Here is a 72,089-nt window from a genome sequence, read left to right as displayed (position 1 = left end):
TTTTGAAATTTACAATAAATTAGAGAAAAAAAAATTAAAGGTTTTTTTTTATAAAATAGTAGTAAAGCTTATTAGGCTACTTTTTGTACAATCATATACTAGTCAAAAATTAAAACTTACTATTTACATCTCAACGATTATTGTTTTAAAACCAGCTATACTTTTTTTTATTTAGTTAATAAAGCATATAACTAACCACAAAAAAATAAATAAACTATTATTGATTTCTCTATCTTAATCATAAAGGTTGTTTTCACTTCGAAAATAATAATAATATCTAAATACAACGGTTTTCAAGGGTAATAGTGTAAAGGAAGGCTATATAGGATATAGAACCATGTATAGTAATATACAATTAGGAAGAAAAATAATACTTAATTTACATGAACTAAAAAAGCACAAAAATACAACGCTACGTCACTAATTTGTTTATAATATTTAGCAAAATTATTATATAAAATTCTTTGTATGATATAGTGATAATATTAAATTTTATTTAATAATATTACTTTCGCTGTGCGATAGTATTAACTGTATATTTATAATTATGATTTTTTTTTAAATAACACCCAACGAATCACTCACACCGAAATTTATTAACAAATTATGAATAAATTAATATATACATAAGTTAAAATATTGTATAAAATAGAGAGCTTTAAGCACAGTATTTAATATTACATTTTGCATAACTACAATAAACGTACGCCTTATGTCTTTTCAAAAATGACTACTGAAAATGATAATAAAATGTTTTAGGAGGTTATAACAGTAAGAACCTTTTTGATAACTATAAAATTCTCAAACTGTTATCTAGCTGTGTTTTTTAGTAATATAATATTATTTAATCTTTTTAGTTAGTTTAGTTAATTTTTTAGGTATTTAGGGCTGTATTTATTATTTTGACAAAAGCTGTTAACTTGTCCTAAAAAATAATTTATTGTTAAATTGTATAAATAAAGAAGTTTTTTTCAGTATTATTTTAGTTTTTATTTCAAATTTACCAATTAATTATTTGTTTATTAAAGTGAAAGTACATACCAACTCAATAAGGACATAAATGCTAAAAATTTTTTTTTGCTTTATTACTTACTTTTTACGAAGGTTTTATGAGATTATAATGTGTTAACATGATTAAGTAAGTATAAACACGGTAAATATGAGATTAATAGCATAGCTTTTAAAGTAATTTAAGTTTTATTTTAAAATACCTTTTAAATGACCTTTTATTGTTATGAAATTATAAAATACCGAAAACTTTACACAAAAATTGTAAAAAAAAAGAATTTTATATAAGATTTTTAGTTACAATTAAGACAAGATATAGTGAGTCTTTCCTTTATATCATTTTTATTAAGTTTCAATACTGATTAAATATAAACGTGCTTTAATTATTTCAAAATGCGTTTTTTTTTCTCATCAATAGTTTTTAAAAAATTTAAAATGTTATTAACAACAAGGTTTATTTTAAAGACCTATTTTGTTTAGTTAGAGTTTAAATTTACTTACCACTAAAAAAGAAAATTTATAGTTTAAACTTAAATGACTAAAAGTTTCTCTATGCATCTAAAAATCAGAGTTTTTTTTTCATAATATTTTATTAGTGACGTAATGACATGTATAGAACAATTTGTTTTAAACTTTTATTATATATTTAAAATTAAGTATTTTTAAGCTCAGGCTGACTAAGGATATATTTGTTTTTTTGATAACTCAGGGTAGATTTAGTGGTTTTAAAAGCTTTTTTTAAGAGCCTAGTTTCTATTAGTTTGAAAACAATTAAAAATATCTTTAAAATAATTTAAAATGCCTATGATGACACATGATATTTTTAAACTAACTCAGGACTGTTATTTTGACTCAAAGAGTGACAAGGTAATCTTGATATCTTCAAAGTTGGTTGTTTTTTGAAAATTTGTTTTATAATACTAAATAAAAAGTAAAAATCTGTTTTTATTAATTTTTAGATTATTATTTTAAAAAACTATGCAAAGTAGTATTGTATGGAATGTTGCAAATCTAAAAATATGTCAGATAGGAAAATTATCTGAAGTTCAAAAAATTGAATTGAAAAATAGCAGACCAACACCAGATATTGCTATTACTCAAGACTGCAGTTCAAGTGGTATGAAATTTTAATTTTTGTTTATATTTTAGATTTTCTTCATTTGTTAAGATATATTTTTACAGTTTTATATTGTAATATAGCCAAAAATGTAGAAGTTAAAACAAAAAAAAAACTAGCTCTTTAGATTTTTTCTACAAATAAATTAAAAATTTAAGACTTTTAATTTTAATACTGAAGATTTAACATTTTTATATAAAAGATAGAGATAGTATATTAAAAGCTGCAACAAAATAAACGTATGAGTTATTTTGAGTTTAATCTATTTGTTGATATAAAATAGATATAGAAAATTATCTAGAAAATGCACAGAAAAAATGTTTAGAGGCATTAATTGTTATACTTAGTTGACTATTTATTTGTATCTTAAGGCCATAGGGGGGGAAAGCCATGTTTTTTAGAAGTTGATCTTATCTTATAATTAGGTGCTTTTTATTTTTATAAAAAATTCGAATATTTTTTGAGATATGACTAGTCAAAGTTGGGCCGCATAATAGGTTCCCTATGGGAAGGGAAAACTAAAATAGCGAGAAAGACTATTTTGTTTAAAATCTATCTCTTCCTACATTTTTCAATCAATCTTCTTCAAACTTTAACAGTTTAATCTTTTTACAATAATAAAATAACATTACCTGTGAATTTAAAAAAATTGTAGTAACAATGTATTTTTTATGAAAAAAAAAAAAAATTTAAAGTTTTTTTATAAAATTTTTATTTATTTTAATTATCAAAATTCAAAAATTACGTTTTTTTTTTTGTAAAGTAAGGATAATTTTCTAAAATTTATAAAGATTGCTTGAAAAATGAAGAAGAAGATAGATTTTGAATAATCTTTTAAATTTCCCAGAAAATTGACATCGAAGTAAGTTTACATTTGTATAAGTATAAGTAGTTCTAATAAAGTTTATACTTTTTTTAATTATTTAATTTTGTAATAAATAATTATTTTTAAAACAGTTGCTTTGAACTTATTTTACTTAATGAATTTATTTCAATTATATTACTTATAAAAGATCTTTTTATAGCTATTACAAAAGTTGCAACTTAGCGGATTTTTTGAGAAAAAAAAATTGCGCACCCCCTGACCAAAACACCACGCTACGCCACTGTTATATACTAATCAAAATACAATCAATAAGTATATAAAGCTATTGATTATAAAGATACTTTATTATTACTTTACTACAATAACTAATATAAAAATAAAATATATGAGTGTGAATACTTTAATAAATATTTATCAAAGTGTAAGTAATAAGTGTATAAGGTTAGTAAACATTCATAATTAATGATAAACAAACTTCTGATTATTAGATACTAGACGCCTTTATTAAATTATTTAAAAAAATATTTTAAAAGTAAAGAAAAAAGTCAAAATTTGTTTTTGTTTTTACTTTAAGTATTACACTAGACATAATTTAAATTTTATAATGTTTCTAATTCAGTCCTTATCATAAAATAGCAGTTCAAGATGTCAAGTTTCTAACAAAATGTGTAAGGTTTTACAAAAAAAAAATAATTTTATTAAAACTGTGACACAAGATAACTGGATATTGTGAAAATAAAACAATTAAATAAAGATTTTGATTTAAAAAAAGTTATCCGAAAAGATAATTACGACTGATTATAAAGACTGATGTGTCTTAATGAGGACGATAAAATAGTTAAGAAAAACGATTACCTGTAAATAGTACCTGAATTATAACAAAAGATAGAAAGATATTGTTTTAAATATATTTAGTTTTACTTTAACCTTAAGCATTAAAATGAACATAAATAAATTCTAATTTCACAACAACACATTCAAAAAATTTTAAATTCAAAATCCATAATGATGTAACAACAAATGTCTTGCAATTTTTTTGTTAACTTTTCTATAAAAACATAATAATTATAAAAAATATTCTCAGGAAAATGTTAAGATATTTGTACTGCGCAAATCAGTTTTTATATGATTAAGTTCTTCGATTTTAGATGTTCGAATTGTTTTTATCACTTTTAATTATTAAAATATTTATTTTTTTACCTCAAATAACAACACGTTAACGAAATTCAGCAATGTAGAAATAGAACAATAGCAAAAGTTATTTTTTTGTTGTAAAATTTATACAAATACAAAACATTATTATATTAAAGTTTGTCATATAAGATTACTGTTAGCAATTGAATGATTTGCTAAAATAAAAATATATAAAATAGATTTTAGATATGGTTTAAAGGTAATGTTAAAAAATACATGAAAAAAATTTGAAATACAAAAATTCTAAAGTTAATCCAGATGCAAATAATTAATATTGTGTATGTTCTTATACAGCATTTTTTTTTGTGAGTAAAAGTGGTTGTCATCATAATATCCTGGTCATTATTTTATTCAAAAATTAAAACAACAAAAAAATTATATATATGAAAATACTTCCACATAAACCGTATAAATAATTTAAAACAAAATCTTTTTTTATACGTTATATAGAATGTATACTCATAGTTTTAGTATCTTCCATCTGAAGAATACTGACTATGCACTACAATAATTTTTATTTAACAAAATTTAAATATAAAAAAAAATAGATTCTTGAGCCTAAAAAAAAATTGTAATGAGTGCAGAGTTCCTGAAAAGTTTTTTAAACCTTAGATTATTAATTATGCTAGTTAAAACACTAACGAAAATTGTGACTCAGCAAATATTTGTACTGCGCAAAGCAGTTTTTACTAAATGTTAATGCACTTTTAGTATAAAATATTAAGCATAAGTTTATAAAGATTACACAATTCAAATTGCAAAAGAAGTTAGATAAATATTTTAAAAGAAAAAATTGTAGAGATAACTTACTATCTAATTTTTATCTATATTTAACTAATTTATTGCTTACTAACAATAAACTAACTTCAAGCACTCCTAAGTTTAAACTTGAGCACTTTTGAATAAAAGTAAGCTTTGTAGTTTAAAGCGGATTTACTAAAATTTGCCCTTTTATTTTTTTTTAATTGACTTTTCTTAATGAGTTATTATAACAATATATAGCAACTTAAAACTGCAAAAAGAGTAAAGCTACTAATTAAATTTATGTTGCAAATTTGAGATGCACTAAATAAATTAATCTAAATGTTTTACTAGACAACGATGAGGCGTTTGATTGAATTGATAAACATTAAAATACTCTTTCAGTTTTAAGTTAGTTGAAAACCTAATCAACTAATTATTTGCAAAAAGACAACATTTTGAGTTGTCAACTGCCTTTTCAAGTAAGAAAATTAAAAAAAAAAGTTATTGGTTGAAAGTATTTGAAAAAAATAACTTATATTGATTAAGTAAGAGCATAATTATTTGTTTGTTTAGTACAAGTTTTTTACGGGAAATTTGTGTAGTGACGTAGCATTAAAACTCCAAACATTTTTTTAGTGTTTTATTTATTTTCATACCCAGTGATGCAATATCGCTGTGCCTTGCAGACTAAACTTTTCACCACAAAAACAATGGTTTTAATTAAACTGGGCTAAAAAACGAAACTAAAAAAAAATGCCTTATGCTATACTTTGCACTTACACATCCATTGCTAAATATTCTGACAAAAAAATTCATCAATTTGCTTATGTTGGTAGTTGTATATTGAACATTATTCAATAAATCAATTTTAAAATATTATTGTATACTTTATCTGAAAAAAAAGGTTTAAGTTTATTTATATAAACAAAACTCAGTTCTCTAATTACTTGCAAATTACTCTGAAAATTATTTGCAAAACCTAATCAATAATTCACAGAGTAAAAAACATCTATTAAGATAATGATCACTTTAAATCAGTTATAATAAAAATATTCGCTTATAACTACTTAAATTTTACAAATCAAAAATTCTATAATAAAATTAAATTGTGTCTTTAAAAAGACATTTAACTGTATCCGTGGAATATGACTCAATAACCAATTTTGTTTTCTACAAAAGGTTCTAAGACTTTGAACGCATTTTTTGTCGTTCAATAAACAAAATAGTTTAATATAATATAAAACTGTTATTTAATAATTTAACTTAAGCACTTTACAACAAAATTCTATCTCTAGAACTATTTAAAAATAAATTTATTTTGTAGGTATGATATCTTCAAGCTTAAAAGCCGAGAAAGCTAAGTATCTATAGATATTGATAGTTAAAGAATATTTTTTACCGTTTATTTCCTTACACAACATAATTTAAACAGCTTCACTCTTCTTCAAATAATGTTGTATTTAGCTAGCTTTAAAATATGTTTTATACTATAAAATTTAAAAATTTAATTTGCTTAAAATAGTAAATTATTATTTTTTGTTTGCTAGCGAAGCAAATATGTAACTATTTTTATGCTTATTTTTTAAAAGTGGTCTAATCTACATTTAAACATATTATAAAAGCATTTAAGAAGTTAAGTGCATATAAAATGCGTCCTCGAACTAAATACTATTCTCTCTTTGATTAAGAAATATGATTAATACAATTTAGGCAAATATTTAGAAAATTTCTAAAACGGCAATGTAGACCAGTGAATTTTAACTTTTTTTTTATGTTTTACATCTTTTAGAAAGTTGTAACTATTTTTACCCCTTTTTAAATGAAAATCCCAAATTTACCATTAATATACACAATAGTATTTGATTTTAATGAAAAAAAATTTAGAACTTTTGAACTTTAATCTTATTTAATATTAAAAATCATAAGATTTATCGAGTTTATTGAACTTAAAATAATATAGTTAACTAATTGAAAACTTAAGTCTTGAAATAAACCTTTTTATTAAAACAGCCCTCAAGGTGAGCTCCGTGTATAATATTTGATTCATCAAGTTAAATAACTCAATTCTTTATATAAAAGTTTAGTCAATTTAAAAGTTATACTTTAAAGTCAATTTAAACAAACTTCAATTAAATAAACTTTGAAAAAACGTTAAACTACATAAAAATTTGTAAAAAAAATTCTGAAAATTATAAATTAGATTGAATTCAGCTTAAAATCGGTTATTAAACAAACAGTTTTCAAACATAATTTAATTAAAGTTTTACCTTTTATAATGTAAAGATAGTTAGAAAATTTTAGAGTCCAAGTAAAATAAACATTCATATACAATAATTTATAGAATTATTTGAACTAGTTTAGCTTTTAAGTTGCTAGTGTTTTCGTTAAACACAAATACATAGAAAACAACTATAATGTTATAAACATGATAAATTTATTAATTTATATAAAAGAGATTCAAAAACGTTTTTGCTATAACTTTGTAATTACGTCATCACAGTTTTAATTAAAAGAAATTATTGTGTCACTTGTTTTTTCCAATTAACTAATAGGTTTTGCTTGTGCTTTTTACCATAGCTAATTAAAATACAAAATTATTTAATATTTTTACCTTAATTGAGAATAGAGTATTACAGCTTATTTGTAGATAAAAAAAAAAAAAGATTTCATAATACTTTCGCTTTTGGTTTAAGGATTTTAGAAAAATAATGATTTTTTTGATAAATTCATTATCTTTTTGAAATGCAGTATTTTGTAGAAATATATAGATACTTTAAATAAATATTTTTTATTTATTTTACTCTATATTCAAAACACTACTTTTAAAATATGTTAAAAAAGTAAATGTAGACTCAATTTTGAGTTTTACTGCATGTTCAAGGTCAAAAATTTACTATATATATGTTTAATATAAAAAAAATTTTAGGGTTAAAAGTTTAAGTATCTAAGTAGCAACTATTATAAGTTTAATGAAAAACATTTTGGTCAAGTAATAATTTAAATTATGTCTATTACAGAAGTAATTTAAAGCTTAAACAGTTTAAAGTAAAATGTAAAAATCTGTTTATTGTAAGTAAAACATCAATAAATTTATCGACAGAATATATATGCTCAAACTTTATTGACCTGAGTAACAAAACAGAGTCAATAAGCAAATAGTTTTTTTAAGCCACTGTTTATGTTGTGAAAATATTTAATCAAAGCATCGAAACAAATTGCTTCAAAATAAGATTGTTTATAAACAACTTATTTTCATCCAAAATAAGCGGTATTAGTGTTTATACGTCACTAAATGTTTATATGCAAAAGTAATTATTACTTATATTTTCATAATTTGGTTACAAAGCAATAAGCTAGATTTTAAAAACAAAATTAAACAAGCTTTAATATTATTTTTATTTACCTACTAATACTTTTGCTCGTGTACTTAGTTCGATAAAATTAAAATATCAGTTTCAAAACAACTTCGGTCAAAATCATGTGTTGTATTTGAAAAAAAGCTTATTTGTAATAAAAATACTTAGATTACTAATGCATAAAACTGCTAAGTAAGAAAAAGACTATAACTATTCAAAAAACAAGCAATAAGTGTATAAAGCTATTGAATATATTGATAATTTATTATTACTTTACTACAATAAATAACATAATAATAAAATATATGAATGTGAATATTTTAATAAAAACTTATCAAAGTGTAAGGAATAAGCTAGTACAGATTCATAATTGATCATTAACAAACTTCTGATTGTTAGATACTAAACGCCTTAAATAAATTATTTAAAAAACAATTTAAAAGGGGAAAAAAAGCTATTATAAGTATTATTTATAAATATAAACATTACAAATGTTAAATTAAAAAAGAATGTTATATTGCTTTTATTATAAACTTAGTAGTAAAAAATTAAATTTCTCTTTACCTATTTAACAAAAATTTATTTTTTAAAAGCAGTTAGTAAAACTTTGTAAATTTTTTATTTCATTTTTTAAACATAATTAGAACCTAAAAATCTAGATAAAAAGTATGTGTTTTAGTAAAATTCAATGTATTAAAATTAATTTTTTTGCATTAAACGATTTAATGAGTATCAGATAAAAAAAGTAACATTGGCCGTTTTTTTAAGTCAGTAAAAACCACAATCCTTTTGTTACAATTTTTATTATTTATTTAACTAAATTACTATAAATTTTCAAGAAAAAATCATTTTAAAATTTAGAAAAATTTTATATTAATTACTATATAAATCACAGTTTTACTAATTCAAAAATATACTGCATTGAATAACTCTGTTTAATGCTTGATAAGTAAATGTGAAATTTTTAATCTACTTTGCATAAAATTAAAACAATTTCAAAGTGAAATTTTCACACGATAGTTTTAGTATAAATTTCAGTTTTAATAACTACAACTAAAATGCTAAAATTAAGATGCATTTACAAAAAGTTATGAAATTTAAAAAGTTTATTTAATGTTTAGATATTAACATTTTAAAAGTTTTATCTCTTTTTTTTTGAACTAAAAAAAGGTAACAAAATAGTTAGCAATATGAGTACTTTTTCTTGGATTGTTTTTGCTTCATCAAACAAATCATAAAAACTATTTTTAACTTACGATAGAAACGTAACTGTGCATAAAAATTTATCTGATTTCGATTATACTATTTTTTTAATTGAACGATATAATTAGAAAAAAATAAGTAACTGATGTCAATTAACTAGTTTAAAATATACTAAACTAATTATTTAACTCATAGTTATAATAACGTGACGACAACACTCAATAAAGTTTTTTGTAAAAGTTTACATCAATTCTATGAATTTTTTATAAAATTCATTTGATTTATCAAATGAATTTAAACTGCGCAAATCAGTTTTTATATTTTTACACTTTAAGCGAAAATTATCACTAAAATATTAATAGTGAAAAATTGTTTTTTGTCATAAAAATTTTAAGCTGTTGTTTAAAGGTAAGTACCGTAGTAATGTAGCATCAAAAGAAAATATTTTTTCTGTAACACAATACAAAACTAGTAAATTATTTAAAGAAAGTGCTAAAAATTTTACTTAATAAAAATATACCAATAAATACTCTATTCGTTTTTATCATACCTTATTTAGTATTGTGGTGATCAATTAGCATTTTAAGTGTTAACGTACAACTGTGAAAAGTTCCTTTAGTTTTGAATTGCTTTAGTTAATAATAACTAACTCTTGATAAAGGTATGGTTATAAAAAGGTTGTATACTTTTTGTAATCATTTACAAACAATAATCTAGTAATTACAACTTAACAATTTATTATTTAATATATCTTATCAATATATTATGTATTATCATTTTTTAAGTAAAAATTGTTTAATTTTCTGAAGATAAAGTAACTTATTTAATTTAAGCTACAAATATTTAACATCCATGTAATATTTATTTGTAATCTATTGATTAACCTAAAAGGGTTATTTTCGAACATTTGTTAACTTTTGGTTTAAAAATAACCTATTTGAAACCTAAAATTTATTTATTTAATTTTTTCTCTGTGTTTATTAATAAAATTTGTTTATTCAATATTTATTAACTTTACTTAAAAACTATACAGATTCATAATTTTAGAGGATCCATAAGCAGTTTAAATAAATTCAAAATAACAATTAGTGTTTTAACTTTTATTTTATTTTTACAGTAAATATAGAAGTTTCATAAAACGTTTTTATAAAGTAATAAGAATTTTAGAAAAATTTAATTCTAATTTATGCTTTCTTTAGCAGCTTTAATAATTAGTTTTTTTATTTACTGTTCATCTGAGTATTTAAATGTTTATATTAAGTAAAATAAATCAATCTAGTTAAACAAAGTTTAGTTTAGAATTGAAAAGGTTTAGTATTATAAAACTTGTAATAACCTAACAGCTATGTTTTCACAAAAAGAAATTGAATGGGTTTCTTTATATAACTTGACAGTTTTATAATTAAATTGCTGTTTTGTTCTGATAACATTTAGTTGTAGAAACTAAGTATAGTAGAAGAAATTAGTAAGCTTTAAAATCTAACTAAACTTAGGAAAAATAAACTTGCATGTCATGAAATAGAAATTAACTATAAAATAATTAAAAAGTATATAACATATAAACTTTTTAATAAACAATTATTTTACTCTACCCGTGAACAAAAATTTTGATGAAAGCTGTTAAATAATGTGCAAAACTCAAATTCAAGCTATTTCATAAATCGACTCTTATTAACTTTTTTAAAATCTGCACTTATTTAAACTTAAAGACTTAGTTAAAACTATTTAAAACTGTCTCTAAAAACGATTTAAACTGCTTATCACAGTACAAATGTCCCTCCTTAGGCAACTAGTAAGATTAATAATACTATAACTTTTTTAAATAAAAGTTATCATACAAAATTATGTGCAAACTGTTTTTACTTCATTTTTAAAATATGGTCCGATTTTTTTTGTTTTTTTATTAATCTAATTTGTATAATATCATTTTTTGTGCAAGTGAAACCAATATGCCTAATCTATTTTAACAAAATCTAAATTTATCATTTAGTTTAGTTTCATAAACTAAAAACTATTACATTGTAAAATCTTGTTTTCAAACTAAATCATTATTTACAAAGGTATAAATTAAATACTAGTTAGTATACTAACATATACTAACATGTCATATACTCTTAAGTAGTTTTTACTTAGTAGTTTCCTAAGAGATAATTTTTACTTATCAAAGTTGTAATACAAGTAAATGCAAAAATAAATCAAATTGTGAAATAAAATCTAATTAAAAATTAAAAATTAGTTTTAGTTGTAAAACCTGTATAGACGTTTTAACAACATTTTCACAAAAAACTTTATAAAGTTTTCTTTCATCTTTTCCTTCACAATTCTACAATTATATTTCTCTTGTATACTTATATTTTTTACTGCATTAAACAGTTTGAAACTTACATTGAACTGAAACTAACTAAGTTTAAACTGAGTGAGAAGGCTAAAATTAATTTTTAACACTAAAAACTTAAACACAAAAGAGTGTAATAGTGCATTTGCGTGTTATATTGATTATAACAAAGAACGTATAAAAAATTATAAACATCTCAAATAGAATCTGATACTACTTTATACAGTTTAGTTTCAATCTGTAAATTATTTTTTGTATGTAAAAGCTGTAATGACGTACAAACAACATTTTTGTCAATATTTTGGAAATTTTTTATATAAACACCATAATAATTTTCTCATTAGCCTGCCTTTTTATATTAGTTTTTTTTGTACTGCGCTAAACGGTTTCTAACTTACTTTTTTGAAAACTGTACTGAAAAATAAGAAATGTATTAAAAAGTACTATGTTTAAGTTAACTATTTTTGAATGCGTTGAAACATTGAAATCGCGGCAATTTGCTTACTGATTTTTTTTAAAGATTTTTAATGGGCTTCATGACGTTGAAAAGTGCTGCTTATTTTTTATAATAACTACCTCTACAAAAAAACATTGAACATATGTTTAACCTTCAAACTGATTTTCAACTTAAATCTTTTGAATCAACAATAAACTATAACAAGTATTCGATATTTTGTTGATTTTTTGATATCGATTGTGAAAATTTTTGATTTTATCTAGTTTTGTAATGTCACTTGCAATTTTAAATGCGTTAAAGAAAAACAATTAAATTGATCTAATTTTTTAATTGACGCAAACATTATGTGAATCAACATAAAACAGTCATTAATTATCAGAATTTTGTATTATTATGTAAAATGAATAAATATTATCCGATTCAATTAAAATAATTGTAAAAAGGCATTATATTTAATTCAAGCTAGTTTGTTTAAAATTAAGTTTTTACTCGAATCACTTGTGTTACGTAAAAATTAAAATTCTCGATACTTTTGTTGAAAACGTTTTGTATTTATTCTTATTTAGTTTAACATTTTTAGTTTGCACTTATAATCCCATTTTTTTTACCACAATAACCGTTGTGTTATTTAATTATTATAATATACTAAATAATTTGAAAACATTCAGTTGAAGACTTGAATCTTGTGATCATTTGAGCAGTTTTTCGCTGCGGTTTGTTAAGAGTTAGCCTTTGATCTTGCCGTCAGAGTAAGAAAAATTTCCGACTGACTTTCAGCGCAACGACCACTGAGATTTAACCCGTTCGTGCAACAGTAGTAACCGTGATCCGGAAAGCAAGCCCGACCCCGGTCGACCGCGATTTATTAATTTATATAAATCCTCTTTGTTTTAGCGCCAAGCACAGAGCAAGTGTTTATTGCTTGTGTTTCTTATCGATTATAAAAAAAGAAGATCAATAATTTACTTGATTTTTTGTACTCCTTCTTTTCACAATTTATTCTTTAAAAAATAATTTATATATAAGTTTTATATTAACATATACCTCAAATTAATATATAAAATACTAACAAAAACTTTCTTCACATGAACTCTCACTTCCTACAACTTAAAAATTCGATAAATATACAACAAAAACATACCTTATATTATTATTCTATTGCAGCTTGTAGTTTGAACTAGTTTGTGGCTTGACTCATTTTAACCAAACAACTTGCGGTACTAAATACGGGAGCGGGTCAAATATGCACGAAGCCACATTTGCCCGAAGGGTCAAATATACAAGAACAGACTTTTTGCATCCAGGATCACTTTTGTACAAAGGGTAATTTTTGCAAGAGAGTAAAATAAAACATTACAAAAAAGCAAACGAAGAGAAAGATAAAAAGTTGTAATGATTGAGGGTTAGAGAAAAAGATAACAGTATAGTAAAAATCCTGGTTAGATTATTATATAAAAGTAAACTTCAAGATTAAATTAAGATTTTCTATGAACATCTGTAATAGTTTAAAAGGTGAAGTTAATTCTTTTTTTTTTTTTAATTTCACTAAGCTTTTTATTAATTTAAGTTATTATATTACCATAAATTAGTATTAGGGGTGATAAATGTTACTTTTTATTTCATTTATTCATATCAAAACCTGAAAAACTTATCAAAAACGTTTTTGAATATTGAATAATTTTACAGTGCAAATGGGTATATGAAAACAGAACTATTTCAAAGTAAATACCTTTGAATTTTACTATAAAGTTTTAATCGAAATGGGGATGATTTAATAGACGTTTTATTTAACATTAAGTTAAGATATTTTTTTATTATGTGTATATACAGGAACTCTATAGTTTTAAATTTATTGCTCTAGTTTACTAAAATTAAGCTAACATTGTTTCCAAGAACAAAAATATTCAATTAATCTTACATGTCACAATGTTTTTCAATGTCAAGCTTGATTAAGTTGGTTAATTTAAGTTGTATCAATAATATTTTAGTATATTAGAGTAGTTTATTAAGTTTTTCTTAATCTTCTAGTTGCATTATACTAAACAATTAATAATTATATAATCGTAATTTTTGTAAGGTAATGAAAGAAAATGTTAATGAAAGTTAAACAACTTAAAGTAAAACTGTCCTCTTTTTTTTATCTTTATCTTTTTAAATTTTTTATTTAAAATAAAGTAATAATAACTTTTAAAAAGTTTAAACTTAAATTAAGTAGTATAAAGTTTAGTGTAAGTATAACAAATAACAAAATAATTAAAAAACTCTTTATTCAGTATAAAAAATCAAAACCATTACCAAAATAAATTACCAGTTTAAATAATAAAAAAATTGTTGGAAAATTAAAAATATTTAAGTATATTTTTATTATAAAATATTCTGTTTACTGTAATAAGTAAAGCTTAAAATTAAACAAAATAGCGTAAGATCTGATAAACATGAATATGTTATGCTTGCATAACTTTAACCTCAGTAAGTATAACAATTAAGAAAATAAAAGTATACTATTAAGTTTATAAAACAAATAACAACAAAAACTTTTAGTGACGTGTCTAGAGTATTTCAGTAAAAATATATGAAAAAAATTCTTAATGATGAATACAGTTTTAATTTTATAGTTTTTATCTGGATACAAACATTTTTACTGCGAAAAGCGGTTAAGAATAAATTTATAAAATTGGAATTTTTTGTTTAAACATATTTAATCTTTTTTAAATTGTAAAATATGAGTTGTCTGTCTGTTAAATGTTTGTATAAAATAAATTAGTAGCTATAATTAAACTCCTTACATAACTAAGACTTAGTTGTAGTTAAACCTAATATGTTATTAATACACTAGTCGCTTTTAAGATAAAAAGACACAGTATGTTTAAGTTTAAAATTTGTGCTTAATAAATCATTAAAATCAAATTAACATAGTTTACTAATTTCAATAGTTGTTCCAATAAATGCTTAGAAAAACCAAAATGTAAACCTTATAATACAATTAAATTAGAACTTACACAATTGGTTTGTTTATTTTAACTTTACTCGAATAAAATATTGTCTTTAATGTTAATTCTTACCTTGATCTACATTTTAAACGCATATCAATCTAAAAGTATTATTTTCACTAACAATAAGGTTTAAAAAAATTCTGTTTTCAAATTTAGGTAAACAAAAAAATTAAAACCTAAAACAATTTTGTTGCTTACTTAAATTTGATTTTACTTATTTTTAGTGGCTTAATAATATAACAGTTATTATTAAAAATAAACTTTTCTTAGGTGTATACAATTGATAGGTTAAACGTTTTAATAATTTTAACAAAATTATGTTTTTAGAATCAATCTCGTTATCAAAAGTAAATAAAAACTTTTACAGATAAAACTACTATTTATTTGTATTTAAGCCACCTAGAAAAAATATATAGAATTCTAAATAACAGTATTGATTTTATATCAAACTTTCAATGTGAGCGATATTTATTAGTTTTAATTCAATTTTATTAACTGCATTACGAAGAAATTTGATTAAACATTTTTAATTATATTGCCGTTTTTTACACTTTATAGCAAACATGACAAGTTAAATATATTCTGTTTCCATTTATATAACAATAGTCTAAACTTTGTTGTTATCACAGACTCTATTGCTTTTCGGTATTTTCCCCATTTCTGTCGGTATTTGACGACCAAAACAACTTTTTGATCTTTGATCCCCTAACCCTTACCATCAGTCGGTAGCTTTTTTATTGTTTTTAATGTTTCTTAATTATTTTTATTTATTATTGTTTTTTTTTTATGACAACTTACATAATTTTTAATGGTTACTATCACTGCTACTCTTAACCCTTACGGTCGGTAGCTTTTTTTTATAGTTATTATTATTTTTTTTTTTGTGCTTTTTCTTGTTATTTTATTCTGGTACAAAAATTTAACTCGTTTAAAAATGAACCTTGGTTAAAAATAGTCTGCAAATTTTTCTTTGTTCAAAAGTATCTTTGTGAAAACTTGTGCACTAGTGCATTTTTGTCTAGTGCAATTAGGACCCGTTTCCATTATAAATATTTGTAAATTTTCTTTAACCCCTTACAAATCAACCACGGACCACAATGAACAAATACTTGTAAATAATGATAAATCTTGGTGATTAAAAAAAATTATAACCAAATTTAAAAACAAAGATATAAGTAATAACTACACGGACGTGATAAAATCCTCAAAATGTTAATGCAGGTATTTGTTTTAAGCTTGATAGATTTATAATATTATTAAACTTGTGCAGAAACAATATTTATACTTTGTAAAGCGGTCAATAAAAATATAATACAAAGGTCTTTTATTATACTAGCTGCTTAACAAGAGTTACTACATTTGAAAAATTAAAATTAAAAAAAAAGTAAAGTTTTTGTTGATACTTCACGACTACATTCAAATTTTATTTTGTATATTTTCACAATTTGTTGGTCCGAATAATAGTTGCAACCAATGAAAGTGATTTTTTTAGTGCGATATAAGTAAGACGATAACAGACTTTTTTATCAAAATTGTTCGTTATTCCTATGGTTACGTTATTATGGTGAAAAAAACTTTTCTAGATTTAACGAATACACTGTAAAAATTATTTAGAAAATGCTGATTGTAAAATTTTTAAACGAAGTATTTTAAACATTAATTGTGATATATTTGAGATTTGCAAAGTACAATGTTTTTACTGAAACTTTAATTTATGCCTATAAGGATTAAATGATTTTTGTGGTTGAAACTACTTATTTTGTTTATCACATGTTCAATTTTTAAGCTTTGTAATTGTTCTATGTTGAAATAAATTGTAAATTTATACTTTATTTGTATTTTACAGAATTCCATAAAGTAAGAAATCAAAATTAAAGAATTACGTAAAAACTTTTTGAACACAACTCTAGATAGCAATTGATTACAATAATTATAATGAAACACTGCCTCTATAATAAACAAACCATAATCGTTTACACTATTATGAGAGTTATTATAAATTTATACAAAAATTTAGTAGCCATTAAAATACTAACAAAAATAAATATTGTTATTAAAATTTTTGATTTTTAGATAATGAATAATATATTTTAACTAAACAAAAAAAAAATTCTAAGCTATACAATACAAAGAGCGGATCAACATTTTTCTCAAAACATATTTTTTAAGTATTACAAAATTTATATAGAAATAATTGAAGTAAATAAAACTATTTGTGTACCAAATTCACAAGGATGAATGTAAAATATTCACCTATTAAATACTTTTCTTTCTTTTTTTCTCAAATAACACTTAAAAACTTTTTTTTTTTATTAAACAAATACAAACAAGGTATTTTTACAACAAATGTATTAACTATATGTATATATATGGTTAGGTTAAATTTCATTATTAATAGTTAAGATTTAAAAAATAATATAACCATACTATCTTGTTAATACTACTAAATATTATTTTGCAATTTTATTATAATGATTTTAAGCAACTTAGTGACGTGAGCTCAATAGTTTTGTAATTTTTAGTTTAAAACGATGTATAATAACTAAAGTAGTTTAACAGTAAACAATTACCTAAGTATTCTTCAAATATTTATACACCGAAAATTATGGTTTAAACAAATAATGTTACTTAAGCTTTTACTAAACGATTTTTACTTAATTCAATTTTTTTATAACCTATATACGAACAAACGTTTAATTTAGTAATAAAATTATAATCAATCTTATAGTTTTAATTACTTTTGCTTTCAACAGTTAGTGTTATGCATCAGAAGTGAAGGTTAAATAATAATTAAAGTATAATTTAAACTCACATACTGTACGGCACTAACTATAGTGTTACTAAGCAAATTTCAAATGAAAAAGTACTGTAATAAATAAAGCTAAGAATTCAAGTAAATATTATTACATAACAAGTTAATAAAAATATTTTTTGTTAATGAAAAATTTTAAATGTTTAATTTGTTTTTAGATTTCTTTTTTTTTATGACAATATATATAACATATCTACTTATAAAACAAATTGCTTAACTCAATTCTTCCAATGTAGTTTTTAGACTAATATAGTTTGTTTTAGTTATAAAAACAAACATATTTTACTATAAAAAAAGAAAGCAATTTAATAATGTATTAAAAACTATTTATATTTTTAACTAGTTTTGTGTACTTAGTTTTGGATTTAAAAACTCGCATATTTTTCAATTCAAAAATACTTTTATTAAATTTGTTTAAAGCTTTTTCAAAAATGATTGTTGTTAAATAAAACAAAGGAGCTTTGTCTTAGCATATGTATTTTTTTAAATACTTTTTGTGAAAATATATTACAAACTAAAGCTTTTATTTTTCTACATTGAGTCAGAAAATCAATTACAAACTGCCTTACTCAGTATAAATTACCCGACAAATGTTAATGTAAAAAACCTAAATCAATCATAATTTATATAGAAGAATATGCAAATAAATTACGAATGTTTATTACTTACGTAACTAAGTTTATTATATTTGATTACTTTTTGTCTTTTTGGAGTTTTAAATCAAAATCAAGCTTTGTTACTGTCTCATAAGTAAAAAGTTTAAGTTTGCAAGTTGTAATAAAGCTAAGAAAATTACAATGAATTTAAAAAATTCTTAAAAGTTGTTTTAAAAAAGTTCTTTTTTTAAGTAATTAAAATTTTTATTCTAGTTTGATAATTGTTTATCATAGTTACGATTAATTTGGTTAAAGAATGAACTATATAAAAATTAGTTTTTATCTTTTTATTTTCAAATGAGACTATAGTTTCGAAAAGTATAAAAATTATTGCACTTATTAAAAAAAACAGTATTTGATGCAAAATAACTTGAAAGATTATTATATCGGTAAATAGTTAAAATGCGTTTAAAGTTAAAAAATCAAAACTTAAACAAAACTGCTTTACATTACGATATCTCAAATTTTACTTTGTCTTACATCTTAAGCTTACATATCGATTGATTAAGCTTAAGCTCGTAAAGACGTATTCACTAAAAAATTTCAAAATTATTTGTGGTTCTTCGTTTTTATTGACTTACAATTTCAAAAACATCTGTCTTTTATTAGTAGAAAATTTGTACTGTTCAAAGCAGTTAAAAAAACTTTACTAACTGAAAATTAAAATAATTAGTTTAAAGACAAACATCAAGTATGGTATTGTTTTTACAAACAAAAATATAATTTTGTTGTAGTGACGTTGCAACAAAACTCTAAAATTTTTCTCTTTCAACTTTTAATATATTTTGTTAACGTCTTTGTTATTAAAAGACAATTTAAATAAAATTTTAGTCTATTAAAAACATAAATGAATATTCAAAACAATTTACATGAAAAACACTTAATGTTATCATAAACAAACAGTTTAAAATAGTTTTCTGTAAAATAAAAGAAAAAAACTGTATTTATCAGAATATGTAGATCGCTTTAAATAAGCAGACTAAGCTTACATTTGTTATCATAAAAATCGTAATTATGATGAAAAATAACTATTATTGTCCATATTTATAAAATTATAATTAAGTTTGGAAATTATTACCATTACCAAAAAAATAATTTTGAGTTTCTTTTTTTTAAACTTGTTAGTGACGTAAGAAAAACACTTTTGACTGTTTTGCTAAAGTTAAAAAAAAAATATTATCCATATTTTCAATTTACCCAACCGAGGCAATATTTTTACCAAAGTTAAATATGATTTTCTAAATATACTTTTCCCCATCTGAACCACATCTAAACCACATCTTACTTACTTATTTAAACGTTTGTTTTGTATTAATATAAAAACGATTGTTATTTATATTGTTTTTTTTTTCAAAGCAGCTTATAGTTTTTATTAAGATGACTAAACAGAAATTGTTGAATTAGCTCGATAGTATAAAAAATTAAAGTGGAATTTAGCAATACAATTTAGCAGTAAATATTGTCATTATTGATTTTCTATATATAATAAAAAATTAACCTGATAATAGACCTTATTAAAATAGTAGATTTAATTAAATAGGGATACTGGAATTTAGTACTTTACTATCTAATTCATTAAAAACGCAATGTACTTTTTCTTTATTAAATTAACATATATATAACACTAAATTAAAGCATAAGTTATTTATTTTATATTTTTAAATATAAAGAATTGTTTGAATTGCTAAAGTTGTTTTGTATAATACAAAGAACTCACTCATTAAATAAGTATAAAATATTTAAAGAAATGTAAATAAATTCTTAACTATTCTAACACTCTTTTTATTTAATTGAGTTGAGCGATTAATAAACTATAGAAATAAATTCTAAAACTTAAAATGCACATTTAATTTTTTTTTGTATTCAATAAAAGTAAAAAGTGAGTTTGAAGAATTTTTTATTATATAATACTACATAAAAAGTTAATAATTCTGAAAAAAGTTTAATTTCTTTTTAAAACGTATTTTTTTTGCCCTTTTAGATTATTTTTAAACAATTTCATTATGGTGTCCAGTATCTAATAATATCGAAAGTTTGTTTTTAATCAATTATTTTTGTGTATAATAAAGTCTTCAACATGTATATATTTATTATTTGTTATTTTATATAATAAAATAATAATAAAGTATCTTTATAATCAATATCTTTATATATATTATTGAATATTTTTTGAATTTTTTTTTATTCTTATTTAGCAGTTTTTTACATAAATAGTTCCAAAAAATTTTTCACGAAAAAGCTTTTTTTTTGAATACAACAAATGATTTTGAGAAAAGTTGTTTTGAAACTGATACTTTTTTTATCGAACTAAACTACACGAGCAAAAGTATTAGTAGGTAAATAAAAATAATATTCAAGTTTTGTTTAACTTTGTTTTCCTAATCTAGGTTATTGCTTTGTAGTCAAATTATGAAAATATAAATAACTATTACTTTTGCAAATAAACAGATAGTGACGTATAAACACTTATCCCGCTTATTTGGGATGAAAATAAATTGTTTATAATAAATCTTATATTGAAGTAATTCGTTTTGATGCTTAGATCAAATATTTTAACCACATAAACTGTGGCTTAAGAAGAAACCTATTTATTAATTACCTTTTTTGTTACTCAGGTTAACTAGGTTTGAGGAAATATATTCTGTCGGTTAATGTATTGATGCTTGAATTATAACAAACAATGATCTACAATTTACTTTAAGCTTTTAATTACTTTTGTAAGAAACTTAATTTAATTTTTTCTACTTGACCGAATATAAAACTTTTTTAAGAAACAATAACTGTTTCTACTTAGATACTTAGACTCTAAACTTAATAAATTGTATTGAACTAAACATAAATACAGTATATATTTGACCTTGAACATTTTTAAGTTTTAATTTTAATGTTTTTTAAATTTGTTTTAATTAGTTTATTGAATCTAAATATACATTCGAAACATCTTTTAAAAATACTTCTTTGAGTATAGAATAAAATAAATTTAAAAAATTTATCTAAATTACCTATTTATTTGTACTGAATACTGCATTTTATAAGCTTAACATGATTTTATCAAAAAACCCAGTACTTTTAAAAAATTCTTAAACTAAATTGAAAGTATTATGAAGTAATTTTTTTAAATTAGAAAAATAAACAAAACGAATTTAAGAAAATTCACATTTTTTCTTTTAATTATTAACTTAAGGTGTCACTATTACTTATACAATTAATAAAGCACTTAAGTAGAAGTAATTGTAAAGTTTCAATAATACTTGAATCAAGTTCATGCTATGTTTAATATCTGATAATTTTCTGTAAATTAAACAAAGGTTTTTTTTTGATTTTAAAGCCTGTATAAAATTAAACTTAGTTTAAATTAGAAAACAGGTATAACTTTTTATAATAATTATGAACGTGCGTCAAAGTAGTTTACTTTTTTTTTCGAAATTTTCTTGTTTTAAAACGTTTAAAAAAATAATCTGTTTAAGGTGCTTTTTATAAAAGCTCGTGTTTAACAAATTTTCTAAAAGCTTATGTGGTAAAGCTTAATACTATATTAAAAATTAGTTGTTACCTATGTTGTACCTGTAGCAGAAACACTATCAAGTATAGAACTTATAAATTTATTTTATTTTTAACAATAGACTTTTATAAATTTATACTGAGACTTAATAAAAAACTACCGCAAACTGTTTTTATGGGTCTTATAAACATATATTATTAGTACTGTTATATTGACGCATATCTCTGGTACTCTATTTGTACTGTGTAAAGTAGTTTAAGTTTATAAAATTTTGATACTTTTCTTATTATACTGGAAAAAAAAACTATGCTACAACTAACTTTTGATAATATAATGTAAGCTCCACCTTACATTCAGTTATTGTTATATATTCAGGTTTAAAATTCTCAATACGCCCTTCTTATTTAAACTTTAAGAATGAAAGTATAAAGTTGTACTTACAAAAATAAAACTAACAAGTTCTGTGTAATACGTATTTTAAGTTTTAAACAAAAGATGTTAATTTTTTTTTACAATTTCCTGTTTTTTCTTAAAGTTAGTACATGTTTTAAGTTTTATTATAGATACTTTTAAACGTTGAATCTAATAAATGATCTATCGAATGGTCATATATATTTCGTTATACTTTAAAAAATAATTGTTTTTTTTTTTGATAAGTAACATACATCAGTTGTTGTTTAATATTCAAACTATTAATTTATACATATATACCACTATAAGTGTGTGAATTTAATATGAAGCGTAAATTAAATAAATTTATATCCATCAAATAAAAAAAAACCTTACGGTTAATACTTTCAATCAAAAAAGATTATGCTGCTAATTTTTTATAGTTGAAGTTGCTTTAAGTAAAAATATACTATTTTAAGAAAGTTAAAGCACTACAGATTTGTTCAATTTAAGTCCCTGCTTCATTGTAATTAAGCTTGCAAATATAAACTGTATAAATGTTTTTAATTTTGTAAAAAATAGTAACAGTACTTTTATTGTTTGTATAATAACATAATAGAGGAGTTGTAAAGAGTTTTAATCTATGAGTAAGTTATTTTTTTTATAAAAAAATGGCATATCGTAACAATATTAATATGTACGTACATACAGATAACTTATAAACAAACAATATAAAAAATAATTTTCAAAACACAAAAACTAAAAATTAATATATTCCAGTATTTATTGAGTATTATGTGTAAAACAGTAATTAAGAATTGTATTCGTAATCATTTTCAATTGAATTAATATCACATTTGTTATAAAATGTCTACTTATGCTGTTTGTCTACTTATGCTGTTAACAAAATATTATGAAAAAAAAAACTTAAGGTCCGAGTAGAAAATATTAAAGTAGTGATTTGTTATAATTTGGCTGGTTTAATTTTTTAGAGTACTGCTTTAGTGTTATTTTAGTATCATGAGTACAATAGATCGCTTTCTAAATAGTTAAAAACAAAGTTAGTTTAATAATAATAGTTAACTAAATAGTTACTAAGTCTCAACGATATATTAGATTTAAGTAATATTAAATTAATATTAATTTGAGTATTATTTTGAATTAGAGATTATTTAGGTAAATCATATTAGTTTGACTCACAACAAAAGTTTAAAAATTCGAAAACTTTTATTGTATTCTATTAAGTTTGCAACATATTAAAACAGTTTTAACGTGGTTACGTATTTGAAAATTTATAAAAAGAGTTTTTTTTTAATTTTTATTAGAGACTTTTACAATTTTTTAAATGTTAATCATCATTTAAAATTATACGTATACATCATTTATATAAAATTAAAATATTTGTACCGATTAAAGCAGTTTTTAACTTATTTAGTTAAAATAAAAATGACAATACTAGTAACGAAGCTAAATCTGAAATTTTCCTTACTTAACTACATGTAAATGACGTTTTAGCCATTTTTTATTAATTAAAAAATAAATAATTAAAATGAAACAAAGCTTGTACGTTAACAATTTATATATGTTGAAGTACTTTTAAAGTCTTCAAATAATCTATAAACTTCGGTAATGTATCAAAATTGCTACAAACAGTTTATTTCTATTTTCGTTTATAATTTATTTTTCTGCTTAATTTGCCTTTTTTCAACTATGTTTATCTAGTATTCAAAAAGTTAAACGAAATTTTGAATACAAATTAGTAACAAGTTAAGAAAGTATATGTTAATAGTTAATATACTGATTCGGTGCGTAATTGCAAATGCGCACCGATGTTGATGAAAAACTCCATAAGGAAAAATTTTATAACTTCAATAACTTCATAAGAATTTAGACTCGAAAAGCACGCAATTAATACAGCGCACCGCTGTAGTATAACCTTATGGCAAATTATTTTTCTACAAAAAGTTTACAAAAATACGTCACGCTTTAAGAAAATTTAAACAGTTTTACAATTTTTTTTTATGCTTCATTGTTAAGATTACTGCTAGTTTTCTGAGCTTTAATTTTGTAAACATCAAGAAAAAGCGTGTCGACATATGAGAAATAAACTTTGTTTGTGATTTTTATTTTAAACAAATACAATCAAATGAATTATATTTAAAAAGTATACTCTTAACTATTTTACAAAGTTGTAAAAAACTGTAATAGCAGTTATAAAGTTGGTCTATATTAACTTCTGTGTAACTTTATTAAAATTATGTGCAATGAGGTGTTGTTATCTTCTGTTGTATTGTATATTAAAGAGATTGATATTTTTTTCGTAAATAAAAAAGAAAATTTCGTTTTATTGAATATATTAATTTTTAAAGATATAAAGTTTACTGTAAATATTAAAAACAATTTTTATTAAGTAAGTTTACATTTTTGCAAGTATAAGTAATTCTAATGAAATTTATACTTTTATTTAATTATTTAATTTTGTAATATATTATTATTATTGGAGTTTATTATGCAAAGATGGACTCGGGCATTAAAACCCGAGCCGCTTAAACGATACACACGAGAAAAGAAACAAACAAGTTACATTCAATGAAAATTAAAATCTAAAAACAACACAGTAAAAAAAAAAAATTACAAACAGATAGTCCTGTAAGATAAATGATAACTTAGTATGCACATAGAACAAAACGAAATAAATTCTTATATAAAAACCTATGCATAGACTAGAAAAGATTACACATTTACAAATATTATATATAAAAACTTATAGTCTGTAGGGGGAAGGCGTAATGAAGAAAAATTGATCTTAGTGATACTAATGTTTTAAAATGAATTTTTATTCGTTAATCACTGTATTTTATTTTCGTTTATATTATTTAAATCGAATTTTTTTAGTTTTAATCGAAATTGTTCCACCCTCCCACACGAAACCACATCCTGCGGTAACCTATTCCAAATATTTATTCTTCTGCAGAAAAAAGAGTTTTGCCACTGACTGTTATTAAAATTATATTTACATTTTATTTTTTTATTATTTCCTTTCAAATTATAATTGGTCCTAGAAAAAACAAAAAACTGATTGAAAAATTCTTTATATTTACCATTAACAATTTTAAAAAGTGTTATCAAGTCAAACTGCGATCTTCTATACTCTAGAGACTCCAACCTGAGTTTCACCAATCTATCTTTGTATGAGGTATTTGAAATGTTGCATCTAATACAAACAAAACGGTTAAAATTTCTCTTAACAGACTCAACCCTAATAATGTCTTTTTTAAATAGGGTGACCATATTGGGGTATTGTATTCGAATTTAGGGCGAACGTAGATTTTAAATAGTTTAGTGAGAATACTAGCAGAACTGGTCTTAAAACTTTTAAGTATTTGATATGATGAGTTTTGAGCAATTTTGTATAAATAACTTATATGTTTGTTCCATTTTAGATTTTCAGATATGTGTATTTCCAAGTCTTTAAAAGATTTTACTGCTGGTATTTTAGTTTTATTAATTAAAAGGCTAATAGAGAAGGGTTTATTTTTATTGATGGTTAGAACTTGGCATTTTTTTTGGATTTTAATCAAGTTTTCTTGTTTTTAGCCATTCGTGAATATTATCTAATGATATTTGTAAAGAAGTTTCTGACTTGCTAAATACTTTTGCGTCATCTGCAAATAGACTTATTTCGCTTTTAATGTAAGTATTATCGATATCGTTGATGTAAATTAAAAAGAGAAGAGGACCAATGACTCCACCTTGTGGTACTCCACTGTGAATTTTTAGAGGATCTGATAATGTGTTGTTAATGAGTACACTTTGTGTCCTATTATTTAAAAATTCGCTTAACCAACTCACTAAGTTATCATCAAAACCATATTGAGTCATAATTTTTAATAATCTAATGTGTAACAGAGAGTCAAAAGCTTTTTTGATGTCAGTATAGACTACTGTGACTGAATCATTGTTTAAGTAAGTTATTAGCCAAGTATGTAAACATGTTAATAATTGAATTCCTGATGATCGGTGGGGAACGAAGCCAAATTGTTTTGGTGTTAATAAATTAAAGTCGAAGAGGTGGTTAAATATTTTTTGGGAAATAATGTGTTCAAAACTTCGGGAAAACGTACTGGTTAAGGATATTGGCCTATAATTTAATGGGTCGTGTTTGATACCTTTTTTATATACTTGAATTACGTAAGATGTTTTCCATTGTTTTGGTATTTCTGACAATGCTAGGGAGCAATTAATAATTAATAATAAAGGAAAAACTAATGATGAAATAGCATGCTTAATAAAATCAGGTGGAGTTTTCTCTGGCGTTCTAATAATTTTATCTTTAAGATGCTTCGTCGATGTGTTAATGTCTCCAGAACTTATAATAAAACTTTTCATTTTACCGCATGTTTTTTAAGGTTGCTTAAAACTTTGATGATTTGATCTTGTTTAAATACATTTAAAAAAATTTTATTGAAGAGTGTGGCTCTTTCAAAATCTGAAATTACTGTTTTGTTTTTATGGTGATCAAATACGGGAGGCACTAAAGTATTTAATTTAATTTTAGATTTAACGTAGCTATAAAAATTTTTTAAATTTGGGTTAGTGTAGAAGGATTTTTCATATTCTAAATTGTATTTTTTAACAGCTAATTCATATTCTTTTGATTTAACTTTATAGTCTTTGGAGAATGATTTATTTTTCTTACTTTTTTTGTAAAGAATAAGTTTTTATTTTAATAATTTTTTAATGTTAGATGGATATTTTTTGCATTTGTTATTTTTAGGATAAGGTGGAAAAAAGAGTTTAATTGAAATTTGAATTAAGTCGATAAATTGGTCATAGAAGTGTTGGAGATTTTTTGAATTATTAAATAATGATGTCCAATCAATGTTTGATAAGTATTTGTAAATATTTTTAAAATCAGCCTTTTTAAAATTATATGAAACTACTTTAGAATTATTTATTTTTTGACTTTCAGTTTTAATATTAAATGAGATCAAGTTGTGAACACACGTGGTTGTTAATGGGAAGCTAGTTAAAAGAGATGTTATTTTATCTAAGCCCAAATTTTTGCAAATAAATAAATCGAGTATATTTCCACTTTTATGAGTTGGTTTTTCAATTACTTGAGTTAAAAAATTATCTGTGCAGAAATCAAGAAAAAATTCATGGGATTCATTAAAGCTTGTATAAGGAATTCTCAAGTTAATTTTTGGCAGATTGAAATCTCCAAGAACAAAATTAGAATAGCTATCCAGCAAAAACAACTTAATCAGTTTAATTACATTTTTAACAGTTGGGGCACATTTCGCAGCCAGTGGAGGAAGGTAGATACACAAAAATCTTAGTTTAGTCTTTTTAAAAATCAGATCTATACATAAATATTCAAAACCAAGGGTATTAATCAAGTTTGTATCATTTTTAACAATAAAAACTCTAAAGGAATCTTTGTAGAGAAATGCAACACCTTCACCCCTACTTATCCTGTCGTTTCGGACACTGTTATAATTACGAGGACAAAAGACGGCATCTTTGACTTTAGAAGTCAACCATGTTTCAGTTAAAAAAAATAAGTCAATATCTTTCATATATAAATACTTTTCTAAAATATCAACTTTACTTAAAACAGATCGTATACTAGTATAAAAAATCTTTAAATTACTGTTAATATAAATATTTATAGAAGACTGATTGATCGTATCAGAACTAGCAGATAGATTCAATTTTTTATAAAAGTTTAAAACGTCTGACTTACAGTCTGTCCTATTAATCCCAGAGCCTCTGGGTGTCGAATCGAAAAAGATGATTCGTAGCTTCCACTATCTCATTGTTCTTTATCAAATATTTTATGTTGGATTATTTTGTTCTGCTAAAACTTGTTTCCTTTTTAATTCTTCTCTTAGCTTCTTAAATTTTTTCATTTGTTCAATGGTTCGATCTTGATTTATGTAGATTTTAACTTCAAATTCATTTGTCACATACTTGAGATTTCTCAGTTTAATAAGTCTTTCTTTAGCTTTTTTGTCATTTAGTTTCACAATTATAGGTCTGATTTTCCATCTTCAAATTTACCTATACGGTATGAGGATTTTAGTTAGTGTTTCTCGATTTTATTTTCACCTAAAACTTCTTGTAGGACGTTGAACTCTTTCTTGCAGTTACAAGCTGAGGAACACCTTTATTTTCAGGAATATTAAATACGATTATATTTAATCTGCTTTTGTTCGTTATCAGCTTCTATTTTACCTTTTACAACATCGAGTTTATTGTTTATGTCGGTAAGAACTTCAACTGGCTTGTTTTTGACAATATCAGCATAAGTTGCTTCAGAACTGTTAATTTTAGTATTGATTTTGGAATAAAAGTCTTTTGGTTTCATCGTTTCCATTGCATCAACATATGTAGAAAACTTTTATTCAAACTTTTCAAATTTGGAAGAAAACTCTGTTTTGAATTCCAAAAAACTTCTTTGTAACTCTGTGACTTTTTCTTCTAAAGAAATAACTCTATTACTAAACATCACATATTTGTCATCATTCTGAATTTCAACAATACTCTTTTCAATGCTTTTACTTTTTTCATTATACTCAGTTTTTATTCTACAAATATCAGCCTCGAGTGAGTTGAATTCATTGTCTTTTCTACATCCAAACGCAATCAACTTTTCTTTCAACAGTTTTCCTATTTTGGAACATTCAATCAAAGCTTTAATTTCAGCTTCCATAGACAATTACTTTATTACTTACAACAACCTTATTCAATATATTTGAATAAATATTTTTTTAAACAGTTAACGAACTTATTTAACTTAATGAATTTATTTCAATTATATTACTTATAAAAAGTTTTTTTATAGTTAATTACGAAAGTTTTAATTTAGAGGATTTTTTAAGAAAAAAATTGCGCACCCCTTGACCAAAATACCACGCTACGCCACTGATTCTTTGTACTTAAGAATTTTTTTTTTAAATAACTAATAATAAAACTTTAAAATAGATAAAATGTAAAGTACTTAATATTATAGTATTAAAATTAGTATATTTTATTTATTTCACGATATTAAATTTTAAATAGCTGCCCATAAATATTAAAAAAAAATATTACAAACTGTAATTTCTAGTCCAAATTTGAATAAATTATAAATATTTTTTGTTAGTTTGTAATTATTTATAAATATTACTCTCCGAAAACTAAATTTTTCTATTAAAAGCTTTCAATTTTTTTTTTTTTGACACAAATGTTGTAGTGACCAAATATGGTAATATGGGCCGCAAAATGTAAATCAAAATCGAAAAATGCCCGTTAGTAGAATTTTTTAAATCTCAAGATTAATTTACTTTTACAAAATAGCTATAATAGTTCTACTTTTATCCTAAAAATGGTTCTCTTATTCTGAAGAAATCAAAACTAGTTTACAAAAATATGTTTTTTATTATTCGTTTTTTTTTCATTGGGTACATTTCGTATGTATCTTCAATTTATCAAATTATTTAATATAAACTTAAGCTAAAGCTTAATGCGTTGTTTAGCTGTAAACAAAAATAAAAGCAAAATCGCTTAAAGTATGTAAACGATCTACTGTATAATCGATAATTAATTTTTAAAACTTAAAGAAGTTGATTTTATTTTAGTAGTTTTTATATTGATAGAGACATCATATATGACTCTTTTTAGTATTCGACAAGATGTTTTATAAAGAGTACTGTATAAGTATTTTGATAAACATAAAAATAAACTTAAAACGTTTTATCAAATATCTAAAATCATATAAACTAATAAACTGCTAAACATAAAGTCAAATATTAGTATAAAAAAATCTAAAACAAGTGTTTAACTATATAAACAAAAAACAATCACATAATTAAAAATAAATTATGTGATATAGTTTTTTATTATTTCATACTTTTTAACAGTGATTGACTACTTTATATTAAGTTTTGTTGTGAACTACAAGTAAATTGTTTTAAAATAAAAAAAATAGTTTTGAAATATAAAAATTGTAATGACGTATAACACCCTTAGTCAGAGGAATCGAAGTTTGAGTATATAAACTTTTACAATTTTAAAATCATACATTACTTGCGTTTAAATATTTGTACTGCGCAGAGCGGTTTAAAACTGACTGCAAACGAAACTCATTAAAACGTCAATTTCATCACTAAAACCTTTGATTTTTAATATAGTCAGAAATTTAAGATATGAAGTTATTTCTTTAGAAAAATTTAACCTACTAATTTAGAATTCTCAATTGCGGACAAACCATGCATAATAAAAAAAATCTTTTTATATAACATGAATAAAACATTAAACTAATTCGATAAATTCTTTCTATTATATCGTATGGTTTTTATTTTATCGGAAATTAAAAATCCGAAAAAAAAACCTTTTAAACTATTTTCTTACGATTTATTTTGCTAGATATTTTAAATAACTACGTTTTTAGAATTTTTACGTGTAAAATCAATACTGTAATTTTAAAACTTAAACTGAATAAATTTTACATCTTTTTAATATCATGCTTTATTTTATAATGAAGTTAATACTTTGAAAAACAAAACTAAGGCTAGTTACATTTGTTTAAAAATTACTGTGTAAGTTTCAACCCTAAATATTTTTAAAAAAGTGCTGATTAATCTCTGTCATGTTATTTCTAAAATATTTACAAATTTTGAATGTAATAAATGTATATTGGTTTAAATCAAGTTGTTTTTTTTTAATAACCACACTACAATCCAGAAGGTTTACAGTAAACTTTAAAATCTATAAAAAATAACAATAGTCTTTATTGAATATGTATGATGCAACAGGACTTCGAAGTCTAAAAAAAATTAATTATTTTAAAAAGAAGTTGTAATAATTAAATATCTAAATCTATAAAAATTTGCATTTTTCAAATTATCAACAATAATAACGTCCAATGAGGTTGTTTTCAGTTTAATTATCGTCATTGTTTTAATTTTTGCATACGTGAAAATATTACGTAACAGGTGTATTCAAACGAAAAAAGCTATGAATAGTTTAACTTATTAACGAACAAATACAATTAATAGAAGCAATCACATAAACTTAAACTGAGTAAATCATTATAAACTTCGAGCGACAGACAGTAAAATCTTATGTTTAGCTATACTTATTTTATACTTATAAACTTATCTTGTATTTGTTATTTTAGTCTTATAAAATTTTTATTAATTTTTATACTGTGCAAAGCAGTATAAGTTCTAATAAACTAACTTAATATATCAATCATAAGAGATTTTGATAAATATGATTTGATAATTTACGTAAAACACATGAGAATTGATGTTTTCAGCAGTCATGATTAAAAAAAGCTTTTAAAACAATACAAGTATTAAGTTAACAGTTTATTCTAATTATCGTTGGTTAATAAGTTAATTTCTTTTTAGTCACTTTATACAATTATAGTGTTATCAATAGATGTTTATTTTATAATTACTCAAACTCAGACCACAAGTTTAAGTAGTATGAAAGCAAACCAATGAAAAGATTTTCAATTTTTTTTCGTGTTTTACTAAAATTTAATATTGTTCTTTTTTTTAGAAGAACTTTTGAAAACTTTACAAAATCAAATAATTAAAAAACTAATTAATATTAAGCAATCACCCTCACTAAGATTTATAATTACATCAAGTTTTTAACTGACAAACAATAAATCTATTATAACACTCAATAAGCTATGATTGATAAAAAAGTCTCTGTTTTTTTTTTAAAAACGTATTTTAAAAAATATTTTGATTATTTCTTATTTTTTTCTATAAATTATAAGCCATTATGCAGCTGAATAGTGTGCAAATTTGAATTCATATTTACATCTCCATGTCGGCGGCTTTAAAAAACTTTCAAAACAATATATAAAGCTGCTGATACTTTTTTTTTCTTCAAGATAAAAATTGTAGTTTCTAAAACTTAATTGAAACTGTAATTACTTTTTTTAAGTATAAAAGAAAACGTACATTTATAAAATAATAAAAATTTTTTTTTTGTTTATATAGTTTAAAAAATAATGATATATATAACTCAGTTTCAAAAGCAAACTTTGTTGCTAGTAGAACTTCTATATTTTCACCTAATTATAATACTAGGTACATAAAAAAGAAACTAGTGATGTACAATTTAGTTTAAAACCTGAAATAGAGTTTTAGAGTATAAGATATGACGTAAATGATGTAAAAACAACTATTTTAACATAAGTTCTTTAAAGCTTTTTTACATATTATTAGTTGTGTCAATTTACTGATCATTTGTCTATATATTTTTATTGCATCAAGCAGTTAAAACTGACTAGAAACAAATAATTTTTTGCCTATCGATATTTAATATTTAACTAGTTTAATCTAATGACAGTGATATTTTTTCAAACTATGTGTATGTTAGAAGCGAAGTAATTATAAAACCGTAATTATATGCATTTTACACATGTTAAAAAAAAACTTTTCTAGCATATCCAGAAATATTATATTTACATAGATATTTTATAAATAAAATCGAAAACATAGTTCTCTATCTACATTCAAACAAAATAGTGTCCTTTTCGTATGTACAGACCTTTCAGATTAAACAAAATAACTTGAGAAATTATTTTACATTTAAAATAATCTAAAAAAAATAATGAAATTTTGGTATTGGTTGCAAAAACTTTTTTTTTCTTTTTTTTGTTTGAACAAAACTGTGAAGTAAAACTAGAAAGCTTTTAATAGTTTCATAAAAATATTACAAGGATTTTGTAAAAATCTCAAGCGTTTTATAACAGCTTTATCATACAAACTTGCATTTAAAACATTTCATAATTGTCATAAACACTGTATTTACGTTTAAAAACGAAGCAACTGTTTACTAAATCCAATTTAGACCTAACTTAAAGTAGTTAAGTTATACGTTTTTCGCGTTTAATATTTAGTATAACGTTCAAGGCAAGTTTAATATGAAAGTTTTTTATTGAAAATACTTTGGATAAATTATTTATATCAATGCTAATACTATAATAATAAAACTTAAGTAGTGAAAGTAAAATGAAATGAGTAATAAATTAAGGTTTTTAAAAAAAAACGATTAATTGTTTTTGTATTTATGCAAATAATTTCACTTGTTTATATAAAACATTTATATTAATTTTGTATTTTTTAGTTTAGTTTATGAACCACAAAACTTGTGGCCCTTAAAAACACATTAGTTATAAGTTAATTTGAGTTTAACATTTATTGGTTCTGTTATATTACAGAACTGACCTTAAAAAATTGCAAATAACATTAAACTAAAGTTTTTCGTATTTGTGATATTTTCATTTGAAATACATCATTTTTAGTTTGTGTTTTTGATGAAAACTGCATCAGAGGATTTGTTGATGCGACTATAATATTTTAATATTATAAGAGTGAAATTATCTTTTAAAACCTTTTTGTTTATCATAATCAAATTAACATTAAAAAAAAAATTTAAACCAATAAGTAAGACAAAAATAATCGTAGAATTAGTTCAATTTAGTTTTATTCAACTTTGTAAACAATCCTTTTATATTTAAAGTTTAGGTAATCTTTTGTCCATATGAATTATGAAAGAATTTAAATTAACTGGGAATAAAAATTACTAATACAATTATTGTTAGAATAATTATAGTTGTTTGGCTTTTTCACCAGTCAATTGTGATGAAGATTCATTTAACTAGTTTTATACTATTTGAAATCTACACTTCATGTTAATGCAAATTTATAATTGATAAAAAATGATATTTAAAATTAAAAAGTATGACGTAAGCACAAAGTTTCTAGCTATTTTTCTGTAAATGTTTATCAAAATACATGACAGTTTTTAAATTATACTAGTATAACTTTGTTGTTTTTGTACTGTTAAAATAAGTTACAAACTAAGGTAAAATGCCATAACTAATAATATACCAGTACATAATGCCATTAGTACTTAGCTAAAAGAATGAAATAATAAAAGTGTTAAACTGATAATTTTATAAGTTGTTTTAGTCAAAGTTTAAAAGTTTAGTCTGAACTTATATAAAAGCTTACATTTAATTATTAATATACAATTATATTTCATAGTATAGGATCAGTAGTCTTAACATGCGTAATCATCAACAACATTATTCTTCCAAGTCACAGTAGATAAATTTTCTAAAAGCAACGTTTATATGAATAACTCTGTGCAAACTTACTTGGATGGTTTTCTACCGTAATTTATTAAAAATATTCGTAGATTTAAAAAGAATCGTTGAAAAAAATAAAATACGTACAAACGAAAAAATCTAATCAAGCATTAAATAAAATTTTTGCTTGGTTTACAAGCAAACTTTTGTCAATTAGATAAAAAATTAAAAACAATTTGAATATAGTTATCTAACATTAATTAAAACCATATTTATGTGTGGTACAAACAAAAGAGAATATACCTAAATTAAAATATGTATTTAAAATAGTAAAATATAGTTTATCAGAACTTTTTAAGTCAAGATTTATATGCTGATTAAAGATAACAATTTATATAGGTTTCAGTTTAACTTATAAATTGCATATTTTTATAAAATATTAAACAGAAACAACTAAATTTATAAAATATAGGACATAATTACTTTAAAACCACATTATGTGGTGCAAAGTTAGCCTGATTGCTGCACAAGTACTATTTGAAATTAGTAAGTATATAATCGGAAATTTACTACTAAAACGTTTGTGTTTTTATTGTTAAACGTGTTTAAAATGAATTCATACATTGCTTTCAAACAAGTTTTGTCGATATAACTTTATTTAACCTATGTTATGATTGATAGACAGAATGAAGGATAATTCTATTATTTTATAATAGCTATAATTAATGTTACAACACTAAGATCTTTATTTGAATAAAATATTGTTATTAAAATGTAGATCTTACTTAAATTTTTCAACATTGTTTCGGTAATAAAACTAATAAAAAATTTAGGTAAAAATTCAGACTTGCATAATAAAAGTTTACAGGAAATATTTTATTGTTATCATATATAACTCAATGTTATTATAGATGCTATAAACAACATATATTAATCACTACAGTATTATAGAAAAGTAAAATTTAAATATTTTAATGGGAAAATTAAATAGTGTAACTAGCAAAATTATATCAAATTAGGCAAAATATGTGTTATACAAACTATCATTCAAAAGTTGTTGAGTTTTTTTTTTAATTCTGTACAAAATAACTAAAAAGACCAGTCACACCTCCTTAGTAACTATTAGGACTTTTAGAAAAATATTTTGGAAAACACTAAATAGTAGAGTTTTAAAGTTTATTATTAAAAAAATTTTTGAACAGCATATATTAATGTACTACTCAGTTAAGATTTTATTTGTTTTATCTATATATTAAGTAGAAAACTTGAATCAATTTTTGTTATTATTTATTAGTAATGTTTACTGGTAATTGTCTAATAATATATAGTTTTGTAAAAATGTTTTTAATTACTTTTTTAAACTTTCTACGGTCTAAAGTTTGAACCAGTTTAGTACTATTAAAATTATTACTTGTAATAATCGTTCTATCATATTTGATATAAAACTTTAAGCATCATCAAAACTATGTTCCTATAACTTTGAATGTATAAATCAAAAAACAAAATAATTGTAATTTAAAAATGCAATTTAATTCAAAGTTGCTAAAAATTTTTTTTTTTAAATAAAACTTATTATTTACGTAACATCTCAAATCACACCAACTCTTAAACAATTTTTTTTATTTAGAATCAAGATAAATATCAAAGTTTACATTAAGAGAATGCACTTCATATTTTTACTGCACAAAGCAGTTTAAAATTTTACCGAAATGATTTTTATCTGTCGTTTGTTTAAATATTATTGGTACCAATATTACTTCTGTAATATAGGTAATAACAATGGAAAACATCTTTTATTATTCCAGTGTACATTAAAGGTAATATACAGGATGCGTTAAATTACAGACCAATATCTCTAACAAGTGGCTTTTTAAGAATTTATGAACATATTGTATCTGTGAAAATTCTCAATCACCTCTTTGATAACAAATTATTTACTAACAAACAGTTTGGTTTTGTTCCAAACCGCTCATCAACCATTCAACTGTTAACATGATTACATTCTTGGTTAGTTCCTTGTATCAAAAATGAATTTACTAAAGTAGTTTATACGGGTATCCAAAAAACCTTTGATTCAGTATCACACAAAAAATTATTAAAGTTTTTAAACCAGTATGGGCTACAGGAAAACTTAATTGATTGGTTTGATAACTTTTTGAATAACAGATCACAAAGAATACTCATCAATAATACGCTTTCTGACTCTTTAACAATCTACAGTGGAGTACCACAGGGTGGTGTAGTTGGTCCCCTTCTTTTCTTAATTTATTTTATTGATCTTTGAACATTGATATTAAAAGTGAGTTAAGCTTATTTGCAGATAATGCAAAAATCTTTAGTCAGTCAAATATTTTATTACAACTATTTTTAGATAATATTCACTTATGGTTAGAAAAAAAAAAGGCTAAACTTAAATCCTAGCAAATTTAAAATTCTAACCATTAACAAAAAAAATCTTCTCCAACTGACCTCTTTATCAATAACACGAAGTTAGCAGAAGTTAAAGTTTTTAAAATCTTAGGAATTTATATTTCCAAAAATTTAAAATGGAATGAACATGTCTACTATTTATATAAGATTGCACAAATAATTCTGACAAATCTATTTAAAACATACGTTCGCCCTAAACTTAAGTTTAATACTCAAATTTGGTATCCCCATTTAAAAAAGGACATTAATAAAATTGAATATGTGCAAAGGGGTTTTACCCGTCATATTTGTAATCGTTGCAACATATCTTACACATCATATAATGATAAAACGATTAAATTTGGCTTGGAATCACTGAAATTCAGAAGATGGGAATTTGATTTATTAACTCTTTACAAAATTATCAATAGCAAATATAAAAGTTTTTTTAACCAGTTTTTTAGTTTTTTCCAAAAATAAATATCAACTAAAAAGAAATAACATGAAAATAAAATGTAAACATGATTTTCAAAACAGTCTGTGGCAAAGCCCATTTTTTCACAGAGCTAAACAGACTACCTCAGGATATAGTATCTTGTGAGGGGGTTGATAAATTTCGTTTAAAGCTAAAAAGTTTTGATTTAAATAATATAAATACCATGAAAATTCACTAATTTTATACTATATGCAAAAGAAAAAAAAATTCCCTACGCCTCCCCCCTACAGACTATTAGTTTACTTTCATTTATTTTGTAATTATGAATTTTGTTTCACAAGCGATGATTTTAGACAAACTTTTTTATTGTGTGTACTAAGTAATATAAAGTTTAAATTTTTTAAATTGAATTTTTTTTATTTAGTTCATTTGTATATCATATTTTGTTTAACTTTTGTTTTCATTTAAATTATGTTTTTGTATATGTATATATAATTTATCTTAAAGTGTTGAATATAAGTTTATTTTCCTTTATCTCTTTGTGTGTCCTGTTTAAGTGGCTCAGGTTTTGATGCTTGAGTCCAACCTTGCACAATAAACAATATAATAATAATAATAATAATAATAATAATAATAATAATAATAATAATAATATAGTTAGTAAAAAAAAACATTGCAAAGTTTGCTTTTAAATTCTATGTGGTAGAGCAAACCAAAAGTTTATTAGATAGTAAATGTCTATTAATAGGACAAAATGTTTTTCCTTTTAAAACATAAAGTCAGTATAAATAAAATAAATTCAAATTAAATTTAAAAAAATCTTAGAAGATTTAAATAAAAAATAAAAATGTTTTATTAACTTAATTTTCTGAGGAGACAAAACAAGAAAACTCTATTATAAGTTAGCTAATGTTATTTGTAAAGAACAAGAAGTTCAATCCTCCGAATACTATAAAAACAATATAAATTGGTAATGAATTAGAATAAAAAGTGAAAAGAAACGAACAAATATTTAATCTCGTATTGTTAACAAAATTTCTGATATACTGAGTTATAACTAAATGTTTATCAAAAATCCAAGTAACATAAGTTTTCAAATTTGAAAGATATAGAGAAGTGAGTTAACATTTAAAAACATAATTTAAATTAAAATTAAAAAATCTTTATTTTTTGATTTTCTAGAATTTTAAAATGCGTAACTAAACGTAATAAAACCAAGTATTTCTTTTTGTATTGGTATATTTTTAAACTTTTAATAATGTTATATAAGATTTAATTATCTTTTTTTAATAATAAATTTTGATAAAAAAACTTAATACTCTAAATAACTTTAAAAATACACTTCAATTTTGGCTATTTTATCAATTAGAAGTTTAAACATTATTGTTTTACACCATTTATGCACCATTTAACATTTAACGTCTATTAAGATTATTATTTTATTTAAGGAGAAAAATGAGAATGTAGAACTTATTTTTTATTTAGTTCTTTTTTTTTTTTGCAAAATTTTATATAATGAAATATTTTTCTATTTCTTAACTATTCTGTTTTTTAATTTATGGTCTTATTCTTATTTTCTAAATTAGCAGTTTTATAGTTGATAAATTTTAAAAATATATCATAATCAAACATTAAAAAAGCAATTTATAAATTATAATTCAGCCGTCGCTATCACAAAGTTTATTGATTAAAGAAACGAGCAACATTTCAAATATTTTATTGAAAAACAATGATTTGTTAAACAACTCAATGAACTATGTTTTTAGAAATTTTTCATAACATATATACAATGACGTAGTATTAAAAATACTGCAGTTTTCACTTATTTTTTCTAAATATTTTAGGAATTTGTGCAATTGGATGTTTCCCTTACTTGTTCTAATATTTCAACCTCCAGAGCGGCGACATTAAAAATTTTAAAAACGGAACGATTTCATTTTCTCCATAAGAATTTTAATCAAAGCTTTTTTCTTTTTACCAAAAGTTAAAGATGGCATTTATCTTAGGAATAAATAAGAGCTTTTTAAAACCTTATTTATTGTATTTATCCATCATTGTATTACTAACTCAGAAACTAACTCATTAAAGTAAAACGAATTACATATGTATTAAATTCAGTTACCGATATAAATTAAAATTGTAGAATTACTAGAAAATTTTAACACTCAGAAGTTTTTATTGCGAAATTATTTAATAAACTTTTATTCTTTAGACATTTGTAATTGCTCTAAAACAGTCAAATGTAATTATCAATGTAAATTTGTTCAAACATTTTTAAGTGTTAACATTGAACTTTTTTAAAGAAAGTTAAATAATTGTACGTAGTACTTATGTTTATACTTAATAAATTTCAGTATGTTTATAAGAGCAATTTTAAATAGCTTCGTGCTGATCAAAAATCAACGAAAAGATTCCTACCTTTAATATTCAAAACAAAGATTTATTATATAATAAACTTTATAAAGAGATTAGAAGAATTGATATTACTTCATGTAGGCTATATACATGTAAAACAATATTTATAAATTGTGCAGTAACGTTCTATAACCTTCGAAATCAGTTACAAAATTAAAAATTTTTCCAATTTAAAATCTTTAAAATTCAAAAAAGCGTCATAAACTATCTATGTTAGAATGTTTCTCAAAATAAGTTTTACAATGAAAATATTTAAAATCACAGTTTTAACCAAATATTGAAGAAATTTAGGGTTGTTGATTTTAAGTTTTTTTTTTCAACAAAATATATCACATTTTTGATATTACGTCACTTTGAAGTTTTATAAGTTAAGTAGATTAATAATATGGCAAAAATAATTACATTGACGTAATTTCAGAATCATAATCTACCAAATATTTTAGAAATAAATTTAAACGTTTTTGCAGCAAAAATAAAACCTGGTAGTATTTATATGCAAAAAAATCTACATTATTATGTTTTTTGCTAAACTACTATGATACTTTCTTAAAATACAAGGTTTAAAAAGTTGGTATTAATAAATGTACATTTTACAACGAAGTAACAAATAAACCATTATTAGTTCTAATTTTTTTTTTCAGTCTATTCGTTTATACGCAGTTAAAATTTATCGCAGAAAAAAAAGTACATAATTAAAATACTATCATTGTTTTTATGTAAAATTTCCGATAAAATGTTATCTGTTTTCCTTTTTTACCACGTTTAATTTTTCACATATAAAATAAAAGTTTTAAAATTTAAACTAACATCCTTTACTAAAGTTTTTATTGTGTCTTAGGTTTAAAAAAGACAACTACAACATATTTATCAACAATTTATAATTAATTCTATCAAATTACTATCATCCATAATACAAGTTAGTTTACTAATTTATAAAAACCTAAATGATAAGGTTTTAAGTAAAAAATGTAACTAACCTTGATAATGATAAAATCATAAAAAAACAAGTTTTTTAGTGGTTACTTGACTAAAACATGAATTTTAAACTATATTTAAATTCTAAAGAGAATTGGTTAATACCAGTGTTATTTTTGTGAACAGATTATATGATGGATATGATCTGAGAAAATTAGTTAGTAACAAAGAAACCTTAATTTGATATACTATTTTTATAAGACATTAAAAAATTCAATTGGAACAAATTGTTTGTTAACAAAATTTTAGTATAAAACTATAAATTAGAAAGTTTTGAAATGTAAAAAATAGTCTTTATATATTTTGGTTGTTTTTAATAATAAAATTAATACAGATCGACGCTCTTTTTTGATACTATCGAAGCAAGTAAATTCATAAAAGATCTTAGAGTTTTTATACACATATAGTTAACAAAAACTGTAAGTAAAAACTTTAATACGACATTGAACAATTTAGTCTATTAATAAGTGTTAAAAAATTATTGATTTTATTTTTAAATATTTTTTAAAATTTACAAATATTTCTAGTATTCTTCCTATCTTTTTAAGATCAAATTAAGATGTGAATTTATTTTTGAATAAAGAATTAATTATTAAAGACAAAATCAGTCAGTATTTGTGAAAATTAATGTTTAAAACCTTTTCTTGAATCCCTAAAACCTTTTAAGAATATTCATTATTTTGCTATGAGTAGATTTTATATATCAAAACTATGAAAATTCATAAAAAAAAAACAATTTAAACATTACAGTTTAGATCAACGACTTAGCTGTTTGTTTTAATTTGTTTACATCAGCTATGTTTTTCAGAGCTTATATTTATTTAGTAACATTTCTATATAAAGAGTTAAGTGTAGTTTTAATTGTTAACGTGAAGTTCTGCTGACTTTTTAAATCAATAACATTAGCTAAAGTTGAAACGAGAAAAATTCTCTTAATTGAATTTTAACTTAGATAATTTTTATGTTTTAAGCATTTACACGTAAATAATGAACCAATTAGTGTTTAAATAATTAAAGTATAATTCTAATGTTTGTAACTTGCAGATAAAGTTTAACTAACTAATTGTAAAAAAAAAGTTTACTACAACTGAAATATATCTAAAATTCTTTTATATTCAGTATAAGTCTATTTAAAGAAAGTTTAAAGAATGTTTCTTTTATTGACAATAAATTTGCCACTATTTACTAGGTATACTTATTTATTATAGTGATGTTTTAGTTTAATTCTTAAACTTATAATATCAATAAACCTTATTAAACATAATTTGTTTTTGACATTTATATTAGAATTTGGAGCTATCTTAAATACACAGGGTTGCTTAAGCGAATATAATATAATTTAGCTTTTTATGTAAGCCAATAAACCATGTGTAGAACTTGAGAAATTGTGTAGATTTAATAAGTAAAAATGTATAATTCTATCTAGAACGAGTGATAAAATTTAAGCTATCGTTACTTAAATTTCGCTGCTAAAGATTTGTTTTTTTGAAAATAAAAATTTTCAAAAAATACGCCCTCTTCTTAATTTAGGTGTTATATAAAATCTGGCATGTAAACTAAATTGTATTGTTTACTTCTAGTTTCAGTAAACAGGACAATATTTAAGCAACAAAGACTTTATCTACTTAAAACTTAAAATTTTATTCTCCTTAAAACAAACTAAATAACAATAAAAATTAAAATACTTATTCTTTTTTAAGTACTACTTTAAATTTTTCTTGATGTCAACAACTGCTAAATTTAACAAAAAAAATTTACGATCCTTTATTTACATAATTTTACCTAAACTTTATAAGATGCTAAAATTTATAGTTTAATTATTTATGATTTTTGTTCATCTGTTTTTTTTTTTCTCGTATATTAAAATAACAATCGTGATTTTTTCAGTAACAAAATAAAAGATAATCGAAATAAAAAACAACCATCATATCTATCAGATTTTTAACGAAAATAAGTACTTAAAACGATTTTTTTTAGGATTTTATAGTCATAACTTTACTAATTTATCAAATTGAATAAAAAGTTGTTCTTCAAGTCCAACAAATTATCTTCCTTTTTTCTGATTTTCTTTTAAATTATATAAATAAATGAAAATTAACCTTTTTGTTGCTAATATCTACAGGAGTTCACTACAAAAATTGAGCAAAAATTAACTGCATTGTTCAAAATTTGTTCTTAAATTACTGGTTTAAAATACATTTTATGTATTAATAGGTATTCGTTTATTACTTTCATAGCATTCGCCAAGGTTGGAATTTTGTTCAAGCAAAACAAATATCTTTGTCTAAGTTTTTATTAAATTTAGAAAATTTAGCATATTTTAAACATATTTTTATTATTATTGCAAGTAAGTTGCCCACATGATAGACCTAGACATTAAAACCTAAGCCACTTAAACAGAAAAGCACATAAGGAAATAAATCAAAACTAAAAAAAAGACAAAAATTTAGAATTTATGCTTAGTTAATTGTGTTTTAATTGCATTTTCGTTTAATATTAACTGCTTTTCGCAATACAATTACGCGTGAAGTGACAGCTAACAATTTTTTACAAACTATCACGATTAATAAGTTCAAATGTTATGTGATTATTCTGCACCAACGTCCTAACAATAATTGTAGATTTTTGAGAAAGATTTATTTATATATTGAAACTCATAAAATATGTAGTTTGTTTAAATATTTTATTGCCAGTTATTTACTCAATAAATTAAGCAATATCTTATAAACAATTATTTTATTTAATTAAATGTTATATTTTTTTACATAAACTACTTCTCGTAGTACGAAACTTACTAATTTATTAGATGCAATAACACTTTAACTTTCCTAATTTATATATAACACTTTGGAAATAATTTCGTTTTAACATTAATGTTTCGTCATAAAATTTTTTACGATTTTAAATTTATCTAAGGTGTAGTAATAAATAAAAAGTAAAAGATAATAAAAATTTTACATTAATTTTTTAGTGGTTTGTTTTATGTTTTACGCGAATATGAACAAAGGCTGTCTTTTGTTTAGATTGTTTTATAAAGGAGAGTAAACTATATATCAATAAAAATTAAAAAGTGTTAAAATAATTACATTTAAAGATTGTTTGATATATCATTCAATCACAGTTTAATTTTAATAAACTAAATTTTAAAAACTATTTTCGCAGCAAATTCAAGCTTTTAAAAACATTTTTAAAACTATCTAACTAAATTTTTTTAAAGCTCATTACTTTAAGAAAAAAATATATAAACAATTGTATAGTCAAACATATCGTGTTTTCCCATGAATCATTTAACACAACTTATATTCTGAATGCAAACTAATAAATAAAACAATTTATTTCGTTTAAATTATATAACCATGAAATAAAAAATCAATATTCTTTTAAATAAATAATCAACTCCTATTTTAGCTTTATGAGCTGTAACTTCTTTATATTTTAATAAAATAATAGTTTTCTTGAAATTTACACTCAATAAAAACAAAAAGGAAAATATTTATATTTGTTCGGCATATTAAATCATTAAATTAATGGTATTAGAAATGAAACACGAAATTATTAGAATGGTATTAGAAATGAAATGAAAAAATAAAACAAATTATTATTGTTCAACAGTAATAAATAGAAATATTTACACAAAAAAAGACTATTTTTTTTTTAAAGTCAATAAAAATTGCATATGTTTAGCAATTATGACTTATTCTATTTTATTATTTATTAAAGTCATCAATAAATATCAAGTGTTAATCATAGTTTACTTTTTCAGCCTATTTAGTACAATTAATTTTTAATCAACTATTTTAGTTAAACTGCTTAATGCAGTACAAATACAAAACATTGGGATTGACTTAATACTTTAATGATGTCACTATCTTTATAGAAAACTTTTACAAAATAAATTGCTAAAATGATGAAGTTACGTCATAACGCTTTTTAAAAATAAAATCTAATTTTCAGTTGTATACTGTATCATTTAATCAGATAAGTTTTTATTTGTGTTTAATATTTTATAATATGGTTTATAATTTTTATGTATTTCATAACAACTTTTATTTATTACTTAAATTTAACACTTATGTTATTAATACTATGTAGTTTTATATAAAGGTGGACAGACATAAAAACTACATATACTACTTTAACAGAATTTAAGTACACAATGTCTATATCTCTGTATAAATAGGTCAGATCTGGTAATAGGATTTATAATACTATGATTTATGTATAACAATTCTAGGCAAAATAAGTTATAAAATCTGCTAAAAATACAGTCTTACTTATAACTTTATACTTTTTGTAACACTTTAAGCAAATATATGTAATTTGTTTTAATCCTATGTTGCATAGATGAAGTTTTTTATCAATAGACGGGAATGAAATGTATTATTGAAATTAATTTACCTAAATAGTGTAGAATTTGAAAAGCAGTACTATTTTCAAAGATTAAGTAACTGGCTTCTAAATTATATAAATAATTTAATTTAGTTTAGATACCAAATGACTGTAAACATCAAAATTTAATGATGAAATAAATCTAGTTTTTAAAATCCATTTATCAGTACATAAATTACAGTAATACTTAGGTTTTTTTGTGTGTTTAGAACAAATTTGTTCTAAATCAAAATTTCTTGCGGTACAAATTGATAATCTAAGATACAGAAGATTGGTACGATTTAGTAAAAGTATGTATAAAAGTGTTTTGCAATATTATTAAAAAATCATTTAAAGTCATTATCAGTTTTTTTACATTAAACATTTCTAAATATTTGTTTTTTACTCCGGAAAATTTCCATCAATTTAGTCTGTTGTTAAATACGTATAATTATTTATTTTAAAGTAGCATGTTTCTAATCAGTTATCTTTATTGTTTGTATTGACAAAATTTCTACACTTTTTGTTATTTTTAAGAGGATAAGTTTGAGTTTTAACTTAATTACAAGCAGAAAAACAAGTTTAAAAAATATCAAAGCGTTTACTTTTGAAAAAATTTTTCGTGCTATTGAGTTATGCATTTATGCTTAAAACGTTATGTTCTTAAATTTCTTGAATTGTTTCTTATTTGTACCATCTTAATAATTTGAAAAAAACGTTTCATTTTAAACAAAATAAGATTTAACCATTAAATTTTCTTGATTTTTTTTTGTATAAATCTATTAAAATTACTTATAAAATATATTGAAAACCATTTTTACGTACATAAATAATAATCGTTTTATTTAGTTATTATAATATTTTAAAATCTCTGGAAATGTTTTTTTTTTAAAGTCATCATAATTATTATTTCCATTTAGACCAAGTTATAACTATTTAGATAGTCGAAAAGGATTTAAAGATTGTTGTCTAATTTTATGCTGATCAACTTTAGTTAAAATTTAACACATTATAAACTGTTTCGTGCAGTACAAGTATTGAAAAAGCAAGTCTGATCTATGATTTCATCTGTTATACTGTATATAGTAAATTTATAATGAAAAATGCGAAGATTCCATTGTTACGTTAACAATTACAATTACAAAAATTATTAAATTAATTATTATTAGCTTCCAAATACTACATATACAAACTAAAATTGAACATTTTTTTTAGTTTTCACTGACTAAGGATATCTGACTGTCATTACTCTTAATTTGTACCTTACCAACTTCAACTTTATGACAAAACTAGTATAATAAAATCATTTTGTTTGGCTGTTGAACTTTACTTAAGTAAAAAATATTCAAGTTTTATTATACACTGTGTACTTTTATTTATTTAATATCAATAAGTTAATATTAGACGTTAATGATTGTTAAATTATAGTAGTTTTTGTTTTTCTTGACTTATGCAATAACTTTGGAAAAATGTGTAGCGTTCTTTTAGATAAAACAGAGTGTATATAAAAATTTAAGCTAAGATTAACTACGTGAATGTTTAGATTGAAAATAAAAATGTTTAATCAATTACTTTTCTATAAATTATTCATGTTTTTGTTTGATGCATTTTTTAAATTTGAATTTATTTTTTAAGAAATATTTTTTGTTATTATATAAAGCACCGATAGCTTTTTGCATAAATTCAATTTTAAGCTTATTTATGTTAGCTTGCTGCTACTTGTTTGCAAAAATAAAAAAACTTTAAAACCGCTAATTCAGCGGCTAAAATAACAAAATAAAAAAAGTTCGTAATTCATAGACTAAGTTTCGTGTTCTAATATGAGAAATAACAATAAAAAATGTAAACAATGCTCTGTCCTTTAGAGTTTTTACACATTAACTTTAACCAAAGGTTTTATATTTAACGTTAAGCTTTTTATTTAACTTTTTTATGACAACTTTTTTTGCAAACAGTATAACGTTTTATTATACTAAAATTAACAGATTTTTTTTATAAAAACTGTACGAGCTTTCTAACATTTAAATGAACAACACATAACTTCTTTGCAATAATAATTCTTTGAAAAAACATTTATTATCACTATTTTCGTTGTTATTTTAATTTTAGTTTTCCATTTAAACTTTTAATTGATATGCATCTTTTATAAAAACACTGAAACTTGTTATTTAAAGCTTAATATTTTAAAGGTTCTTATTTTTTTTATACATTCAATTCGATATTTTATTAAAAGAAAAATTTTAAAAAGAGTACAAAAAGTTTCTATATTATACAAAATATATCAACACTTTATTGAAGTCGAGAAATAAAAATGATAATATTTTCCAGTTTAACTCATTTAATTAATTATATTTTTGATATGTAAAAGTCGTAATGACGTAACTAAGGCACTCCTGCAGTTTATTTTTCATTATTGATAAATATTTGCTATAATTTTTATTAAATTATTAGAGCATAGTTTTCCGATATTTATACTGTGCGAAGAAATTTAAATTAATTAGTTTTTAGCTTAACTGTCTAAGCACAAACCGGTTTTAATTATTAAAATGTTTACAATATTAATATCTCAACAAATCTACTAAATACATTTTTATTTACTTATCAATACTTATCAATTTTACTGGGTATATTTAAAAAAATACCTAAAGATGAAACTAAAAAATGTGATAACTGGGAAAGTGTTTGAACGAACAACATTTTATTTTTTTTAATAGTTAAAACTATGCAATATGTTTTTGATTTTTTACTTAATTACTCACTTTCAGTCATTGTTTTACCTTAAGCCTTAATTTTTTCTTTGAAAGCAATAATTATCTATTATGTTATTACTTAGTCTATCTAAAATGAGACTATTAATCTATACAATAATGAATATTTTTCTTGAAAAAATATAATACATTTATGAACAAAAAAAAAATTCTTTACACACATAAAATCAACATCATATATACATTTAATATAATCTTAAATTCAGACTGTATATTTAAATACTTTTAGTTTTTGTTTTTTATGATTTCAAAAATTAAAGAATAATAAACAGATAATTTTTACAAGTACTGAAAGGCTAATTAACAAAATTTATGTTTATAAATACTTATTGTATTATAAAAAACTATAAGTAAAAGACAACACTTAACTAAAACCAATCGTAAAAGTTTCTATGACTTAACAAAAACTCCCTGCAAAGTATATATTTTTTATATTTTTAAATTTATTAGAGATTTTTTCTTACTGACGTTTGTACTTCGGAAAGCGGTTTAAAACTAAACTATCAAACTAAAATTCTTAAGCTATAAATGAACTAAAATGTACTATTTTAACATACTAATTTAATACATGATAAAATAAATATTATGTATGTTGATGAAATACCAAATAAATTTTATAATAAAAAACAATTTTAAACACATGTTATTTGATATTCTAGAATAGATCATTATAAAATTACTAATTGAATTTCGATTATTGTATCAACGATTATTTATAGTAATATTTGCATGGTAAAATAAATAAGCTTGGTTTAAGTTTAGCTACATGAGAGATTACTATGAGAATAACAATAAATAAAGTTTGTTTTTAGAATAGAAAGAAAAGTTTTTGTTAACTTTTCACAAAGTAAAAAAATCTTAATTTTTAAAATGTTTTTTGGTTGCTAAACGTACTTACCTACTATTATCTTTTTAAACATTCTAATTATAAATTAAAATGAATAACTATTAATATACAAAACTATATTTTTTATATTTGTTATTTAAACAGCTATATGTTGTTTTGGATTTTATTGAAGATTTTTAAGAAAATTAGCCAATTAAAAAAAAATGTTTAGATATTTTCTTTAGAACTTTTTAAACACGTAGAAACAAAAATTCCAAATACTTTTGATGACAGCTTCTTGATTAAATTGTTATTATTTTAAAATTTCACAGTCAACATTTACGTGCCAATATTTGTACCACAAAAAATGTGGTTTTATATTATAATCAAACACTAGTGTTTTGATTTGGTAAATTAGTTTATGTTACTAACACTTTTTGAATAAAATAAATACCAAAAACTGGTGTTCTGATTTTTGAACTTAGTTGTTTATAAATGACTACTAATACGTTAACTATAATTAATAAAATTGCTAATTAGTTGCTTTTGACATTTCTTTGTTTTTTGTATTTCATTTTTTTGTATTCCTTATTCAATTTCATTATTGGAATTGTTAAAACAAATAGTTATATAAAAAATTTATACTGTTGTTGATGATGTATGTTTAATGTAGTTAAACCAAAAAAAATTGGTAAAATTATCCGATATCTTCTTAGTGACGTATACAGAAACACTCCAAACATTTTAATTAAAACTTATTTGAAATATTATTATTTTATTTAAAACTACTTCTAGTCGAAAGGTCGAAATTTGCACCACATTAAATGTGGTTCTAACACACAATTTACATCAAACCAAGTTTTAATTGTTTTTATCACTTCCTTAATACATTTACGTGAATTTAAAGATACATTTTTTTTTGAACAGATAAGTATAATTATAGTGGTTAAACTTTATATAAAATTTATTATTTTAAAGAAAATGAAGTAGCTTTTTGTACGTAGTTTTTGCAATTTTGCTAATTAAAAAACTTTTTAAATTTATTTTCTAAGCAACGTAATATCTCAAAAACTCAAATTAATTTAAAACTATCGTGTAAAAAATTTGACTTTGCCATTGTTTTAACTTTATGTAATGTTATTTTTAAACTTAGTTTTTACCTATTAACTATTAACTGAATTTGTTAAAATTTGAATTACTTTTATTTTAATACAAATGTAAAAAAACAATTAACTTAAAATAAATCAACTTGCGAACCAATTTTAGAGAACGTTTAAAAGCAACCTCTAGTAAACATTATTTCGTCCTATTGTATTTTTTTATTTTTTTTTGGTACTACTTTAATGTATTGTCGGTAAAAATAGACACTGATGGCATAACTTTATGTAACTTAAAAGCTAAGTTTTACCTATAAATTATTTATAAAGATATTCACATGTTGGAAATTAAATACATGAAGTATTCTATTTATTTTAATTAAGTATTTCTATAAATTTAAAATTTAATTTAAACATGAAGATTTTTGATAAAGTATGAACTTTTAAATCGTAGTTTATAAATAATTAAACTACAAAACGTATAAAAATTGTGCTTCGAAGTCCAAAATTGCTTAATGCTTAACATAGTTTGTACACTTAGTGAAATTAATTGTATCTCAGTTTTAAAGTTATTGTTTTTAAACCGCTTTACGCAGTCCAAATACCCGGATAATCTTGAGGACTAATATCTCGAAAGCCTTAGAGATATTACACAAAAATATACAAAAAGTGTTGTGGTAAGTGTTTTGATATGTAATAATTCATTTTTCTACCATATGTTTTAGTAATATTTATAGTAGTATAAATAAATTCTATATTCCTTATGGTTTTGTTATAAATTTATTGAGAAAACTCTCATAATAAATATAAACTATCAAACTGTTAATATTGTTAAAAAATAATCTTAAGACTATATTTTTTTATAAATGTTCCTACAAATAAGAAAATTGTGAACGTAATTTTACAAACTTTATAGACTTTAATTTTACGTGTTAAGTAAACAACAACAAGTTTTAAATTTCATCCCATTAACAATCTCTTATTATATCTAAGCGAAAAAAATATGTAAACAAATTAGTAACACAGAATGATACACACTGTAATTATTTTATGCAACTTTTTTGTTTTAACATTACAATAATTTTACTGCTGTTAATTGGTTTTAACTCGCACAACTAATATCTTGACCACCAACCGAGCAGCTTTAAATTTATTTAAATTAATAATTTAAAGTAATACTATACTAATTTTCAAATTGGTTTGACCAAAACTAAGTGTTGTTATTATTTAATGTTTACTTGTAGTTGTAAAAAAAATAATTTTATTTTAATTAAAATATTACTGATTAATTACAGAAGTGAGATTCGAGTTGAGGCTAATTGTTTAAATTGTGTTTAAACAAACAAATTAATGTGGTTTATTGACATAGGCACACTAACACTTGTATCTTTAATTACAATAGTTTTGTATTTTACTAATTTTAAAGTTTAAAGAAAGCTCTAAGTTTTAACATTTGTACCACAACAACTGCAATGGTTAAGAATAAACTAATGACCCAACTTTCACAATAATTGATTGCATCTTAACTTGTTCTGACACAGTAATGTTAATCAGGTAAAAAAATAGACACAGAATAATAGTGTTGTATGTAATTTAATTTGAACACTTAGTTTAACGAAAGTAACATTAAATCTATTAAGAATTTGTATTATAATCAAAAATAAAGCATTATAGTTTTTTAAACTCTGCAATAAAGTTGTGAATACAAAATCTCAGTCACATTTCAAATTTAAAAACGTTAAGTTCGATTATTATTGATCTATGCTAACTAGATTTCTTTATCGATTACAAGAAAATAATACGTTTTAAGTTAATACAGCTTTTTTTAAAACTCTAATTATAAATGTTTGCTATTTAAAATATCTAGTTGTTAGGAATTTTATTTTAAATAAAAATAAATTTACGATATTTATAAATATAGTCATTTCTCTATATTTTTAACCTTATAGATATTTTTTTTCATATACTCATCAAATATCTTTTTTAATTTAAAAATATTTGTATTCTGATGTGATTCGTTTAAATGTTTATCATTACTTATTTTTACATTACTAATTACATGTAAACAGTTCTTTAGCCTTGTAATTTCGGATCATGGTCTAGTAATTATAAACTTGGTGTTTATGAGGCTAGTTTGTTAATTTTAAAATAATTTGAAGTTATATATTTTAAAACATTATTTACTATATCTCCCATTTTTTATAAAGTTAAAGTAAATTTGCAAACCAGACCAAAATAATTATAATTTTAACAGTTAGTTATATTAATTTTTGTATGAAACTACTGAAGCTAAACTGTTTAAACTATAGTTGTTTACTATTTTGTACTGTGTTGTAATTTCTTTTTGCCTTTTTCAATTCAAGTAATTAACTTAAAACTTAAAAGAACTATGAACTTCTAGTTATACTAATAGTTTTAAATAATTATAATGCAGCTAGAGTATTAATACAATTTTAGCTTTTATTTGTAAGAAAATGAACGATTATATGAAAAAACAATGATAAGATTTTATATAATATGACATAAAATATAAACTTGTTGTAAGTTTATTATTATGTTTTGATATGTGCTAACGTATCAAGTATTAACATTTAAATCAGTTAAATGGGGTTAAAACGAGGTTTGTCGTTTTCAAGTATTTATATGCAATACAAGTAACCTAAAAACTTATAAAACGTAAAAAGTTTACATTTGTAATTACGTAACAATTAATTTTTTGCAAAACTATTGATAAGATTTTGTTTAAAATGAGTTATAAACCTGAAATCGTAACTCTTCTCAACAAAAGTTATTTGTAACTGAGCAAAACAGTTGAAAATTATTTTCAAGGAAAAGCACGAGGTACTTTATTAATTAAAAAAAAAACAAGTAAATTAATTATAATGTGATACGTAAGACTTTTAAAAAATGTTATTGTCTAAATAAAACAAAGTACTTGCATCAACTTATGTAAAATTTATATAAACGACTTCAAAGTACATTACTTAATACTTTTCTCGCGTCTCTTATGCTTATAGGATTTTTATAAATGTTACAGACGTTTCAACAGTGTTTAAAAAAACGATTTATTTATCTAGAGTTACAGTGAGACGAATAGATTTTTAAAAGTGGCTTTTTCTAATCTTTTAAAAAATATTAGAAGTAATTAGTATCAAACGAACTGTAAATACGAACTGTTATCGAATGAAAACAAAGTTATTGATAAAACCTTAATTTATGTTTAATTTTCAAAGATTTTTAGATCTTTCACAACGATATAAAAAAATTAAAATCTTAATTTTTTAGGAAATAAAATAAGTTTTTAATCAAATTAATTAAATAGTTAACAATTTTTGTTTCACAATGTTTTTGTTAGAATAACTTAAGTAAATTTAAAATAAATCATTAAGCATGGTTTTAAGTAAGAAAGGTAACCTGTAATTTCTGTCTTTACATTTTAAATTATTTAATACCTTAACGTTTTGCAGAATATGTTTTAATTAATTGGTATAAGTATAAAATAACTCTAGGTTTAAATTGTTTACTTTTTATTACTAATTAATATAAATAAAACAAAATTCCTGTGAGTTCAATAGTTATTAATTTAGTTTTAAAACTTAACTTTGTGCTTTGCTGATAAACTAATTATAATTAAAAGTTATATGTTTGTTTTTTAAATGTTTGTTAAGAAATATTGTTTCATAAAAAACAAAAAAATTTTTTAGATATTAAACTTTACTACTAGCATCGATGTGTTATAATAATTTAATAATTTTATAGTTAACAGAAATAGCTGCATATTTAACTAATAATTTTGGAACAATCAAATGATTTAAAAGTTTTATTTAGAAAAAAATTAATTTATCAAAGTCTTTATAAATTATAGTTAATTTCAGCTTAGTAAGTACTATGATAAATTTATACAATGAAACGAAAATTTTTTTTTTTTAACGAGAAAAATATCAATCAAAAGTAGAATAATATAGAGATAACAGTACCTCATGTTTTTATAAAAAAGTACTTTATCAGAATATTGCACAGTATTTGAAATAAACTCAAATTTTATTTATAGTTAATGTTTTGCGAATGAAGTTATTTTTATTGAATTTATCTTTAAAAGGATAGCAGTTATAAGTATATTTTCAAATTTTGTCATTAAAAATAAGCGTCATATTCTTCTTAAAGGTCTTAATATACATTATAATATAATTTACTAAAAAAAATCAATCAAATTTTTAAAAAGTCTGTATCAGTTAATAAAAATTTAAAATTATTCATGACTCAACATTTATAAGTTTTAATCTAAAAAAAATTCATCCTAAAATTTATGAAATAAAAAAAGTTGTACATTTTGCATATTAGTAATATAATGAATGAAATAATAAAACTTATCTTTTACAACTTGTTTAATCATAAATAAAACATTATAATATAAAATTTTGGTAATGCTTAAATAGCAGCTTTGAATTGATTCGAAAAATTTATCAAGTAAACAGTGTTACAATCATTAAGTATATATTAAGGTCACCGCACTTCATTTAGCTTTTTTCAGCATAGTTAAAAATTCTGTAGATAAATTTTCTCGCATTTAAATTTAGATTGTAATTTACCGTTATTTGGGTCATTTATAGTAACCTTTTTTTTAAACTTTTATTTATGTTTATAGTTTAGAAAAATGTAGGTCTATATCAATTATACATGTATAAGTATTGATATTACTATATATTGTCCAATATATTATCTTCATTGTTTTTACCAAAAATCAAGTTAGTGTTTTTTGTTTTTGCATTTAAGTTCATAAAACTTTTTAAATTGTTATGATAATTTAGCAGTAATATTAAACTGATATTTTTCCAAATAAATTTTGAAGTGACGTGACACTTTAAACACCACACAGTTTTTTTTTGATTTTTGTATGAAAATTGTTATATGGTAACACGAAAGAACAACTTCGCTTACATATTTTAATATCAGTTAAACTAACAACTTTTTAATTTGTTTTAGTTATAAAATTATTTGCTTACCAACATGTGATAACTGCAATACTTTTTGTTTGTTTGCAATACATTCTACTTTTTTATTGAGCAATAGACTATTTTACTGATTGTTTTTATACAGTAAAAAGTTTATAGCTTAAATATATCTGCTAAAAGAATTTCAAAAACTGAAGAATAAAGTTAAAGAACCACATTTATCTTCTTTAATTTTTTTTAAATCTAACAAATCAGTTAGCAAAAAGAGGGTCAATGTAGTTTCCATGGACAGTGGGATTTAAATTGGTCTCCCTTTTAGCTAACTGGTTCATTAATAAGTTAGAAACAGGTTTTTTAAGCGAAATTGAGCCAAAAGTGTACACTAATTATGCCAACGACAATTTTAGCATATACTCCAATGAAAATAAGGCAAATTATTTAACCAAAATTTAAATAATCTTCATCAAAATCTCAAGTTTACAATGGAATCCAGTACATTGAATAAATATCCCTTTCTTAAGATAAATACAAAATTAGAAGAGAACAAACTTCTTACATCGATTAACATGTAACCATCAAACACAGACGTTTTACTAAGTTTTAACCATTTCAGATATTAGAAAGTGTTTATGAAAAAAATTACTATTACAACTCACGCATATCAAACACGTTTTACGACAAAAAAAATTAATAAAAAGTTTTTAAGCTAAGCTAAAGTTTTAGGTTAGTTAATTTCTTTAAAGTACTTTTTAATTAAAACTAACTGCTATCATAGAAAAAGTTACTAAACATATCACAATCAACAATAAAAAACTTGAAAAATAATTTTAAGTAAAGAATAAATACTAAACTTATTAGTTTTATAATATAGTTTGTAATATCTTATTTAAATTTAAACTGCAATTTGCAGTACAAATGTAGCACTAGGAAATTCGTTTTTACTATAATTTTTGCTAATTTTGAGTAACAAAATTGACTTAACTTTATTGCTAAATTTCAGTGATTGCGTCACAAAATAGTCTTAAGTTAACTTATTGTTATTTTATTTTGATTTTAATCAAACTTTTAATTTTTTAATGTTAGTCAAGCAAAACCATATAAAGGTATATTAGTGATTCAAATTTAACTTCAGTGCATTTGGATAAATTAATGTTAAGTATAGAAACTGCTAGCTGTGCTATGTGATATACGAAAACCGCAACATTTTTTGCTACAAATACTGTGCGGCAGTGAATTTTTCGATGAGAATTACATCGTAACATTGTGTTTGATTTTGAAAACTCGTTTATGAATTTTGTATTTTAATTCTTCTATGAAACGACTAAAGCGATAATTAATTTTTTAAAGTGAAATGTGCGTCCGAAATCACAAATTTTGTTGTAAAAAAACATATAAGATATTTAGGAAATTAGGTGGTACAAATAAATGGTTCAAACTTGTCACTCATTTTATACTTCTGTTTGAATAGACAGAAGGATGTTAATTATATTATTATTTAGGGGTATATAAGATTTTATTTTGGAATGATGTTGATACGTCTTTATAGTTTTTAAGTTCAGAAAACTTTTGATATTGTAAACTAAACTTTTATGTAACAAGTACTTTTGCATTTACTTTTATTACAATTTTCATGAGTAAAAAGTATCATTTAGTAGTCAGTAAATTTTGTTAGGAGAGCAATAATTAGTACAAGTATTAGTTCGACCTGTATTACCATTCAAGAACTATTCTTAAACATTAAGAATTTATTCTTAATTAAATAGTTATTTATACTAGTTTATAACAGTGTAATAAATTTAAATGAAAACAGACAATTTTGATTTTTTTTTTGAAGTTTAGTACTTATTTCATTCTTTCAACTCCTAAAATCTTTCTTAGTGCTATGTGTTTTACTAATTTATGTCTTTTTTTTAACTGAATATATATAAAATTAAAAACAACTAGATTTGTGTTATCTTTAATAATAGTTACTAAAAAATAAGATTTAACAATAATTTGCGAGAATCAAAAAAGTTTTCTAATTTTTTTAGGATCAATAAATAATTTTTTCATCCAGTCACAATTTCCATAAAAATTCCAACCTAGCTATAAAAAACAAATAAAAAATACGTTTAATAAACAAATATTTAAGTTATGTAACTAGACAATTGATATTGATTAATAGAAGTAAAGAATGCATAAAATAAGTGTTACTTGTATAAGAGTAATTTTACAACCAAACGACTAAACAAAATGTCTTATCAAAGTTGGTTTCGATTAATGTTAGTGAAATTTTAAACTGATTTAAGCATTGCAAATTTTGAAATCATTTGATTACTTCATAAACACATAAGTAAAATAATAATTACAAAATTTTAGTTTTTAATCATTAAAAAACACAGATAAAATAAATGTAACTAAAGTGTAAAAGAATATACAAATTTTAGTCAAAATACGGAAATAAAATTTTATTGATAAAAACTATAATGACGTAGGAACATAATTTTAGCAAGTTTGTTTATAATTTCTATATATAAATTTCGTTTGAATTTTAGGTAGTTAAATTTCAGCATTGTTTTTTAGATATTTGTACTGCGCAAAGCAGTTTAAGATTTAAATTTAATCAGACTGAAAATAGTTGATAAATAAATTTAAATAAAAGTTTAAACTCCGACAGAAGTTATCAGCTATAAATGTTTAACAAAGTTTAAGGCAATGTTTTAACTATGATGGGCACTTATTAATTATTTTATTACTGGCCTTTGTATTTTAAATTTGTTATATGTAATAAATATCTACGTGAAAATACTAATTACGAGACAAATTTAACAGCTCTTAATACATAATTTGTGAATTGTGAAACTAAAACTATATTTAAAGCTCTAATAACAGTTTTTGTTCATAGCTTTGTAGACTATTGACTTAATATACAAGAAAATTAAGTATAAATTGTGCAAAACTACCAATGAAATACAATAAATTGTATGAATTTAACTTATGCAAATAATATTTTTATAAGTAAAAAACCTAATGACGTAACTACAACATGCCCGTTATCTTTCTTTTCATAATTTATTTATGAACTATAATACTTTTTAAAAAGAGTTATGCAATTTCTGATATACTTTTTGTACTGCGTAATGCAGTTTTAAACTGATAACTCTTCTATCGATTTAAATAAGTAAAAATCATACAGTACAATATATTTTAACACAATGATATTAGATCAAGTTACAATCACTAAAAAATGTTAATAATAAACTTTTTGTATATAGATGATATGATATCAAAATGTTTTAAACTTTATCAATCGTCTTTACAATGCTTAATATTTTTGTTAATGCATTAGAAAAGCCGTGTACTTATTCGAGAATAAAAAAACTTTATTTTTTTTATTGAAATAAAACTATACAGTCAAAAATATATAATCATCTTTTAGGTAATATATCACTTAATAAAACTAACACTTGCATTTTGTTAAAATCTCAGTTCAAAAAATAAATGAATATTTTTTAAAATAAGAAATAAATATATACTCTACGAAATTTTTGCAAAACCTTTTCTTAGTTTTAGATAGTTACTATTATTCAATATATTTGTAATGCAAAAAAGTAATATAAAACTATTTATATCTAAAATAACTTAATAAGCATTAATTTATTTAATTTTTAGTAAAATTAACTTAAAAATAAACATTAATTTTAAATTGGTCAAACCATTTTGTTGCTTTCAATTAAGGTTTAACCAGGTTTTTAAAGTTTATGAAACTCTTAAAAAATTTAAAATATCTATAAAATTTTTGATTAAGGTATTAGTTTAAGGTGTATTAAAGTTCAGTATTTTAGCTTATCAATTTTTCTTTTAGGATTTTTGCTAAAACAAAAGCACAATAAAAACGGAAACTTACGGATATAGTATAAACTTAATCTTCTATTTAAATTTAAACTTTCAATTGTTTTGCTTAAATAAATAAAATGTTAACTGTTAGGAGTTAAATTTTACTAGCTGTTTCAAAAAACATAATAATATTTAATACTAGTTTTAATTATCAAACCTTATTCAGTACGATAAAAGTATAGTTTAAAAATTTATATTGAATTTATAATTCATAATCAAGTTTAAATATATGATTTTGCGGTAATAACCTAAATTTTAGCATATTTAATTAATATAAAAATCATAGTTACTAACTAATTAAGCAAACATAAAATATTTAAACACACAGTTAACTGTAGTAAAAATAATTGTAATTACAAGAGTAATCTAAACTTTTTCAAGTGGTAAGAATTTAGTCGAAATTTTATCATCAAAAATATTCCAATGATTCTTGATAAGCAAATAAATTTTTTGTAAACATATATTTACTTAACAAAAGTTAGTGCTTTCTACATTTATAGCAACAAGTAGTGTTTATAGCAACTAAAATAAGTTAAGTAATTAGCTTAAAATTAAGTTAATAAATTAGGATTTTAATCAGTCTGTTATAATGATTCTTTTAATATAGAGAAAATTTTTGTAATAAGTTATAAATTTAAGAAAAAAAAATTATGAATTAAAAGTACTAACTTATACTCATACTTAAAAACACTGATTAAACCAAACTACTTTAAAAGCAACTAATTTATTTTTATAGCGTTTTTCTGATTTGCTTCTATAATTCTTTAAAACAATACTTTTTAGAAATTTAGAAATTCTTAACAAACTAAAAGAAATTAACTTCGAAAACTAGTTTATAGTATGCCTAAAAGCACTTTTTTTTGATTATAATTTAAACAACTAAACAATATACTTATTATTCTACTTGTATGTGAATCAACCTTAGAATAATACTCTTATAAACTGATTAATGTGTTAATTAAATAATAATCCGAGTACAGTCTAAATGTTTTTATATAATTTTGGAATAATTTTACTTTAAATTTATTTGTATAAACACAAATCGTAACTATGATAAAATCATATTATATTTATATAAAGAATTTTGCTAAAATGTACTAAATATTAACATACTGAATTAATTGTTTTTTATTTGGCAATACTTGTACCGCAGACAATTGTGGTTTAAAACACTAATTCCAAACATTAAAAATAATCTTACATTTTCTGTTAAACTTCAAATTGTTTATTATTTGTATACTAAAAATTAATCTTTTATTTTTTATAATCCAAAAAACTTCTACCTCTACTTTTAACTTTGTATTAAACAGTATACCCTTAATACTTTAGGATTTTTTTTAATTAAAAAAATATTTTAAAGTTTTATGTAAAACAAAAATATATCTTCTTAAAAGATTAATCTATTTCTTAAACGAGCATATATTATCTACTAATAACATTTTAAACGTAGTAAAACTTGATATACCGTAAAGTAATATTGTCTTGTTTTAGTTTAATTTTTTTTTTTCAAACATTTTTTTTCTATCTGTCAACAAATATTGTTTTAAGTTGTTTCAAGTAAAAACTCTAAATGTATACCAAATATTTTTCTAAAAGATCTTTTTTTTTTAGAAATATTCAAAAAGATTTTTTAATTCAATTTTAATTTTGACTTGTTATATTAATTTAATAAGATCTGTTTCCAAGTTATAATTAAATTATACACTTATAAGTTTAAGTTTTTGAGATGCAACACTTTAGATTTGTTTATATTTTTATGTGTAAAAAAGTTTTTAAAATACATTATATAAAAATAATTTTGTTCAATGCAGTTTAAAATTTTTTCATACTTAACAAATTCAGAATATTTTCCGATTGAAACCTTGTAGTGAGTAAAATATATATATTTTTTTATTGTTTTTTAATAGATTGTTTATTATAATTCTATTTAATTAGCATAAATAAAGTTAATTAGTTTTCTATTGGTTCTACAGTAGTAAAATTAGCTTTAAGATATTCTGGTTTGTAAGCTTTTAGCGTAAACATAAAGCTTTTAGCGTAAATATGTGTTTGTGTCCTTACAATTTAACATTCTTAAACTACTTATTAAAGTTATAAACAAAGTTGTTAATAATAGATATCTATTAGTTTCTATCATATTATAAAAATAAACCGCGCACATCAAGTATGCTTTTTTTTCAGTTTTAGTTTAATCGGTATAAGTGCTCAAAGCAGTACAAATTTTAACTGCACACTTTTTAATAACTTTAAAGCAATTGCTGAATATATAAAAACTTCATATTATACTTTTTCGGTAACATTGTTTTTATGTCATCACAACTTTCATATTTAAAATAAGAATTTATGAGTTTAATTACGTACGTAGTAAACGGTTATTTAGTTTTGTTTCTGTTTTACATTGTTCTTAATTCATTACCTAATTAATGTGATAATATAACAAAATATTTTGTATATCTTCATTAAATTTGCATATCACAACTATTGTTATATTTAAAAGAACCAGTAGATAATCTTATGGAACCTATAATTAGAGCTATCTACGGTTGTATTATAAAAAAAAAACAAAAATAAATCGTCTTAAAATAATGTAACAGAAAAGATAACAATTTACTTACACTAGACATCAGTTCAAACGAAATAAGTTTAAAACCACATTTTTGTGGTTCAAATATTGGACAAATGATTGAAGCATAAATAATTACGATTTAGTAAAAATATACTTAACTTAGTTTGGCAAAATAATCGGGATTAATGTGCTCACGTCACTAAAAATGTTTTCATGTAAAAAGAAGTTTAAAACATTTTTTTTCGAATTTACAACCGTTAAAATATTTAATCATTTAGTTTTTAATAAAAATACGATTATTTCCCGTCATAGCTACGGCTTATATGTTTAAAAAATATTTTCTACAAATACATAAGTTTTAACCTGTTATTTAGTTTTTACTAGTTTAAGCTTGCTTAATTATTGATTTCAACTGCTTAATAATTAAGTTTACTTAATTGTTTGAAATATTTTTGTAAACCATTTAAAGAAACTTTTTTTAAGCTGATTTTTGTCAAATTACAATAAAAAATTCAAAAGTATAAAAATAAAACAATATTATGTAAATTAAAGTTTTGTAAAACTCTTTCTTAGTTTTATAAAAAGTAGATGTAATCAAATCAGCTTCATACATACAGAGTTTTTTACACATCAAAACTTAATACCGACAAAAGATGAAATAGTTTTAACATTTTTACTGATAAATTATTGTTTTAGGTTTTTTAACTTTGATTATTTAAAATTGTATAAAATGTTTGTTTTTTATGACTTACATCAAATGTACTGTTAATAAATGAAGTTGAATTAAACCAAAATTTCGAACCTTGACTCTGAGTCGATTAAATGTGAATCTTTAAACCTTGACTATGAACTTCAAATTCATAAACGTAAACTCTGATAATGAAGTTATTAAAAAAGAATGCAGTTTAGTCGTGTTTGTCTTGGCATAGCAAATATAGTATTCCATTTGTAAAGTCTTTCTCTTTTTATATTTTTAATAAGCTTTATTATTTAATTTTAATCTACAAGTGTACATGATTAAAACATTTTGCAACAACTATATGATTATTTACGCACGAAGTTTATATAAATTTTACTTATATACTGTTCAAATTGTTATTAAAAGATATATCTAAGAACAGTGTCAGTCTATTTACCTAAAGTAGTAAAAATTGTTACATGATTTTTAAAATGTTTGTTATAATGTATCTAACTAGAAAGAATTGTTGATGACATAAAAAGCAAATCAGACTTACCTAATAGAAGAACTCATATGAAGTGCTATAATAGTTTAACTATATTGACTGTATAAAAAATTAATGCTTTTTTTTAATTTTCGAAAATTTTAATTTTTATCAAAGTATGTTTCATGAACATTTATCTAAAGCCATAGAATTTTCAAAAAGCTTCACAGAAGCTAAAAGTAAGACATTAGCTAAATGAGCATACATGCAACACAATTGTCACTTATGACAATCAAACCTTATTAAAAAAAAGATAGCAACAGCCAAATTGATGTACCAATGGGTTCGATCGTCGGGGAACTTTGAAACCTAATAGGTTTCTATGCCTTTAGCAAACTTAGTCACTTAAAAAACTATAAAAATATCGGACTTTATAGGAATGACGGTCTCCAAATAATAATCAGAATATTAAGACAATAAAATTTTTAATGAGCTCGGCATTAAAATAAGGATTGATATAGGTGCGACTAAATGTACTTTCCAAGATATATCCCTAGATACTGCTAATAATACTTTCAATCCATATCTAAAAGTTTACAGCACTAATTATACTAAACAAACATTCGAACATCCGTCCACTACCAAAAAGAACCGCCCAAAATATACAATATTTAAAGTAAAAATTACAAAAATTTTTACAAGAATTCTTTTTTACATCAACATAATTTCTTTGGATAAATAGTTTTATGAACTTTGTTGAATATGCAAACATGATATAATTGAAACTAGATAAGAAACATTTATGTATTTTTTTGAAACTAGAAAATATAAAAACAGCAACTTTTGTTTATTTTTGTTGTATTTAATTGTATGAAACTCTGATAAGTTGTTGATTAAATAGTCTACACTTTCAATAACGCTATTCAAGTAAACTTTTTAAGTGTTTGTATTGTGTATAGCAGTTTAGAATAATTATTCGAATTATTTTAAATTTTTTTAGCACAAGTTGCTTTTAAATATTTTAAGAAACTTTAAAAATTGTGTTTTTAGCAAACTGTTATTAAAATAAAAGATTTTAAAACTAGTAGTTATAATACCTAACTAGTAATAGATGAAAAACTTTAATTCCCGATTATTTTAAAATAAAAGTTTGTTTTGCTTCTCTATTACTAATAATTAAGTTCTGTAGTATCTATTTTTATGTTTTCAAAAAGAACAATAAATAATTTTGTCAAATAGATTACAATTCTAAAAGAAGCTGTTTAAGTGTAATAGTCTTCAATGTTAAAAATGTTAAGCTAAACATTAAACTTTTTGATTACTTTATTGACACTAAAACGTTGTTTAAAAATATATTTTCAAACAGAGAACTTAAGTCAAACATATCTTTAAAGTTTTAAACTGAAGTGCGTCCATTTAAGTTTTAATTAAAACTAAGTACTAGTTTTAGTATGAGTGTATTTAAAGTCACTATTATTTGTGGAACAAACATTTAACATACAAATAGCTCGTACTTGACATTTGCAATATAAATATATTCAGAAACCAAAAATTAGATAAATTGTTTAAAGTTTTGTTAAAATGTCACTACGAAAATTTAACGTTCATCTATTACATTATCTTGTTTTAATAGCATTACGTATATAATCAACATTAAAGTAATTAAAATTTTTTGACAACAAGTATAACTAAGCTAATGCACCTATAACAGCAAAAATGAACTGTAGAGAATTTTATTTGAATAATTAATAAACAGCTGTACAGACTCTATAAGTTTTATTTTCTTAGAATAAACAGTTTTAGTATCACGTTTTAAAATATCGCAAATTGTTTTTTTAAGAAGCATGACTTAAATTGAGATAAATTATAAAAGTATTAAACCTTTAGACAAGTCTTGATTAATAATTCTTTTTAACTGGAAGTTTTTATTAACTTTGTATATGATAGCTAAGAAAAATTTTTGTAAAGATGATAATAATACTTGTTAAAAAATATTTCTAATAATATATAGATTTTATCTTTATTTATAAGTGAATCATTGGATACTTAAAACTTATGTTCTATTGTACTTAGCAAATTCAACTTATAGTTAAGCATTTGATTAAATTAAGAAATGGTGTGATGTCTAGATCAAAATTTGTTTCTATAGCCTTTTACAAAAATATACATTTGGTGCTGTAATGGACTTCTTCTTTGAACAAAAATAAATAAGATATAAGAAACATTTTTAATAAAAACTGTTTATTTTACTACAACTCTTTCAATTTGACTTTTGTTCACATAAGGATAAACTTAAATTCAATCTCTTATTATTAACAGAATATCTGATATGCTGAGATATAAATTCATGTTTATCAATTAGTCAAGGAGTATAAATTTACACAGTTTAAAGGTATAGAGAGGTGAGTTAGCATTTAAAAAAATATTTTAAATTAAAAAAAAAGAATGAACCTAATTTTAGCAGTAACAAAAAAAAAATACTCTGTGAATTTTTTAGAATTCTAAAATGCGTAACTCACCGAGAGTGCGTAACGTCACGAGTGCGTAAAAATAGGAGAGGTTACTGTAATTACATTTAAGCCGGAAATAAATTAGAAAAAAAAACTGACAACAACGATCAAACTATTTTTCTACTGTATAAATATTATAGATAGATTACATATTTATATATTTATATACTTTAGTTGCCTATATCACATCAGAAAGGAAATTAATTAAGGACACTATAAAACATAAGCACAACTAAATAACCTTATAGAACCTACTTAGTTTGATTCATAAAAGAAATTTTTAATTGTGAAAGTTGTGATAACGTAAAAATAATATTACTGTAGACTTAAATACGATTTATTTTATATTCTCAGCGATTGTTTATAAAGTTTATTAAAATGTGTAGTTTAATATTTGTTCTGATTTAAGAAGTTTATAACAATTACACTAGTAGTGAAAAAAATTACCCAGTAGATTTGGTTGGTTTATTTTTTTTTTATTATTTTATTTTAACACTAGTAGTTTATTTTATTTAAATAAAAACTAGTTTATAACGGAGTTTTGAATAGATTTATGTCAACTTGTAATGACGCAAGCACAAATTTCCACCAAAAGCTTAAGTTAATTTGTTTATAAAAACAACGACATGGAAAGAAAAACTATAAGTTTAGTTTTTACTGTTATTGATGCGTAATGCTGACTTTAACTAAGTTAAGCTAGACTTTGATTATTAGTAAAAAATTGGTATAGACTTATTAACATAATAAGCACCATTTGCCTAAATGTGTGATCAACTTGTTACGTTGTCACTAGACTATCAAGTTACTAAAATAAGTTTTCAGATAAAGTATTAAAAATAATAGTTGTGCCTTGAAAAAAATTGAAGTCAAAATATTTTTTCATAAAATATTTTAAATAAAGTTAATCAAATTAAATGGGTAATATAATAAAACTAATCTATTAAATATAGTTTTGAAAGAACTCATTTTGTCTTTGAACTAGTTTAAATTAATAACTCTAAAAGTTTTAAACTAACTTTAAGTTAAACTCATACAAAGTTGTCACAACTTTAGAATAGTTTGGACTTTTTTTAACAGTTTTTAATGAATAATTAATATTGGCTAATTTTTTTTTTACTTCTTTCAAAACTTAAGCTACTTTGCAGTTTCTTTCAAGTCTCAGACTAGTTTTTATGGCTTTGAAATGTGTTTTTTAATGTTATTAATTAAATTTAGCTTTTAAGTCCTTTTATGTATACAGTAATTTATTTTGTGTTAAACCTTAAATAGCTATCTTTTTTTTATACAACTTGTTTAATAACTTAGGTTGACCCAATCATGCTTATTTTCTAACTGATTCATTACTTTGCAACCCTTTGAATAACCAGCTTAATTTTTAAATATATTTTATAGTTGCCAAACAATTACGGTAGTTTGAACCTTTTTAAAAACTTAGGCTGGTTAAAGTTATTTGTAAAACCACTCAGGATACTTTTATTCTAATGAAACCTGAGTTTTTTGTTGTTTATCTAAAATTTTATTTCCGTTTTTAACTGTTAAGTTTTTGAGTTTTACTTTTTTTTTTTAAACTAGAGTCAACTTATATTAGTTTTTGGTGACTAGGCTTAATATTGATTTCAAAATTGTCAATCTCGATAAAATTATATCCTTTAAAATAGTGAGAAATTAGAAACAGACATTACCTCAAGTTGAGATGACCAGTAAATACTGCTTTCAACAAAAAATTTTGCTATATGTCTTTTTTTTGCCCTTTTGTTCAAATACATAATTTTGTAGTCGTTAGCAAATATGACATACAACATAAGAACAAAGTTCACAAATAATAATTATTATTTTTTAATTATTAAAAAGATTTAAAATTGCATAAGAGTTTTTTACTATAAATGATTTGAAAAGTTGTAATGTGATAATACTTTTCTTGATAGTTTACCTACTGTTATAGTATTTATACAAAGAAAATTAATGCATTTGTGTGACGTAGGCACAATAATACCTTAGAGTTTAAAAAATAAAATTCCATAATTATTTACTAATTTTGCAACTTGTATGCTGCCCAGAGCTTCGATTTTTTTACCACTACAATTGTGGTTTAAATTGATCATAGGCTTAAGTAGCACAATATTAATAATATCTTATTAAAACATAAAATATTATTACTTTTATAAATAAAACTCGCAAATAAAGTTTATTAACCTGTTTTAAGTATATGATCGAACAAAATTTTTTTTAAATAATTTGTAATGTGGTTAATGTTTTTTTTTTATAATTAAATGTACTTATTTATTGGTTGTAGTTATCTACAAATATTTTTTAATCAATTTACCAAAATTCTAAAGAAATTAGATTAATAATTAAAGTTGTGGTTTTTGCAGATTTTTAGATACTTTAAACAAAATATTTATAACTTTTATTAAGTAAGTAATACAAAATGTTTTTTAGGCTTACAAACTAATTTTAAAATATAATTCAATAATTGATAAACAAATTGAATATAATTTAATAAGTTAATCACAGCAACATAAGCAGACATAATTTAAAAATAAATCATACAATCTCTAAAACAATGAATTATAATACTCGTACTTTTAAACTAATTATTTTTATTTTAGCATATACAATAACACAACAAAAATGTAAGTTGATAAATAAATCTATATAACAATTTGTCAACAATAAATTGTTATTACAAAGCATAATAACTATCGTAAAAATTGTTTAAAACGTTTTACTTTAAATAGTTATAACTTTAAATTGCAATCGACTTGTACTGAGGATTTTGTACTGCGCAGTCCAGTTTATAACAAAATTATGCTGAAATTTTTTATTCTCGTAAATATTATTACGCTACACAATTAGTTGTACATTTTTCATACATTGTAGTACTATAAGATTATCAAATAAAGTTCCTAATGAGATAACAAGAAAATTTTCGTAGCCTATTTTAAGTCAATAAAAAGCATCAAAAATTTTTACTCTAATCCAAATAACCAAAGAAATTTTTAAAAAAATCGCTTTTAATAGTTACTCTTATACAAGTATAGAACTTACTAGAAAAACGTTTGTTTTAAAAAACATGATTTTACTATTAAGTCGCTAATAATTTATTCACAACAAAATTTCACGAAAAGCACAAGTTTCACAACTTCTTAAAAAAATAAAACAATATATTAATTTAAAAACATGTTTATCAGGATATAAATAAAAAAAAAATCTTCTAATTACTTAAAACAATAACTTTAACAATACTTATTCTAGCATATTGCTAGTAGAAAAAAGGCATTAGTAATAGTATGTTATGCATTTGGTATTAATCAATTTAGTTAGTTTTTACACTATTTTGTAAAAACTAATCTAATTAATCTAATTGTATTAGTTTTTTAATTAGCTATTTGTAACCGCGATTTAGTAGGAAAACTTTTATTGCATTAACATAGTCTACAACTAACTTAAATTTAAAAAAAAATCCTTTAGATTAAAGTATTTTACATAAACAATTTTGCTTTTGTACGAAGAAATATTAAATAGTTTTACTATGAGCGTTATAGTTAGATCTTTAAATATGTTCTTACTGCGAAAAGTTTTTCACTTCGACAGTATTCGTATCGCAGATTTTTATTTTAATTTACCATAAAAAACTAGAGGTTTACTTGAATTTAATTTTATTCAACACACATACAACGCTCACTTTGAAACTCCATTCGTTTTATTTTGAATAGTTAATGTTAAGTAACTTGAAATTTTTGAAAGGTATAAATTTAAAGTTAAATTTACACAAAGAAAGTCATTATGATTTATTGATACGTAACTATTTTAATACACTAAAAATTTTAACTGAAAATCATTAGAAAATAAAAATGTAGTTTTAAACTATCGTTTTTTGCTCTATTCTAAGTTTGTACTGCATTTTGCTAATTAAATTTCTCACAACATTTATGCAAGTTAAGGTAAATTTTAGGTTTTTTACTTGATTACTTTGTTTAGAATATACTAAATTTTTATTTTTTAACTTATTTTGAAAGATGTAAGTCAGTTGGGAGAATAAAATAAAAGAAATTTTTTTACAAATATTTAAAAAATTCTTATTTAGTCTTTTCTTGCTTTAATAAAGGGTATGGCAAGTATATTGTTATTGGTGCTATGTAAATAAAGTGTTTAATGCTAAGTAATGATAAAATTAAATCAAACATTGGTTTTATGCCAGTTTATTCTCAGTATAAACGTAGTCAGTTGAAACTATTTTACGCAGTACAAATACTTTAAACAGCATCCTACGAAAGTTGTTTAAAGCTATGACTATCTGTATTGATTATAAATGATTATATAAACAATTTTTGGTATAGTAAAAGTTTTCTAAAAAGTTTACACTATTTTTATTTGATAGATTATTTATTATAACTTCATAAGAATATTAAATGATTTCAAATAAAAAAATTGTCAGCAAACCTAAAATTAAAGTAATAATTTATGTTTAAGTTTTTTTAAACCACATTTTTCTGTGGTACAAATAACCGCTTAAGACGCATAGGTTAAATGATCAAATTTAAGATGAATATATTATCAAGTTTCAAGGCAATATTATTGTAACTTTAATTTTAATGTCACTCTTATACTTTATTGTATAATTTTCAAAAAAAGTAACTTGATAAGAGTAAATATATAAAAGGTCTATATAAAGTTTAAAACTTAAATTTAATTTAAAGTGAACAACAAAGTAGTTGTCAAAGGATATTGACTTAAAATAAATTAATAATAAACTATTGAGCATCTTTATTTTTTATTTTGAATGAGTAAAATTATATCTAAATAGTAATAATAAAAGGATTCTTTTAAAACCAATATGATAACAATAACACCAGACTGAAAACTTTATTTAGATTCAATCGGTTATAATTTATTTCATATTTATTAAAAAATAAAAAATTTCATAAGTAGTAAAAAAGTAAATTCTATACAGAATGATAACTGGTCATTATAAGAAAAAATTATTGTTATCAAGGATGTATTTTATGTTAAATACAAAATTAAAATAAATTGAACCACAAAATAAAAAAACATTAGAACCACATTCTTTGATAAGAGATAAGAAGTAATAAAAAAATTCTTTAGAATTGATCAATTATGATTCAACTTTAACTTTAAACTTATTTGTAAGTTATAAAACATTATTCTATGAAAGTTATTATGCTTTTATTTAACACATTTTAAAAAAATACTTTATTATATCAAGTTTTCAAGATATTTGATAGAAATATTTACATTATCAGAAATATTAATTAATTACAAACATTAGAAATACTTTACTCGTAAGAAACATTTTAAATGATAAGTTCACTTGTTTTACTTTCTATTTTTTTTCATTTATATAGTACACTTGCAATTTAAATTATGTTTTCTTTTTTTTTACTGTATAACAATCATTTAACAAAAACTGGCTTTCCCGTATTTTTTCATTATAAATTTAAAATATTAACCGATTAGTTTTTTACAAAGATATTAAATTGTATTATTTTGCGTTTAAAACATATATATTTATAAACTACTTCACGCAGTATCAATACAAGTCCTTTAACCTTACATAAATTTTAGAATCTTTTTATTATTTACAGAGAAATTCATAAAAATAATGAAAGAAATGTATAACTACATATTTACGGTATTTACATTTAAAATAAAACTTGTAATTTGTAAATTAGAAGTTTGTGAATTTTTCTTTTTCTGGTCTTTATATTATGCCTTAGATAAATATAAAACATCCTCAGTTTTTTAGTAGTACTATCTACTTAGTTTAAAAATGTATTAAACATAGTTTTAAGTATGCTAATGTTATTGTGCACAAACTAAATGCACTATACTCATAAAACTGTTGTTTTAATTTAAATACCCATGGAAGAGTTATAATGAGGGTGATTTAATTCTGGCAAATTTGCTTTGAAGTATTTAGTAGTATTCATAGTATTTACAAAGTTTTATTAACTAATCACAAAATTTATACAGTACTGAAAATTACTGTGTTTAATAATTTAATAATACACTAAATAAATACTTGTTGTCTTGGCAGTATTTGGGATTTTCTTGTTCTTAAAATAATTATTGTTAAATAAAATACTGATAGTAGACAAAATAAGTAGAACAAGATTTACTTAGAGTAGAATTATTAAGCTAAGTAGAAAAAGACAAAAAGTAATATTAATCTTCAGTTTTGAATTTATTCAACTAGTAAATCTATTTTAACATATATTTAGTAACACCATTAGATATTATAACAGTAAAGTTAAATAATACACTAAAAGAAGTTTTTTAAAATGATAATTTTAACAAAAATTTATACCATTTATAAACTGCTTTACGCAATACAAATACTACTGGAAGTTTAATGATTATTTTGAAAAGCTATCAAAATTTATGGTTTTATATCAAAAATTTAAAAATATGTTGTGGGAAATTACTTGTTACGAGACTACAAATTTTAATTTCAAAGCATATTTTTTGATGCCGTATTCTACACTATTAAGTTTGAAAACATTCTCTAAATTGACGTTAAAAAATATCATTTAACTTAATTGAAGATAATGTGAGTTATATATGAAATGCATCAAAAGGTAGGGACAAAATCATGTTAGGCAGGTAAAATGATTAATATATAGTATATAATATTGTACTAAGAGTAACAAAAAAGTTAAGAAAATAAGTATATAAATAAACCAAATTTAAATATAGAAAACTATTATTTTTTATCATAAAAATTAAGCAGAACATCAAACGTAATCAAAACTTACAAATTATTGAATATTTGGTTTATTTACCATTAATTTTTTGGCAAGTAAAATTTTAAATAGTTTAATACTATAACTAAAAAAAAAGAGCTTTTCTCCTTTAAATTAAAAACCTTTATAATATAAAATTTTATGTTTTTCTTAGCTTCAATATTTGTACTGCTCAAAGCAGTTTAAAATAGTTAAACTAAGTAACTAAGTATTAAAGCATAGAACAGTTTTTGATACTAGTGTTTCTAATTTAACATTCGATTTT

Source organism: Thalia democratica, chromosome 2, assembly GCF_965202585.1.
Source record: "Thalia democratica chromosome 2, ktThaDemo2.hap1.1, whole genome shotgun sequence".
In the NCBI taxonomy this organism is placed as follows: domain Eukaryota; kingdom Metazoa; phylum Chordata; class Thaliacea; order Salpida; family Salpidae; genus Thalia; species Thalia democratica.
This window is presented reverse-complemented; position numbering follows the sequence as displayed.